The sequence below is a fragment of the Malus domestica genome, chromosome 03 (genome assembly GCF_042453785.1).
Source record: "Malus domestica chromosome 03, GDT2T_hap1".
NCBI classification, from domain to species: Eukaryota; Viridiplantae; Streptophyta; class Magnoliopsida; order Rosales; family Rosaceae; genus Malus; species Malus domestica.
Genome location: NC_091663.1, coordinates 33,535,975 through 33,604,655, shown reverse-complemented (window position 1 = coordinate 33,604,655; position 68,681 = coordinate 33,535,975). Strand labels below are relative to the sequence as shown.

The 68,681-nt window shown below is 36.9% G+C and overlaps 1 protein-coding gene, 4 long non-coding RNA genes and 1 pseudogene across 6 annotated transcripts; 5 read left to right on the top strand and 1 right to left on the bottom strand.

Moving 5' to 3' along the window:
• Positions 1 to 8,531: 8,531 nt before the first annotated feature.
• Positions 8,532 to 10,632, top strand: LOC103427378 (B-box zinc finger protein 22-like; annotated as a pseudogene).
• A 5,222-nt stretch (positions 10,633 to 15,854) lies between these two features.
• LOC139194837 (cell wall / vacuolar inhibitor of fructosidase 1-like) lies at positions 15,855 to 16,295 on the top strand. The gene has a single exon (XM_070819757.1). It carries the CDS (start codon positions 15,855 to 15,857, stop codon positions 16,293 to 16,295), a length of 441 nt encoding a protein of 146 aa, XP_070675858.1.
• Positions 16,296 to 26,839: 10,544 nt separating this feature from the next.
• Positions 26,840 to 29,518, top strand: LOC139194550 (uncharacterized). The gene is made up of 5 exons (XR_011579506.1): positions 26,840 to 27,151; positions 27,235 to 27,394; positions 27,500 to 27,568; positions 28,267 to 28,325; positions 29,266 to 29,518. It is a non-coding gene; the product is annotated as an uncharacterized lncRNA (long non-coding RNA).
• A 3,019-nt stretch (positions 29,519 to 32,537) lies between these two features.
• LOC139194548 (uncharacterized) lies at positions 32,538 to 35,844 on the top strand. Its single transcript, XR_011579503.1, has 5 exons — positions 32,538 to 33,477; positions 33,561 to 33,720; positions 33,826 to 33,894; positions 34,593 to 34,651; positions 35,592 to 35,844. It is a non-coding gene; the product is annotated as an uncharacterized lncRNA (long non-coding RNA).
• Positions 35,845 to 39,491: 3,647 nt separating this feature from the next.
• On the top strand, positions 39,492 to 64,567 carry LOC139194549 (uncharacterized). Of its 2 annotated transcripts, XR_011579505.1 has the most exons (6): positions 39,492 to 39,803; positions 39,887 to 40,046; positions 40,152 to 40,220; positions 40,919 to 40,977; positions 41,918 to 42,135; positions 64,448 to 64,567. It is a non-coding gene; the product is annotated as an uncharacterized lncRNA (long non-coding RNA). The 2 variants fall into 2 exon arrangements; XR_011579504.1 differs by lacking the exon at positions 64,448 to 64,567 and having other exon boundaries at positions 41,918 to 42,278.
• LOC139194552 (uncharacterized) lies at positions 42,939 to 43,482 on the bottom strand. The gene is made up of 3 exons (XR_011579508.1): positions 43,351 to 43,482; positions 43,166 to 43,242; positions 42,939 to 43,068 (listed from the first exon to the last, which is right to left on the bottom strand). It is a non-coding gene; the product is annotated as an uncharacterized lncRNA (long non-coding RNA).
• Positions 64,568 to 68,681: the final 4,114 nt, after the last annotated feature.

Sequence of the window (68,681 nt, the reverse complement as noted above, 5' to 3'; positions counted from 1 at the left end):
TAGACATTTGTTAGGGGTATTTAGAACTTTTCAAATAAAAACGGCTAGAATAGTGGAATTTCAAAAGCATGGGTCAAAACTTTTTCACTTACACTATGTTTGGACGAAGAAATTCAAGGTTACTAAGGAATTTTAAAATAACAGAAATTGAAATGAAGGAATTTTATTTTTTTAGAATTTGTGAATTTTGTTGTTTGGTTAACCTAAAAAAATAATGGAATTGAAAACGGAATTTGTTAATTTTAAACTCCCAATCATAGAAATTGGGAAATGACACCTATTTACATGGAACTTAAACTTGGAAATTAGAGGCCCCAAATTCCAAGTTTTTTTTCCACGCGGAAATTCTAAATTTCTATGTTATAAATCCAAACAAGGGAATTAGTGCATGTCAATTTATAAATTCTGATTTTTATCCAAATTCCAAGTTTATTTCCCTCATTCAAATATAGTGTTAGTTCATTTGGAATACATCTCTAAAGAAGGTTGCACAAAATTATGGACCAATCCGGATATGGGGTTATGTCTGCCTCAAAGTCCTTGATGATTGTTTTGGTATTTTTTTGATGTCAAATTAAGTCCTTCAACACACGTAGCCTTCAACATAAAAAGACACGTAGCCTGTATTGAGCCATACAACACCAGCATTCATCGGTATTGCACTACCTTGTTCTAGAGAAAATTTGAGATAACCAAACGAAATGGTTCTTCCAAAATTAGCCAAAGAATCAGCTATAAAGTTGGCTTCATGGTGCATTTTCCAAAGAATCAGCTACAAAGTTGGCGTCATGGTGCACTAAGGGGTGGTTTGGAAGTGAGGTACTTAAAAAAAAAGCACCAATGAAAAAAAGTTGTGAGGGTTTTAGGTGTTTGGTAAACTGGAAAAAAATGGCTTATTTTGGAAATTGTTGTGAGAATAAGCTGAAATCAAAGGAAAAAGCTGAAGCTGCTATTTGCAGCTTTGGAAAACTGACTTTTTTCCAAAGCACACGGAGCTACAGTGCTCCTTTAATGAAAAGATCCACTATCAGACTGCTTTTTTTTTTTTTTTTTCCAAAAGCACTTTTATAAAAAAGTTTACCAAACACTCTGCTGATTTATTTCACAACCGCTTATTCTCACAGCACAGCCGCTTATTCTCACATTAACTTTTTTTCAAAGCACAGTAATACCAAACCAGCCCTAAGTATAGTGGGGGCTTCATAGGTGAGCGAAATGTGTAATCTTACATGACCCCAAATAAGGGCCTTCAAATCATTTTGCCACTTATATATTACAAAAAAATTACTTTTATTAGCATTTTAAAATCTCATTATGCATTACGGTCTAATTGTATTTCTTTTCATTTGTAAGTGTGAGGTTTTAGGTTCAATTCTTGACAAATGCGAGTTTGAACCACATTATTGCTAGCCCATTGTGAGACTAAGATCACTCCCTCCTCCTTAGTGTAAATAATAAGGAAAATTAATGAAAATGGCTTGAAAACTTTGAGTTTTAATGATAAGGACAAAATAAAGGGTAAAGTGAATAGTACCAGGATTGACTTTTTAGTGTAAAAATGTAGTTTTTCGTTAAAGTGAACAGTACCAGGAGCTTTTCGTTAAAGTTCCCTAAATAATATTGTATGTTTTTTTTTAAAAAAAAATCTCATTATGCACTCCTTATAAGTGTAATTTTTTTATATATATAAAAATTTGGAGTGCACAATGAGATATTTGAAATTGTCAATAACAATACCATAAAAACATTTTTTTTTTCAATTTTTTATTTAATAATGTTATATATTCAAATGAAACTTTTAACTTAGAGTTTATGAAACCTTTTTTCTTGTTTGATTGTTTTTGAACTACTTTTGATTATTTAGTGAAAGTTATGTTCGTAGCTCTTTTAATTTATTATTTAATGACATTTGTAAAAGTTATAATCAGTGAGTCATAAAGTTGATTTTGATTTAAGTTATTGTTTTCTAGAATTAATACATTGTTCTACTTTTTTTTTTTTGGAAAAAACTATCTAAGGAAGGACACTTGTGTAAATTTCACATATGACTCTCGAACTCTTAAAGACGCACCTAACTAAGTGTAGTCACTCTATGTTTGACATGTTGTACGTGACATGCTATCAGCATTCAATCACAATTTGCCACTTTTCTACAAATATTACTAGAGTGCATTAAGGTCTTGTGGTAACATTGAGGAGGATCGACAAACAAATAGTTATGGTCTGGTCGTGAGAAGTAAAAGTAAGATTAATAAATAATAGGTCCATTCTCTCATTTTTTTGCCCTGAACAACATAAAAAAGCAGATTTATTATTTATATATTCTGTCGAATATTGTCTGCTGGCTCGGATCTATATTGATTCTTCAGCAAGACATATACATGGTGACGACAGCAGCATAATCTTTGGGTTTATGCCTTCATATCTCAAACCTTTGTTAACTTGGCTTTCACGTGAGCTTACACATTTCTCATTGGACCTACTTTGCTTCTGTTTTCTTTCCTACATGATTTTACAAAAAGCAGTTTTTTTAAGACACTTTTACAAAAAGCATTTGTCAATGCACTTTGATGAGCCCTTGGCCGCCACTTCACAAACTTTCGGAAAATTAGATTCCAATTATTCGTTATGAAAAAGAAAGCAGTATAAATCAACTTTATTAGTGTGCTCTTAATTAATTGATTAATTACTATAGTGTTGGTCTTATAGTATTAGGAAAATTTTGGAGGTCACTTTTAGTTTGTCTGGAAATTGCTAAATCCTTTTGTTCTAATGGAAGGTCATAATAAAACGAAAAAAGAGAAATGTTAAAGAGACTTTTTTAAAAGTAAACTCTTCATAAATTCTCTATCACTATGTTTTTAGCACAATTCTCGGTCAACATTAACATGTGGTGTTGTATATCCATATACAAACGACTAATTAATTGTTGGAAAATACACTCGCTCACTCTTTTTGGGTTTTTGGGACAAATATTTTTTTCCGACCCCTTCTTCAGTTTATTTTATTTATTTATTTTTTATTTTTATTTTTTTTAATTTTATGAAGGAAAGTCTATTTACAAATATATCATGATAACACGACAGCACATTTACAACAAAGTAGTGTAACTATAACAGGGTATGATTAGATCAAATTGAGATGCATATATATAATATTATAGCATGCGTAAGCGAGTCGAATCTGAAACTTCTTCTCATCAAATGAAGACGACTATATATACCAAAAGACTGAATACTAGTTAGTTTAAGAGAGAAAAAGGAAATTATAAATTAAGAGAGGGTGTAATTAGCTAGTTAGTTTAATTTAGGAGCTAGAAAGCAAAGGAAGACAGAGTTGGTGCAATGTGATCTTTGAGCTTTTTCGGATTCCCTTTGTCGTATGAGAGAAAGCATGCAATTGATGAAGACATTTACCTATATACTTCTTGTGGCCATATTATAACGCGATCATGCAAAGTGTCTTTTTCTTGTTTTTCACAGAGAAAAAAATGCCATCTTATCCTATTGATATTAGTACCTAAAAAGATTCTTAGATATTGACCATGAAGCACTATAAAACTTGGTTTTCTAATTGATTAAAAATATTTAAACAGGGGGAAAGCATAAATACTGGACCATATTTAGCGGTGAAGGACTCTCCATGAAAAGAATTAGGAATAAAAATACCATCTACTCGACCATAAGGCATAAATATGTGACTTTTCTTTTGTTAATAAAAGACTTACTTTTAGCTACGCTTCATGGAATTTGATTCTAATCTCATTTTTTCCCATGTAATTCAAATGTCACAATTTTACTCACTAAAACTCAAAACTTGACTGGTATGCTTTCCCTTCTCCCTGAAACATACGTGGGATCAACCACCAAATAAGACTATGCAACATGTGTGCCAATAAATTTAATTATAAATCTCTATTATGTATTAACTTTCAACAATAAAAAAGTATTAATAATTTGAAGGATAAAATTAAGAATTGGATTTTTTTGGGTCGCTATGCATTGAGTTGCAGAGATGAAGGAAAAAAAATTGATTGGGATGGTGCACCCAAATCAAACGCGCATGACGAAATTAGAGATTAAGGCAACATGGAGCGATAGTTAGTTTTATCATACAAAATGACGACTTTTGCGTTTTAAGGGTCAAAATGGGATCAAAATTGAGTTCCATGGATAAAGTGGAGCAAATTTTGAGATTTAGGAGTAAGGAGACGATTTTTATTTTACAAAGAACGAAATGAGATTAAAATCGAATTGCAGAAGTGTAGCTATAAATAAACTTTAATAAAAAGGAAAATTTACTACAATATTTTACAGGAATACAAATCTTATCAGGGCCCTTCTAGTCGTATTCTATTAATCCATTGATGCATGGTACAAAAACATTATGTCAAATTTATATATCCATGTTGTATGTCTGCCACATTTCATCATATATCTGCTTGCACTAGAGGATGGATGAGGGCATGCTTCAACACAAAATGTATCTCTTCCTCAAGCCTAAAGCCTCTCTAGCTAATCTATGAGCAACAAGGTTGCTATCTATAGGCATGTAAAACAAGGACTAAGTAAAGGAAGGAGCTAATCGTTTCATTACTAGAGAAACAAAAAGCACATTATTAGCTAGCTAGGATGGGAGACAGCCACTCAGGCACCTTTCCATCCTAACAAGATTCGAAAATTGGCATGATTTCATGAACGAGGTTAAGATTGGCCGACACATTCATATTTAAATGTCAAGTAGTGAAAGAAGTTGAGATTTTATTGCAATATTATTGACAATGGAGAAAACAATAATTTATGGTACTTTAGAAAGTGTGGGATACTCTGGAGTTTTTGAACTATTAAATCTTGTTGTTTGTTTGAATAAAGATCTAACGGTTAAAAAATTCAGAATCCGAGCACCATAAAAAATTCCCAGAGTGGCTCTTGGAGGGTTTCTCAACTTTCCGATTTGATGCATTTCTTAAAATGGTTTTTATCATAAATGGTCTCTGAAAATTGATCCTCACCATCAAGATGGTCTCTGAAATTAAAAATCAATAAATCTAGTCCTTGAAAATAGGCATTGTAAATCAATGTGGTTCGTTAAAAATTCCGTTAAGTGTGGCACATAAATGGGCCTCACAAGATTTACGGGTTTTTATCACAAATGATCCTTGAAATTGACCCACACCATCAAGATGGTCTCTGAAATTGAAAAACGATCAATGTAGTCCTTGAAAATAGATGTCGCAAATCAATATGATAATTCCACTACAATTCTGTAAAAAAATTTGTTATGTGCTGATGTGGGTTTAATAATTAATTAAAAAAGTTGTCTAAATACCTTTTTGCACAATGATTTTTTTTTCTTATAGTATGGCCTACTCCGAAGAGAGATCCCTTCCATAAATTCTCATAGGCACAAGGCTTAACCAAGGCCTAAGAGGCGATATGAAAATAGTTTCCAACCAACAATAAACTCACCTCGGTTATAACCTCATTATCCCAAGGCAGACCTTGCCGTTCTTTGCATTACCAGACCACCAGAGAATTGTCGAACAAGTTATCCAAGATTAAGGTTGTGAGGATGTTGATCGCCTAAATGTTAATGGTGATGTACCAAAAGTCATTGCCAATCGGCCAAGCCGTCACCAAATGTGACCTCGATCCAGATTCAATTCAGTGAAGGGTGTTGAATGTGTAAAGATGGGGGTATTGAGAATTTTTTTTTTCAAAAAATAGAGAGCGAAGGAGGTAGAGAAATGTGGACTGAGTTTGGAGATGATTGCAAGATTGGGTTTTTGGGTTGACAATCTTTTTTATTAACTATTAAATTATTAAGCCTATTTGTAATTTTTTTAAAAATTAATTAGACTTGTGTGATCCATTTATGTGTCACATCAATTGTGATGGATGAACTATATTGATTTGAGACTTTAGTTGCGGAACTACATTGATCAATCTTCAATTTCAGAGACCATTTTGATGTTGCAAGTCAATTTGAAGGACCAGGTCAGTTTCAAGAATTATTTGTGAGAAAAAATGTCTTATGTGGCCCATTTATGTGCCACATCAGCACTTAACAGAATTGTGACAGAATGATCACATTGATTTGCGATACCTATTTTCAAGGACTACATTGATTGATTTTCAATTTTAAGGATCATTTTGATGGTAAGGGTCAATTTCAGAGACAATTTGTGATAAAAACCCGTCTTAAAATCCTCACAAATCGGTGGTGTCTGACAGCTTGCAAAATATATGAACCACAATGAATTGTTGGCCATGATATCATATGATGAATTATATATCTGATGTCAATTATGTAAATATTCTGCAGTAATGCTTTTGTTTTATCGTAGAAAAGGTTTTCAAATCGACCTTGCTTGAATGAAAGCAACAAGTAACCTTATCATGCCTAGGAGAACGACCTATATAAAATATGCGTGTCATCAAGTAGCGGTCATGTTCATTAATGAAATAGCATATTTAAGTTCTTTTGACATAACATTGCATTATTAGACAAAACCGCACATACCAATACACTTGTTTCATATAAGTTGTTCATCACATGTAATGCCTAGAGAGCTAATTATTTATGAAAAATTGCTAGTTCCTTTGTAGATTATATTATGTGATTGTACATTTAGCAGCTAAGATTAAAGCATTTCCAACCACACAAGTTTGACACTTGATGATATTTAAGGCAGCTTAAATAAGGCATTATAGCCTCAATAATCCTTCAATAGGGACACCTACCCTTAATTCGTTCCTACATCTCATCTCATCTCATTAAGTTCAAAACCTCAACAAGAAAGGTGTACCATCCCATACCAAACAATGCCAGTCCTTGAGTGAGCCCTCTCATTAATTTTGGTACCCTCCATATATTGCCTACTTGCTCCGGCCGGTGTCCATTCTAAACTAGGCCGTCATTTTGCGGATTTAGGTGGTGTTTATGTTGTGGGACAAGTTACCTAAATCCGAAAACAAACCGTACAAAATTTAGTGTGAGGATGATTGAAAAAGTAATCAATAACTATACACGAGCTTGTTATGATTGTTAATTCATTCCAACTTGAACTAAAACTAATAAAAAAGAAGCATAAAAAGAACACCTTGTGTTATAAAAAAGCGATCTCCGCAGTATTTTTAGTTGATGTATAAAGGAAACACATTTGTTCTAATCAATTTGGCCACACTCACATCACTTTAAAATAACATGTTGGAATAGAATTCGCTAATTCATCCAAATTACAACCGACTTGTCCAAACCCGCTTTGCTAATTCAACTTGTAAACCCAATAGATAAGAGCCAATCAAAACCCGACTCGAATGAAGTTGTCAATTTTTGTTTGTCGGAACGCAGTGTCAGTTGAGTTCCCAAAGATATTTGTAAATAGAAATATTGTCCGATTTACAGTTGCAAAGCAATGGCGGCCTCCTAAGCCACGACACTTGTTAAAACCCTCCACGTGTCACCTTGAAATTGTTCGCTGTCCTCATAAAAAGTCCCTCATTTTTTACTCTCGCTCATCATCAGGGTCGGTCTAGAGATTTTTGAGGCTAGGAACGATGTTAAAAAAATATGACCTCACTTTATATAAAAAAAATTATTTGTTTTCACACGTAAGACATCGATAAAATTATACTTAGAAAATCACTTCAAACTTAATAATTTAGAAACATGGAAAAACTAATTTATTTTGTATCGTGAGAAGGAAACAAAAAAAAAACTCAAGGTTTACAAGTAGATATATATGAGTTTTGTTTTCCATCTGAACTTTTAAAGTGTTTTTGTATAAATTGTGAGGTGTTTTTTTTCTTATTTATTAACTTTGTCAATATGGGATTAAAAAAATAATGATGTTTTTGAGTCTTTAATTGATATGTATATGTAATAAATGGGTACTAAATTAAATTTTTTGATGATACGTCATATGATTTGCAAATTTGGTCTAAAAATTTGGTCAACGCATTATTCTTTGTTAAAAATTAGACTTGAATTGGAACAAATGTTTAAAAATAACAACCTAAATAGCTACTAGCTACTAATTAAAAATAAATTAACCAAACAAAAATTTGTAACAATTGAAAAGAATAAACATGCACTTAGCATTTCAAACTTAGAACCTCTCGTTAATTTTAAACAACAAAAACCATTGATTCTAATTAAACTTCTTGATTATTTAGCCAAATTTTATAAATTTATACTCTTATGAAAAGAAATTTGTAAAAATTGAAAGGTAAATAAGCACACATGGTGTTTTGAACCCAAGACCTCCTCATTAATTTCAAACAACAAAACCACCAGTTCTAGTTAAATTTCTTTGTCAATGAACCAAATTTTATAAATTTATACTCTTATGAAAACATATATAAATATACCACCCAAATAATTTTGGTGCCCCCAATTATTTTGGGCCTCGGACGGGCGCCCTGCCAACACTGGGCCTAGGCTGGGCCTGCTCCTCATCTTTCAACTGTAGAGATAGAGACACCAACATAACTCACAAAAGAAGAGATTTTGGAAGGGTTTAGAAAGAGATGAAGATACAGTGTAACATCTGCGAGGTAGCGGAGGCGAACGTCCTCTAATGCGCCGACGAGGCATCTCTCTTCTGAGTGTGCGACGAGAAGGTTCGCAAAACGAACAAGCTCGGGAGCAAGCACCAGAGGGTTCCTCTGTCCTCCTCCTACCAGGCCCGGCCCAGGCTCAATGCTACCAGGGCACTGGTCCGGGGCCCAAATTGAAAAGGGCACCAAAAAATAAAAATCCACACAACTAGGTGTATATATATATATATATATATATAAATCCATAGCCCAAAATAGGGGCTGGAGGGCAAGAGCCCAAGTTTGACAAAAATGTTGAACAGGCCTAGGTTTTGGGTCATTAAAAAAAAAGAACATAAGAGGGACCACTTGTCCCTAATTAACCATAAGTTCCAAACATATCCTCATTTTTCCCGATCCCCTGCCCCGACCTTGTTTCCCATTTACCCCACTGCCCTGCATGTCGTCTCTGTCATTTTCTCCCATCCATTGGCTGCAAGTGCAGGAATTTAACCCTCAAAACTCACTGCAAGTTGCTGTGCTGCAGCTTCCAAGCGACAAACCCGACATGTCCTTCTCATTCAGTGCATTCACCAACCCTTTTGAGTTTTGAGGTAAACTAAGTTTTAAATTTGAATTATTAATTCATAATTTAATATAAAATTTTGCAAGTGACATAAAATTATATGAATCACAGGTTTGAACAGTTAAAGACTTTTGAATTTATTTTTGGTTTCTTGTTTGATGCACCGAAGTTAATTTCATCGGATGATCAAGAGCTAAAAGAAAATTGTATGAATCTTGAAGCACATTTGAAACATGGAAATACCATGGATGTAGATGGAGCCGATTTATGTTCCGAATTACAGGTTTTACAAATGATGTTACCTGAAAGAGCATTTCTCTGTGATAACTCTTGGACATCCATGGAAATAGCAAACTTTGTAAAAGAAATTGACATGTTTCCTAATGTCTTGATTGCTTATCGTGTACTGTTGACTGTACCCGTGACCGTGACATCTGCAGAAAGAAGTTTTTCAAAATTGAAATTATTAAAATCTTACTTGCGGACCACTATGACTCAAGATAAGCTAAATGGATTAGCAATCTTATGCATTGAAAATGATGAGATTGAAGACTTGGAGTTTGATGATATACTTGATGATTTTGCTTCAAAAAATGCCAAAAGACAATTTCTTAAAGCTTAAAATTTCAAGGAGCTTTGCTAATATTGGTTGTATATGATTGTACTTTTGATTGTCAGGGTTTAAGTACTATGTCATTCCCGTTGTATATTTTCTCAAGTAATATAATTTGGGCGAGAGGGCCTAGCCCCCCAACTTCGACTGGGTTCCAGCCCCTGTTAAATATCATTTTTTTTTAAACATATGTTTCCGTATTAAAAAAGGGCACATTTTGAGCTTTCACATTGGACACCAAAAAACTTAAGACTGGCCCTGCTCCCACATACCCAAATGTGATATCTGCCAGGTGAATTTCAATGATTCGAATCCTACAACGAAAGAGTTAAGGAATTTGATCGTAAAAACACAAAATTCGAATTGGGTTTTGCTTTAATTTTTTAGATGATGATTTGCAGGAGGCGGTTGGGTACTTGTTCTGCTTAGAAGATCGAGCTTTGCTCTGTAGAAAATGTGATGTTGCCGTTCACACGGCCAATAGCTTCGTATTGGCTCACCGTAGGTTTTTGCTTACCAGAATCAAGGTTGGGATTGAGCCGGCTTAGTCGGATTTCGGTGACGGTGATGGGGTGGTTGTTGGTGTTGGTGCGTCTTATTCTACTGTGAAGTCACGTTCTGGGTCTGTGTTTAGATATGAAACGCAAAACCCATTGCCGGTGGAGTGCAAGGTGACGCTGCCCGGTGTTGCCGGGGGGATGTCGTTTACTGGGGGTTCTGCAGCTAGGACTATTCCACAATGTTATATGGATGAGTTTCTTGGACTCTCTAATCTTGATCAGAACTTTGGCTACGTTGATAATGGATCTTCAAAGGTGTGTGCTCACTACTCACATGCCATCAATTCAATCCATCTTCGACTATTTTTGCAGAATCAATTTTAAATATATGTAGAATCACTATGTACTTTTTAGTAAGATCAATTTGTATAATTTCAATAGAATCAGTTTGTATATGTATTTTCAACAAAATTATATATATGTCATCAGTCCAACCTCTCATTGACTATTTTTACGAAATCAGTTTTGTATACCTTTTGGAAGAATTAGTTTATATACTTTTAGTAGAGTCATTTGTATATATTTAACAAAACTACATACATTCCATCAGTCGAACCCGTCCTCGATAATTTTTTTTTCTTTCTATAATCTGTTTCAAAAACATGTAGAATCAGTTTTATATAGTTTTTAGTATAATCAGTTTGTATAGTTTTCAGTAAATCAAAAAATGATTACTAAATCTTCTATTTTAAGCCGTTCTATTTTAAGCCACTACGTACTACGGTCTAGTGGTATTCCTCTTTCACTGATTAGTGAGAGGTCTTAGGTTTAACTCTTGCCAAAGGCAAATTTTGAACCAATTTATTAGCCCATTGTGAGGCTAAGCTCACCCCTCCCCTTAGTGTAGTTAATATCGCTTGTTCAAAAAAAAAAAATGAAAACAAACTAAATTGTTTCCATTTATTTCTATCCATTGTTAATGCTAGCATTGTAATTTCACTAGGTTTGGCGAGTTTAGTTGTCACATCTCCGCCGTAGCACGATATTGTCCGCTTTGGGCCCCGACCACGCCCTCACGGTTTTGTTTCTAGGAACTCACACGAGAACTTCTCAGTGGGTCACCCATCCTGAGATTGCTCTTGCACAAATTCGCTTAACTTCGGAGTTCCGATGGAACCCGAAGCCAATGAGCTCCCAAAAGGCCTCGTGCTAGGTAGAGATGGGAATATACGTATAAGGCTTATAGGATCCACTCCCCTGGGCGATGTTGGATGTTACAATCCACCCCCTTAGGGGCCCGACGTCCTCGTCGGCACACTTCCGCTCAGGGATTTTGGCTCTGATACCAAATTGTCACATCTCGGCTCGGGTCCCTACCACATTCCGGGCTCGACTCCGCCGTAGCACGATATTGTCCGTTTTGGGCCCTGACCACGCCCTCAAGGTTTTGTTTCTTGGAACTCACACGAGAACTTCCCAGTGGGTCACCCATCCTGGGATTGCTCTCGTGCGAACTCACTTAACTTCGGAGTTCCGATGGAACCCGAAGCCAGTGAGCTCCCAAAAAGCCTCGTGCTAGGTAGAGATGGGAATATATGTATAAGGCTTATAGGATCCACTTCCCTGAGCAATGTGGGATGTTATATTAGTGCCCATGGTCAGTATCCTTCATCACATTCAAACTCGGTTTGCTCTTTACAAAAATGAAACACACTTTTACTATGAGTTCATTGCTACCTCTTAAAACATCTCAATCGTTGATAACAGCCATAAAAATGCCATGTTCCCTTGTTCAGGTGAAATTTGAAACAACATAAAAACCTTCAAAAGTATTTGCCCAAGCACCTTTGTAAACCTTTTCAACTTTTAAATGCCTCCGGAAATCATATATCAAAAAGTCCCCTATATGTAGACCCGGCAGTTTCTGACACGACACAAAAATAACGGGTTTTGGGTCAACACGATAACTTATCGAGTCATTATCGGGTGACCCGTTAAGAACCCGTTAATAATGGGTTCTTAATGGGTATACACGCGGGTAACATATGGGTAACCCGTTAAGAAAAAAATTATTTTGATAATTTTAAAGTTTAATTACTAAAAGATTTATTATAAAATACAATAGCCATATTAATATATACAATATATTCTATATTAAATATATAGTTTTGTATTATTATTCTATATAAGTTTAAAAAAAAAGTTTTAGTCATTATTTATTTTTATTATAAGAGTTCCTTATTATCATTACTAGGATAAATTTTACTTAACATGTTGTTGTCCAAAATTAAAATAAACTAATATAGTATTTGTATAGGCAAGAACTAAGAAGACATACATACAAGTATGAAAAATGTGAAAGAATATATAAACACTCGTGATTCATCATTATTCCTCCACGAGTAGATCATGCTTACACTTACATTATTGTTTAGATTTTTAAAATCCTCCAAACCTTCATGAATAATGTTTTTTATTTGAGGGAAAAATTAATAAAATTAATAATAATTATAGTAGAAGTGTAAAAAATGTAAAAAAAAAAAAAATACAATCACTCATAGTGACAAACTTTACAATTTTCATGAATTGGTCAGCTTCGAAATCCAACACTATAATTCATAAACCTTAAATTTATATTTAACCGTCGATTGTCATTTACGCTTTATTCTTCTTACTGAATTTCATTTTTTTAATTTTCTTTTATAAAACATGATCATCTGGCGGATGTAAGAAGGTGAATGGTTCAAATATTTGATATCACGAAATTTACGATTAACTGAAATATGAGTCAAAGTCATACAGTTTGTAGAAACTTTATAAACATCAAGCAATATTTTCACTAACCGTAAAACTCTGAATATAATATCAACGATCCAAACCGTTCATCTTCCTGCATCCTCTAATAGATCAAGTTTTCAAAAAACAAAATCTGAAAAAAACAAAATTTGATGAGAACAATGAAGTGTAAATGTAAACAACAATTAACGGTTAAATTTTTATCTATGATTTATATGATTATAGTGGCGAATTTCGAAGTTAAGCTCTTCATGAAAGTTGTAAAGCTTGTCAGTACGAGCGTTTATATATATTTTCTATATTTTTTTACACTTCTACATTAATTAAAAAACTATTAAAGACTTTAGGTAAGTGAAAATATACTTAAAAGAAAAATGCGTTTTTATGTTTTGGATGTGACAATATGATATGTATATACTTATTTAGTATTATGTTTTTCATTTGATTATTTATTGGTTTAAAATATATTTTCCTTAAAGGATAACGGGTCGGGTCATATTACATGTTAATATTATCGGGTCGGGTCATTTTATCCGTTTATTTTAACGGGTGTTACACGACACGACCCGTTAAGATATCGGGTATGACACGAAAACGACACGAACACGGAAAACACGACACGAATGCAGGTCTACCTATATGGCTGCTTACGGATTAATTGGGTAGACATTTATTTTTTTCAATTTTTGTGGTCAACGGCATTTAATTTGTTCAAGTTTTTTTCTTTGTTTGGAAATTCCTAAATTTAAATTCTTATTATTTGTGTATATAGCTAATTGTTATAAGCATTCCAAAGATTTTGTCCACCGTAAACTTACTATATTAAAAAAAATACTTTTATAAAGATTGCACAATTAAAACCGCAAAAGAAATTAAAAATTACTACAAATACTAGCAGATTATGCACGTCCTATTTGGGTGTTGGATAATTACATGCATACTTGTAGGCTGTCATACTAAAAGAGATTTTACAACTCCAACTGTATTGGGAACATACAGAAAAACAATCACACTGACAAATACACAGCTCATATAAATATAGTATTTGGTAACATCGTTGATTTGTTTCATAAATATGAATGACAAAACAATTTGTTATTGTACTACTTCGGTGATTATTCAAGGGATAAAAAAACAAAATCAAATTCTTCCTAATTGCCTCCAAAATCTATATATCAGTCAATAGGTCATGATTTATTCGTTTTGAAAAACCTCCTAATTTCATTGTTCTTTGTTGGTTTCACGTAAAAGTGGAGCCATGTAGCCTTGTAAGGGAAAGGGATCCGGATCTACAAAGTTTGTGATCCGAACCGTTGAAATTTGATCAAACGGCTACAAACAGGAAATCCCTTTAAAGTTATAATAGTTGTAGGCGTTGAATCAAATTTCTACATTTTGGATCCCGAACTTGGTGAATTATGTATAAAGAGATCCGGAGAATCTTTTTCCCCTTGGAAGTAGCAATTGATTTTTAAGAGTACGAATCTATCCTTCCTATTTTTTCTTTCTCTTTTTTAAAAATAATAATAATGATAATTAAACTATCCTTCCTTTTAGCTTCTCGTGTAGCCAAAACAATATTTATTCACCAAAAAGGGCTAGAGCTCGATCTTCAAAGACCCGCTCGAGTTATTTAAAGCTCAAAATATGATTTTTAGTATCGCAATTTTTTTTATTACAAGCGAAAATGTCTAGTCTAAACTTTATTAAAAAAAGTATTGAAGTTGAACGCAATAAATTGAAAAATAATACCCTAATTATCAGTAGAATTTACCACTTGCTTCCATATTGCAATTCTAACTTTGAAAAATACGGCGAAGCCTCTAAATGTGATCCACACTTGTACAAGAAGTCGTAAAAATTCGAATATAGTTTATAATCATATTATTTCTTTCTAAGAACTTGTCCAATCTCCATCCTTTTGACACTCCACATGAGTAAAAGAATTTGGAGCTCGATTTGTACGCTAGATGAGATTGGCCCTTAGAGATAAGATTGGTAGAGATTGGTTAAGCTTTGAATCTCAATCCATTGTTTGGGGAAACACTAAGGATGAGACTCAATTGGACTTAAATCCAGTCCATGTAATTAATCCAAACAAATAGAAGAACCACATATGGATAATACAAAGGTCTTACTCTTTAATTTGGTGCTGGATGCTTTATTTTCCCTACGACCAGGTTGAAATCCTGGTAAGATTTTTATCGAGACCCATTGTTAGCATCCTATTCCCTTTCATTGTACGTATTTTACCTGATTAATGAATATCGTACGTATTTTCAAAAGAAAATCACCTATCCTAGCTAACTCACCAAACTGGCCCTTGTGTACAAAAATCCGATTGATTTACTCTATATAAAGTGATTGTGACACCACCAATTAATATTGATGAAGATCTCATACTGGGCTCTTGTAGATTAATCCGATCCGAAAATAAAAAAGGAAAATATTTTATTTATTAAGGGATTTTGTTTTATGTCATTTTATTAAAATTTAGGTTTCATTATTTTAACTTTTAAGGAATTATGTTGACATAACTCTGATTGGGTTTTGATATTTCTATCCTAGTTTAGCCTTCCTGTATTGCTATATATACCGCCCCCCCCCACCCCCCCCCCCCCCCCAATATTCTATAAGCCAACCACAAAATACTGAAGTCCTAAAGTTTACCCTATTTTTCTGTGCTCACCAGAAAAGAAAAGATGATGAATAATTTGAACTCTCCTTCAACAAAAACACTGATATTTCTCATTCAAATTGTTTGTCTAGTTGTCTTTCTTCCAACCAGCCACTGCAACAGGCTGACGGTCTTCTTTCCAATGGATGCCAATCTGATCGCACAAACATGCAACCAAACACCATATCCCGATCTTTGTGTCTCTACACTTCAATCAGACCCTCGAAGCGCCAAAGCAGATGTCAAAGGCTTAGGCATCATAATGGTTGATGCAGTTAGGGCTAAGGCACGCGAAGCTAATCTCCAAGTCGAGGAGCTGATCGATAGAGAGCCGGGAAATACACCCGCAACAAACTGCAGATTAAACTACTCCGATATTTTTCATCTTCATATTCCTGACGCCGTTGAAGCTTTCCCTAAAGATGATTATAAGTCAGCAGAGCTAGCCATGATTAATGTCGTCACAAACGCAGATTCATGCGAAAGAGGTTTTTCCGGCGGCAGTCCTTTCAAAGACGAAAGCCAAGCTCTCCATGATGTTGCTTATGTGGCTGCAGCAATTGCCAAAGTATTGCGCTCTTGATGTATTCTTCTCTTGTCATAAGAGAAAAATAAATTTGATATAATAATCAAGGATTGCATTTCTTGTTAACTACTTCTAATTTGATAGCTTCAATATTTGATCTATGTGGTCATTTCAATAATTGAAAATTTTAAAATCCCTTTACAATTTGAAATATAATGCCGTATAGGATAAAAGATATCAATAAATTTTGGTTGTTCACAAAATCACGCCACCAAATCCCTGATATATTGTTACGTATTATTTGGGTAGACATTTAATTTGTTTATTTTCTTTGGTAAACGGCATTTAAATTGTTTAAGTAGTTTTTTGAAAGCCTTACATATGGAGACAAAAATATATAGATATTCCCACCCCGGTGTCTTATTTCCCCACCCATCATTTAATGAAAATGTTAATAATATATTTATCCTTTTAAAAGAAGATTCTTAAACCCCTATTTAATTCAGTACTAAAATAATAAATAAATAATGGTGGGTGGGGTGTGATATCTTTGGTGGAAAGAGGTTGGGAAATATATGGGTTAGAATCGACGGAAAGGTTGGAAGAAGGAATGGGCGTGTGCTAGATGAAGGCGAGAAACTTCAATGGAGAAAAAAGAGAATTGGACGTGAGATCTGCGGTTTTGACAAAAAAAAAAAAAAAAAGAGAGGAAGAAGAGTGGTTTGGGGATCTGGGGTTTTTGCAGCATTAGGTGTGAAGGAGATGATGAATGTCTAGGTCTTAGGTCTTGCATTTTCTTTCATTTTTTATATTTTTATTTATTTATTTATAATATTATTTAAAGATATATCAGAGTTATTTAAAAAAAATTATGGTTATTTTGGGAATAATGGTGGGTGGGGAAATAACATTTTACTTTTTTAATTTTATGTGGTGGGTGGGATTATCATGTGGTGGGAAAATAGGACATTGGGGTGGGTCTAGTAGTATTTCAACTCCCCTAGTTTTTAAACATTTCTAGGAGAGACAAAAACAATAACCTAAAATATGGAAACAATTTGTTAAAATATTAGTCATACCCTAAACAATTATGTTTATTATTATAGCACCCATACAACTTTCAAGAAATTAATCTGTGTCATCAGCTCAAATCCTCATTGACCATTTTTACAAAATTATATATAGAATAAGTTTGTATCCTTTATTTCTAGAATCCGTCCAACCTATTATTGATCATTTTTACATAATTAGTTTAAAATACATGTAGAATCAATTTTGTATACTTTTCAGTCAAATCAGTTTTTTATATTTTTAACAAAACTACATACATTTTGATGACAAAAAATTTTCTGATTATACCTCCTTGGCGATTATTCAAGGGATAATACAATTAAAAATCTTGCTAATTGCCTTCAAAATCAATATCAGTCAATAAATTATGATTTATTCGTTTGGAGAAGCCTCCTTATTTCGTTGTTCTTTGTTGGTTTCATTTAAAGTGGAGGCTTGTACCCTTGTACGTAGCTATTTATTTTTAAGAAGGTAATGCTAGAGAGACTAAATTTGGAAACTAAATTTACAAATTAAATGATGTGTCACCAATAGGAATGAGCACATTTATCAATGTTTAAGTAATAAATCAATCATCAACTTCCATGTCCTTTAATTTCCAAAATTTAGTCTACAAATTTAATCTCCCTAGCATTACCCTTTTTTAGAGTACGAATCTTCCCTTCCTTTTAGCTTCGTGATAGGATTTTTAGTACCTACAAAAAGAGGTTAAAATCACACAAAATACTTGCAAGAGTACAATGATTTTGTAGTATAAATGCTCATGCAATGACGTTCTCCACAATGACTATTTAAATAATTTATGTAAAAACAATTCCTAATTAACTACTTAAAATTAAAAATTGAGAAATGAGATTTTGAATTTGGGTGATATTAAAAACAAATTTTAATTAAAAAGAAATAGTAAACTCGCCCAAAATTAATACGATAAAAGAAAAGAGTTTTAAATACCAATTTATAAAAGCACTAGGGTTCCACCTTCACCTAGCAATCTTATGTATTTTTACCAATTACTTATGATATACACATGCCCCTTTGAATGTTAGGTTTTCCTAATATATATTCTACTTGGAACCTCCAAAATCGAACGTATATCTAACATGCAATCCGTCCAGACGTTCGGATCAAATATGAACATGAGGGACTCAATATTTTTTGTGAAACCCTTTGAAAAACCATGCAACCCTTAAGACATGGTGTTCATCTTAAGTGAAATTACAATTATCAACCACAAGAAGCCAGCGTCAATTTCAGGGAACGTTCCGACCAAAATTGCATCAAATTACTTTTCTAAAGATCTTAATGGTGATCCAACATTAAGACAATTAGATAATTTATGTAACATTCCACATCGTCCAGGGGAGTGGATCATGTAAGCCTTATATGTATATTCTCATCTCTACCTAGCAAGAGGCATTTTGGAAGCTCACTAGATTCATGTTCCATAAGAACTCCGAAGTTAAGCGAGAAGGGGGCCAGAGCATTCCCAGGATGGGTGACCCACTGGGAAGTTCTGCTCGCGTGAGTTCCCAAAAACAAAACTGTGAGGGCGTGGTCGGGTCCCAAAGCGGACAATATCGTGCTACGGCAGAGTCGAGCCCGGGATGTGACAGTTTAAGCACAGTGATCAATAAGTCAAAGCATGCATGCAATCAATCCTAAGCAATCAAATAAAAATTTACATATTCATGCTAAGGCTCAAGGCTTTGCCCTAGCAAAATGGATTAGTTAGGCATATTCATAATTAAAATATTAGAAAATATTATTATGAATAAAAAGAATGAAAACACCTTAAAGTAATAGTCTGAAATTATTAAAGAACCCTAACCAATTTCCTATCTCCAAAGTTGCATAAAAGAGAAAGTAGAAAAACTAGGGCCGGCCAAAGCCTTATATCCTTTTACATAAGCTATCGCATAATCCCTAAATAAAAGTCTTTTGTTCCAACTAGGAAACCAAATAATAATAAAATATACTAGAAAATAAAGTCCTAATTAAGCTAGGAGAATCTGTAAGGGAACTGACCAGCCACGTTTTAACCTCAAATATCCTCCAAATCTAGCCCATGATAGCTAGGGATGGCAATTCTAACCATTAAACCCGATAATTGTGGATAACCGTCAGAATGGATTGTATTTGGGTATGAAAATTCGGGTATATTTTGGGTATGGGGAACAACCGTGAATATTATTCGGTTATGGTTTTGGATATGTTATAGGGGTCCCTAATCCATATCTGTACCCAAATCCGAACCGAATAATATGTAATATATATATATATATATATATATATGTATGTATATTCATTATTCACCGAATCTATTACCTTGAGAATACAAAAATTACATTGTGTGAGTTGCATTTTGTGGAAAAGTTCAAAAGTTTTGATATGAATCAAAATCTATGAGAATTTTATAGTATTTATGCGAGATATCAAAGATCAACCAACATTATCTTTTTTTTTGTCAAAGAGTTAAATAATATTAAAGACGAATTGCAACCAACATTATCAATGTTTAGCTTTAATTTTTATGTTTCACAAGATCCATTAATTAAATCATTTTATACATCAAATATTTAATGACAAAATTAATATTTACTAAACTATCATTCCTCAATTAGGCGAATATATTTTTTGTATTAACGAAGATGAATATTACCGTTAACCGATGTGAAATCCGTTATCCGGTGGGTATGGTTATGGATAATACGCGATGATTAATTTGTGGTTATGGATATGGTTAATTTTCACGGTTATGGGATGGATATAGCATTTCTGTCCCCAAACCGATCTGTTGCCATCCCTAATGATAACTTGTTTTAAAGATCGGAGCGTTTTGAATACATCTCCAGAAGGGGCCGAAACCAAAATAGGCCATCGTGGGCTTCAAAACTCCCAATTAAGACCAAAAGTCACTTTTCTAGCACCGTGCACTACTCATTCATTCTATGGCTAGAAAATAACTACTCAGTGGAAAAATCTGATATTTTGACATGATCAAGCTAAGTGACTCACGAACGTTCTCCAACTAGAATTACTCCAAAATTCATCAATTTGATCATGTTTTGCTCTAGAGGAAATTGAAAGTCCTATATTGAAAATACAATTTAAAGTATCAAAATTCTTCCAAAATAATAACCAAAATATACTAAGAATATAATTATATATATAATATAAAATCTACTCATCACTTCAATTGTAGCCAAAACAATATTTTATTCACCAAAAACGGCTACAACTCGACCTTCAAAGGATCCGCTCGGATCATTTAAGCATAAAATATGATTTTTCATATCTTTATTTTTTTTATTACAAGTGAAATTTTCTAATTTAAATTTCATTAAGAGATAGTTGAACTAGAGACACAGTAAACTGCAGAGAAATATTCTAATCACCAAAAATCTACACGTGCTTTCATGTTGCAATTGAAAAATATGGCAGTACCTCTAAACTTGATCCGCACTTAGCCAACAAGTAGTAAAAATTTGAATATCATTAAAATCATATTATTTCTTTCCAAGAACTTGTCCAATCTCCATCCTTTCGAGATTTGATGGTTTTCAACAATGAATGTTTCAAATAATAAAATTGTAGAAAATCTCATTACAATTATCTGGTACTCCACAGGGAGAACAATGACTACAATTTATTCTTGTGCGGTTTCCTCACAAGAAATTTGTCTATGTACCAAGAACTCAGTCTGGTATACTAACGATTATAATACAAGTGGCTGGATATTAAAAACAAAACTATAACCACTTATATTATGACATTTGATGTACCGTGTCATATTCCCCGCATACTGAAGAATTTCTCCCTCCACACCCATAGCCTAGAGGATGTCCGTCTTTTTGCTTGAGCGAAAGGTTTGTTTGTTTGTTTGTTTTTTATTTTTTTTTTTGTTTTTTTGTTTTTTTGTTTTTTATATATTTTTGTTTATAGAAATCGATAGTGTATTAGATAGCTGACCGAGGCCCAAAAAGGGAACCTCAGTCTCGAAATTACGAAGTACAGCAAGAGTTCATGTAGGAAGAAGCACACTCACCCTAATAACAAACTTTCCTCTACAAGGAGATTCAAGATAAAAGGAGGGGGAGATGATAACCATTCAGACTCACTACCTAAAGACAAACTGTAGCGAGCTAGACGATGAGACACGTTGTTGGCCTGACGACAGATGTGGGTACAAAATCTTCAGTGATCGAGGGGAGCTAAGCTTTGGTATCCTCGATAATCTGACCCAGAGAGGAGAGATTAGTCGAGGGATTCTACAGCACGCCAATAATTTGAAGAGAATCACCTTCAATTAGTAAATTACAAAAACCCTTGTTCGTCGCCCAGGCCACACCTTCTCTAGTCGCAATAGCCTATGCCTGCAGAAAAGATAGAACATTGGGAAATTTCTTACAAAAGGCTATCACAAGTTGCCATTCCCCTCGCGGACAATTACACCCACTCCACCAATAAGGCTATCCCGATTCCAAGCCCTGCTAAAATTAAGTTTCAGTTGACATGACCGAGGAGTGATCCATCTGGAGGGTGACAAATTTGCAACATCGTGAGATGGATGGTTCGCATTTAATCAAACAAATTCTTGCCACCACGTTGTCGTGCAAGAGACCGCCACTTTTGGGGAGTCACACCTGCCCTCCCAAAGCATCGAGTTTCTGCAATTCCAAATCGCTCAGCAGATGACCTTGAAAAGTTCCAACTTATCATGAGGGAGATAGGATGCCAAGTCTGATGCCCAAGCATAGAAAGAGAGGGAGTTGTTGGAATATGAATGTTGGAATATGATTATGATAACAGGAGTGAAGAACACGGTGGAGGGGACCAAGCACTGAGGAGCGAAATGACAGTCTCAGAGAGTGTGGGATGTGGATTCGCCATAGGCGTTGTAGAAAGTGCACAACAGGTCGTTAGGAATGCGTTATGAGGAAATGTTGAATTTGGTGGGAATGATATCCTTACACAACCTCAAAAATATCATACGTACCTTGGGGGGACATTAGCCTTCCACGAAGCTATCTAGAGAGGAGAAGAAACAGACCCAGATGAGGAATAGGTTGCCGCGGCGAAGATGATAATAGCCATTCACAAGCTACGTGGTATGTAGATTTAATGAAAAATCTCCCATTAATATCAAAGTGTTATGAAAGATGATCCTCAATGTTGGGTATGCTCAGAGAAATGAAATGAATGAGATCCACCTCATTGACCGAGAAAGTGGAAGAAAGTAACTCAGAATTCCAATTCCTTGTAGACTGGTCAATCAGGCCAACCGCCAATGACATAGGGCTCCTTACGGGCTTTGAAAAGAACAGCCGGAATGAGAAGGGGAGGGGAATCTAAGGATCATCCTAAATGCGCAACTTGGTTTCGGAGCCTACAAACCATTTTGCCCCTCGGTTGCTGCGCCAAACAAAAGAACAATTTGGTTTAAGCTCCAGTTTAGAATATAACTGGAGAATATAATTTCTGACTGCACGATATACGATGAATGGATATGATTACAGAATCCTTAAGGAACTGCTCAGGAGAGGATCCTGGTTCGCCATGTGGAACAAAAAGTTAATTTTTAATTTTTTTTTAAAAAAAGCAATGTGTTTAAAAATAAATAAACAACAACAACAACAACAACAACAAAAAAAAACCAAAAATAAACTAATCATAGTCGTCGTCTTTGTCTTCGCACCCAGCAACCAAACAGATTGATGAATTCCCCAAACCCATATTCTGTCTCCTTGACTTCAACCGGCAGTTTTTGGTACCAATCAGTGATTTGCTGCTTTGCTTCATCTCCATAACCTTTTCAAAAAACGAGATTGCTTCGACTAACATAGAAGACACAACTACAAAAACCATCTTCTTCTCCAAACACGACAACCACGACTACCCTTCTCCGATCGCTCCACCATCCAAAGAAAATCCATGGCCGACCGCGGAGGGGATACAGCACCAACAATCAAATCAGCCAATAAAATTAGCGAAGTCGAGAGAAGAAGAAAAAGAAGCAAAGCAGCGGCTCCGCTGCCCGAGAAGCCGGAGCTACACGATTGCTGCGGCAATGGATGCTTCCGGTGTGTGTGGAATGTGTATTCTGATAAGGAGGAAGTGCATCAAATTAACATAAAGTAAGGGGACAATTGCAGGAAATTAACATAGAGGGAAAGGGGATTGCAGGAAATTAAAGAGTAAGGGAAAGAGGCAACTATGTTCATTCATTCATCCACAAGGCTGCTGCTAACATGCTTATATTCAACTTACAAGGAAATCCATCTTGAATTGTGTAGCATCCCTTTTGCGACGCTGGGGAGATTGAATTCATGTGCTCTAACTTTCCGGCGACTCTTGATGGCCCCGGAGTAAAAGGATGGAGTCGAGTTTTTTCTTTTTATTTAAATTAAAAATTAAATTTTAATCCACATGTCATCAAAATATTTGGAGTGTGGGGCTCATAAGGTGCACGAAATTCAAACAGAAGAACGACATTGATTTACACTACTTATTTTTTGGGACAACATTGATTGATTTTCAAATTCAAAAATCATCTTAATGGACTATGTCAATTTCAGGAATTATTTGTGATAAAAACCTATATAATTTTTATACTCTCAATGTATGCCACTGCCAATCACTAAGAAATTAGATAAAGTTTTTGTGTTTCATATCCAACATGACAGCTATAAAAACAGAAGATGAGTCCATCAAATTGTTTGAAATGAGACGTTGAGTGAAGACAAAGCATAATAAAGCATCAATGTATTAAAAGGCGGAGGTGTAAGCGAGGCGTTCCATGGATCACCCCGCCTAAGCGTGAGGCGAAACCTAATGGGACCTTAAATAATAGGGGATTGCAATTAGTTATTGAGAAAAACAGGAAACAGGGGACTCTTGTGGGTTTTAAAAATAACTGAAAATATGACTTTAGCCCCTGAAATTCAAGTTTCTTTACATAAAACCCAACATAGTCTTTTTACCTGAATAAAACCCAATGACTAAGCTCCACATAAGCAAATTCATTAATTCTATTTGCCTTTACACATTTTGCATTTTTTAGATGCCTTAAACACCCCTAATTACAGTTTTAATGTATACATTAAATTCTATGCAGATTTGAAGGGAGGGATTAGTTAAAAAAATGCATTAAAGTTTAAAATCATTGCATATTGATATATCATAACAAATTCTATGTTAATGCTTCTTGGAACAAAAAAAACAGCACTAATGTTATACTTTCGTTAAGATTTTGTACTTGTTTTTCAAATTTGCATAACATTTTACAATTTTAATTTAATCTTGTCATTTTCTTACCCAAATGAAAATCTGAAAGGGCACTATAAAATTTGTCCAGTAATAATACATGCAAAATAATTTACTTATAAAATTAAAGAAATGTTATTTGATTCAAAAGAAATTTATAATATATATAATGCATGCAAATAATTCACCTACAAATAAAGGAAATTTGGTTAAAAATAATATATCTACTACTTTCAATTTTCCTATTTTTTTTTTTTTTTTACAAACATAATGTACCTACAATATAATTTGTTGGAAAATTAGTTATTATTTTATTATTGTTTATGGTTTTCTTGTGGGCCAAGGATATTAGAGTTTCTTGCCCATTAGAATTAGGTTTTCGTTTCTTTGCTTATTAGGGACTAAAGTTAGTTTATTATAAATAGAGAGCTTTGTTATTCATAGAGAATAAGTTAGTCACAATGTAGTCTCTTAAGGTTTTGTAGCCATTTCGACATTCTCGTTTGTTTAATAATATTCTTATTTTGTTAGTCTCGTTCATTGCACACTCTGATATTCAACTTGGTATCAGAGCGGGTTCGATCCTTAGGGTTCAATCCGTTCTCGTTGGTATCAATTTGTTTGCCTTTGTCATCATTCATTCTTGTTCTGTACTCCTGCTTATGAACCTGCACCTGACTCGCATCCCACAACATTTTTGCATATGGACCGTTGAACCACCATCTGCATCTGCACGGACCCGCTGCTGAAATTTATTTGTCCACTCCACCACCTGTTGAATCTGCTGCTTCCCTGCATATTCGAATCCATCCAGCCCCACCGCTGCATCACCGCCCAGACCCGAGGACCACTTGGATCGAGTTCGCCCCCACCTTGCAGAACCACCACTTGAATCCCAGCACAAATCCGACTGTTTGCACTTGCACTGTATCAGACCCGTTTGAATTTGACCAGCATATGTAGTTTGCCCTGTTGAAGGCCGTCATACAGAGCTGCAGCTGCAAAATCCATTTTGCAGTATTGCTGCTGTTTGAAACTTTAAAGAAGATCCAGAAAAAGAAAAAAAATAGAAAAAAAAAGGAAAAACGAAATGAAACAGAAAAATGAGGAGGAAAAGACAAAAGGGAAATAGAAGAAAATGCTTTGTTTTTGAGGTTTTGACTTTGTGCCCACACGGGCAAGAAAAAAAATTGGTTGTTTTTTTTTTAAATGTTTCGAGCTCACATGTTGCTGCTATTGGGACTTGTTAATTGGAGCTACTGTTGAGTTTTTTGTTTGGCTGGTCTGTTGTTCCTACCGCGACGATCGCTCGAGTACTTGGATTGGAGACCACTCAAGTGACGTTGTGAACGTGGTGAATTGAATTTTTGTTTGTTTGTTCGGAAGTTGGAATTGGCATTAGCATTGGTATTTGTATTGACATCAGCATCGGTATCAGCATTGGCATTGGCATTGGCATCGACATCGGCATCGGCATCGGCACTAGCACTGAAATTTGGAGTCTTGCATCTGCATCTACTTGTTGGCAAACTCATGACATGTACCGCCATGAGTATGACGGGGGCTGTTGGAAAATTAATTATTATTTTATTATTGTTTATGGTTTTCTTGTGGGTCAAGGATATTAGAGTTTCTTGCCCATTAGAATTAGGTTTTCATTTCCTTGCTTATTAGGGACTAGGGTTAGTTTATTATAAATAGAGAGCTTTGTTATTCAGAGAGAATAAGTTAGTCACAATGTAGTCTCTTAGGGTTTTGTAGCCGTTTCGGCATTCTCGTTTGTTTAATAATATTCTTATTTTGTTAGTCTCGTTCGTTGCGCACTCTGATATTCAACTTAATTTACCTATTGTTTAATCAAATAAAAAAATAACGATCTATTGTTTCATTTTAATGGTGATAATTTGTCTTGGTTTAGTTTTTACGAAATAATTTAGGCACTGTTTAACTTGACCAAAATAATGTAACTACTATTTTAATTTGCCTACAAAATAAATGCTATTTGATTCAAAATTAATTTACTTATATTTAACATATAAATATAGATTAATTATTTTTAACATGCATATATAATAACAAATAAAAAATGTCTAATCTATGTAAAATAATTTACCTACAACATAAAGAACATTAATTGGTTTGTTTTTTTTATCAAACCATATTATTTGATGCAAAATAACTGATTATACAAAACAATTTTCTTTTTTCATACGAAAAATGTGCCCATAATTGTTTATGAATAGGATAAATTAATGTATATATATACATGTCACAGCCCGTCCCGGAATTTTAATTCCGAGGACATGAAAAGACGAAAATGCCCTTAAACGGGACTAAGGGGCGAAAATTTAACAATTTGGATTGAGTTGGACACGTGGGATCCCCACACCCCTCAATCCTCTCCCTATTTTCTGCATACTGTCTCTCTCTCTCCTCCCTCACGAATCTCTCTCTCTGTCACTCTTCTTCTCCGTTCGAACAAACCAACCACAAAACAACCTTAAACTTCCACCAACGACGGAGTTAAGACCACCATCGAACTCCTGGAGACTCCACGATCACGTAGACACCAATTTCAGGTAAGTTTTACTTCGGAAAACCTAGATTCTAAACTCCCCGTGAAAGTGCACTGTTCATGATCTTCGAATTGACTTTGTTTTAGGACAATCCAAGCTCACAGTGAGCTTAGTGAGGTTCCAAGGAAGCTCGGAGTGCTTCGTTGGAAGTTTTTGGACGTAAGAACACGGAGATCGATAAGTTCAAAGTTTGGCCGGAGCTTTCGAGGCATTTTCCGGCGAATCCCCGGCGAGTTAGGCGTCGAGGTAGGTATCAATCTCTTCGTCTCGTCAAGTACTACAACTTTCCTTTTTGTTTCACTCAATTTCGTTGAGTATTGAAGAAGTTATACTCATTTGAAAAATACCCAGTTTCCGGCGACCTTCGAGGCTTTCGAGGCAGTTTCCGGCCAAACTACGGCGAACTAGGTGTTGGGAAAGGTATCATTCTCTTTGTCTCTTCAAGGGCTACAACTTTCGTTTTTGAATCACTTGATTTCGTTGAGAAATGACAAAGTTATGGCAATTTGAAAAACTGCCCAGAAAACGGCCGCCGGAAAAACCAGTCCGGCGACCCAGGGAAGAAGAAGGTGCTACAGTAAAAATAAAAAATAAAAATAAAATTATTTTAAAAATATGTCGACGTCCGTGACGTCGAGTAGATCACTGTGGTATATTCATATACCTAAATTGAACACCGTATGAGAAAGTTATTGAAGATTGTTGGTTAGGTGTTCAAATAACGTTTTATAGTTTTCACATTTAGGTGAAAATGTGAATTGATGATCCGACCGTTGGATCGTCACCAAACTTTGATACGTTGTAATACGTAATATTTGAGGATTATTGGAACTTACGGATTGGGAATCCGAGTTACGGATCTTCCGGAATTGGAATTGTAAGTCCATAATATAAAATGTTAACCGTCACTTAGTTTTGGAAATTGACGGAGATCCGACCGTTGGATGGTAATGAAATTTTAGGATGTTGTCCTAGAGGTATAATGTGGACCTCTGGAAGTTATGGATTTAAAATCTGAGGGGTGGATCTTCCGGATCAATCTACGTAGTGACGTATTTTATATAAGTTATATATTCTATCGATATGAATTCTGAGGTTGGAATTGATTATTGTTTTAGGCGCCGATCGTCATGACGCCTTGGCGTATTGTGCTAGGGAGTTGTAGGGCGAACTCCAGGTGAGTGGGCAGTTTTGTTTTCCGTATATATATATATACTTAACGTTTTCCCAGAAATTGAAAATGCATGAAATTATGTTTAAAATGAAATGCATATGAGTTATGTGGAAAAACGGGAAGTGAAATACCATGCATAGAATTGATATGAAAAGTATATAGAAATGTGAGTTGAAATGCCATGCATGAATTAATATATGATGCATATGTATGAATTGGTGCGGTGGACGCACAGGTAAGAATTGATTTATGATGCATATGTATGAAATGGTGCGGTGGACGCACAGATGAGTATTTAATTACTGTTATGATGATGATGATATATATTGAGCTCAAATCCTGCACCATGGTTTAGTGCTTATAGTATTCACCGCATCGCACGCTCGCCTTGGATCCAAGTAGATGCTAGTCGTACAGTCCACGCGGAGTGGGTACGACAGACCAGTCGCGAGAGTGTTAGTGAGATTCCGACTGGTGGGTGACCTTAGATTATGTGCACAGATGATTTATGAGAAGCACTAGAGCGTAACTTGTGTGCAGAAGGCCGGACGGGTCACAGAGGTGACTCCGGTAGAGTGATAATGATAGATTTTGAGCTCTAGGTTCAACCGTATAGGGCTATTAGAGGGCCTACGGTTGATTACTTTCTTGCACCTGATATGATTATGTTGATGCATTCATACCTTATTACTGTTGAGATGATGTGGCATGGCATAATTAATATGAGAAATGTTGAGATGACATGGCATGGCATGATTGATAAAGAGATAATGTTGAGATAGTAAAAATGAAGTTTTGAGAATATATATGTATATTTATATTTTACATTTCTGGGAAAGTATACAGGTTTTACGGAGAGGGGTTACAACGTTTTGAGAAATGTTTGGATTTGGAAAAGAATTGTTTTACTGACCCACTCAATTTTGGTTTTGCGCCCCTCCAGGTTCAGGAATCACAAAGGTGTGGTGACTACGAGGAATTCGACGGTGTTCTGACAGATTGGACAAAATTAGGACTCACCTTCGGGTGTATCAATTTAAATTGTATCTTAAAGCTTCCGTACTGTGCAAATGGTTACGTCACTCTCACGTGACGGCCAGCATGCCCTCCTTCGGGACGGGGTGTGTCAGTTGGTATCAGAGCATGGTTGCAATCTTGGACATTTTGAGAAGTTCTAGTGAATTCTGTCAGAACTACACCGCCTCATAGCAAGCCACTTAGTTAGAGGAATTTAGTCTCCCTAATATAACGGTTTAGGGGAAACTATTATGATGGTGATTCAGTCTATTATAAAAAGGGACATTTTAAGATGGGTTATGAGTTGAATTTGAATCACTTAAGAGAAATGATGAACCTGAGGGAGCGAAGTAACGGTTTAACCATTTGGAAAAGATGTTTCGGATTATGCAAGTCAAAGGAATCTTCCTTCTGACAAGGGGTCGAGATGACTACCTGGTTTGAGTTATGAACGTGTATCCTGATGGAAGCAGGAGTATTAATTGTTGTCACCGGAGGAACAGCCGATTTAAAATTGTTTAAGGACTTGTTTAAGGAAAAGTTTATCCCTCCGGCATTTATCGATGGTAGTAAACAAGAGTTTACAAATATGAGACAAGGAAGGTGATGATCGAGGGATATTATAGAAAGTTTTCAGACTTGCCTTGTTCCATCCAGATATTGTTGTTATTGGTGGAGGTGTTATGTTATTTTAAGCTGGGTGGCAAAAAGGGAAGTGGTATTTTGGGTGACCACTATCCATTATACTTCTTACCAGGAATATACGAGATGCTGTTGAGTCTTGAGGACTCTGAGAACATGATCAACGAGAATAAAGAAGAATAAGAAATGAATGGGAATTAAAAGAAGACGATAAAGTTAATGATTCGTCATATCAAGGAGATAGAAAGATTCAGAGCTTCGAAAGAAGTGAAGCTAGAGTTAATTCTTCCAGCTGAGGTTTTAATGTCGCTGGTCAGAGTAAAAGTGATGGATATACTGGTAATCCCAGATATTTGAGACAAGGTGTCTCGAGTAAAGGAAATGTACTTTGTGCAGCAGGTACAAAATTAACACTTTGGGAAGTGTGAAATTAATGAATGTGTTTATGTGAACAGAGGGGACACAGAATTATGAATCGTCCCTAGAATCAGTTGTACCCAACAGTTTTCTATGACATCATAGTGTTGATTCAGCAGAGTTATGGATTTAGTAGTTTGGTCGGATTGACCGTGAGTACAGAGAGATTTGATGAGTTATATGTTCAGCCGTACAGACCATGAGAAGTGGATTCGATTGACACATGAGAAATTGGTGAGTTATAGGCTCGGCCGTACCGACCACGCGGAGTGGATCCGGCCGACGTATTATTGAGATAAGAGTTGAATCAGCCGTATTGGTCATTCTAGTTGACTTCGGCTGATATATTTCTTATTATGTATGTTATTACCTAGAGAGTAGTAAATAAATGTAGTTGAGACGAGTGTATGTATTTTGCATTGAGTAACAAAATAGTAATGTTATATCTTTGAGAGTGGTTGCCTACTTATCGAGACAACGATGATTTATCAGTATTGCGGGCTGCAGACCGTAATATTAATAACTCATTCGTGGATTCGTTAAGCAAGCAAACCGGTAGATTATTTTATGTTAGTATTGTACTTATTCAGAATGCTTAGTAGTAATAGAGTATGTATTGTATCAATTAATTTTATTCCATTAGAGTGATTGTTTATAGTTGTGACTAGATGGAATGTTACGGGAAACCAGTTACTTTCCATCGAGTTGATTAATTAGAGGTTACTTTGGTGGGTATACAAAGTGAAGTGAGTTCAGCCATTATTTATGCTGTGAAAGCAAAGAGATTGTTTTGAAAGGCTGCCCAAAAATACTTAGCTCATGTGGTGCTAAATGATGTTGTTTGGAGAAGTGTGAAAAATGAAAAAGGGGTTAGACTTTCTTGATGTCTTCCCTGAAAGTATACCTGGATTGCCTTCAGGCAGAGATATGAGGTTCACTATTGATTTGTTGCCAGGTATAAATCTATGTTAAAGATTGGTTCAGGATGAGTTAAGGGAATTGGAAATTCAGTTGAAAGAATTGGTTGATAAAAGTTTCATTCAACCTAGTACAACGCTTTAGGGGAGCCCAAGTTCGTTGGTGAGGAAGAAAATGGATTTTAAGGCTATCCATTGATTATAGATAATGGAATCGGGTAACGAATGAGAACCGTTATCCATGGTGATGTACTAATGTTTATTTAACCAGCTCAGAAGTAATTGCGAAGATTCAAAGATTGAATTGAGATCTGGTTACTACCAATTGAATATTATAAGTGACGTTGATCATAAGATGGTTTTCTGGACTTGTTATAGTCTTTATGAAGTTTGGTGATGCTATATGGATACTCATGCTGTTTTATGAGTTGATGGAGGAAGTATTCCAATAATGCCTTGATAAATTGATATCATTTTCATTGAAGATATTCTGGCATATTCTGAGCCAGAGCAGAGCATGTAAACGTATTAAGTCGGTGGAACAAAGATTGGAAGAATGTCGATTGTATGCTAAGTTTAGCAAATGCTAAAGTTAGACGAATCAGGTGGCATTATGAGATTTGTTATATATTCTTAAGGTATTCAAGTGAATCCTTAAAAGATAGCAGAAATTGAGAAATTGGAACAACCACGAGCTGTAATTGAGATTCAGAATTTCTTAACTTACCAGGCTATCTTGGATGGTTGTGAAAGATTTTTCAGTCATTGCTTTGTCATTGACGAGACTGTTGAGAAAAGAGGTTATGTATGAGTGGGAAGGAAATTGTGAGCAAAGGATTCAACAACTGAAGTATTTCCTCACTCATGCACGTATTTTGGTATTCCCAGAGAATAGTGGTAATCATAAATTTTTAGTGATGTTTCTTGAATGGTATTGGATGCATGTTGATGCAAATGTTAGGGTGATTGCATACGTTTCACGATAAATGGAATCTCATAAGATGAATTACCCTACGGGTGACTTAGAAATCATGATTACCATTCTTGCTGTGAAGTTATGAAGGCATTATATTTGGTAAGAATGCAAGATTTTTACGAATCCAAAAAGTCTTCAATATCCATTACTTGGAAGGATTTTGATATGAGGCAGCGAAAGTGAATTGTATTGCTTAATGAACATGATTGTACGATCAGGGTGATCGTAAAGTTTGTTCTAACTGAAGCACTTGGTGAGAAGACTACAGTAAGATTAATGTCTGGCACGTTTGCCAAGAGTATCATCTTGTGGATTGAAAACCAACGGAAGAAAAATTAAGAATGGAAGATCGAGAAGAAGTTATACTTGTTAAATTTCAAGTTAGGCCTGTTTGGTAAGGTCGTACTTGAAACTTAAATGCTTGACGAAGAAATTTAAGAATTAACCAAGGTAGAGAAAGAAGGTAAGTTAAATCCTAAGTTAATCGGACTTAAGTGATTATCGAAAAGTTGGTGAAGTTGCTTACAAGCTTGTGATGCCCTCAGAATTGGTTAAGGTGCAAAACATATTTTATGATTCGATGCGTTGTCACTAGGTGGCAGATTCGTCACATGAGATTCTGGTGTAACTATTGAGAATTAAATTGGATTCAACTTGATAAGGAATCAAGGACGACTTTGGATTGGAAAAAGAAGGTCCTGAGAATTAAGACAGAGTAAGTAGTAAAAGCTTTGTGAAGGAAATCATTCAGTAGAAAAGTATGTGGGAGAAAGAGAATCGGATGAGAAAGATTTACCCGAAGCTATTGTTGGAGTATGGTTGATTTAGTTGGTTGCTGGAATTTCGGGGACGAAATTCTATAAGGAGGGAAGATTGTCACAGCCCGTCCCGGAATTTTAATTCCGAGGACATGAAAAGACGAAAATGCCCTTAAACGGGACTAAGGGGCGAAAATTTAACAATTTGGATTGAGTTGGACACGTGGGATCCCCACACCCCTCAATCCTCTCCCTATTTTCTGCATACTGTCTCTCTCTCTCCTCCCTCACGAATCTCTCTCTCTGTCACTCTTCTTCTCCGTTCGAACAAACCAACCACAAAACAACCTTAAACTTCCACCAACGACGGAGTTAAGACCACCATCGAACTCCTGGAGACTCCACGATCACGTAGACACCAATTTCAGGTAAGTTTTACTTCGGAAAACCTAGATTCTAAACTCCCCGTGAAAGTGCACTGTTCATGATCTTCGAATTGACTTTGTTTTAGGACAATCCAAGCTCACAGTGAGCTTAGTGAGGTTCCAAGGAAGCTCGGAGTGCTTCGTTGGAAGTTTTTGGACGTAAGAACACGGAGATCGATAAGTTCAAAGTTTGGCCGGAGCTTTCGAGGCATTTTCCGGCGAATCCCCGGCGAGTTAGGCGTCGAGGTAGGTATCAATCTCTTCGTCTCGTCAAGTACTACAACTTTCCTTTTTGTTTCACTCAATTTCGTTGAGTATTGAAGAAGTTATACTCATTTGAAAAATACCCAGTTTCCGGCGACCTTCGAGGCTTTCGAGGCAGTTTCCGGCCAAACTACGGCGAACTAGGTGTTGGGAAAGGTATCATTCTCTTTGTCTCTTCAAGGGCTACAACTTTCGTTTTTGAATCACTTGATTTCGTTGAGAAATGACAAAGTTATGGCAATTTGAAAAACTGCCCAGAAAACGGCCGCCGGAAAAACCAGTCCGGCGACCCAGGGAAGAAGAAGGTGCTACAGTAAAAATAAAAAATAAAAATAAAATTATTTTAAAAATATGTCGACGTCCGTGACGTCGAGTAGATCACTGTGGTATATTCATATACCTAAATTGAACACCGTATGAGAAAGTTATTGAAGATTGTTGGTTAGGTGTTCAAATAACGTTTTATAGTTTTCACATTTAGGTGAAAATGTGAATTGATGATCCGACCGTTGGATCGTCACCAAACTTTGATACGTTGTAATACGTAATATTTGAGGATTATTGGAACTTACGGATTGGGAATCCGAGTTACGGATCTTCCGGAATTGGAATTGTAAGTCCATAATATAAAATGTTAACCGTCACTTAGTTTTGGAAATTGACGGAGATCCGACCGTTGGATGGTAATGAAATTTTAGGATGTTGTCCTAGAGGTATAATGTGGACCTCTGGAAGTTATGGATTTAAAATCTGAGGGGTGGATCTTCCGGATCAATCTACGTAGTGACGTATTTTATATAAGTTATATATTCTATCGATATGAATTCTGAGGTTGGAATTGATTATTGTTTTAGGCGCCGATCGTCATGACGCCTTGGCGTATTGTGCTAGGGAGTTGTAGGGCGAACTCCAGGTGAGTGGGCAGTTTTGTTTTCCGTATATATATATATACTTAACGTTTTCCCAGAAATTGAAAATGCATGAAATTATGTTTAAAATGAAATGCATATGAGTTATGTGGAAAAACGGGAAGTGAAATACCATGCATAGAATTGATATGAAAAGTATATAGAAATGTGAGTTGAAATGCCATGCATGAATTAATATATGATGCATATGTATGAATTGGTGCGGTGGACGCACAGGTAAGAATTGATTTATGATGCATATGTATGAAATGGTGCGGTGGACGCACAGATGAGTATTTAATTACTGTTATGATGATGATGATATATATTGAGCTCAAATCCTGCACCATGGTTTAGTGCTTATAGTATTCACCGCATCGCACGCTCGCCTTGGATCCAAGTAGATGCTAGTCGTACAGTCCACGCGGAGTGGGTACGACAGACCAGTCGCGAGAGTGTTAGTGAGATTCCGACTGGTGGGTGACCTTAGATTATGTGCACAGATGATTTATGAGAAGCACTAGAGCGTAACTTGTGTGCAGAAGGCCGGACGGGTCACAGAGGTGACTCCGGTAGAGTGATAATGATAGATTTTGAGCTCTAGGTTCAACCGTATAGGGCTATTAGAGGGCCTACGGTTGATTACTTTCTTGCACCTGATATGATTATGTTGATGCATTCATACCTTATTACTGTTGAGATGATGTGGCATGGCATAATTAATATGAGAAATGTTGAGATGACATGGCATGGCATGATTGATAAAGAGATAATGTTGAGATAGTAAAAATGAAGTTTTGAGAATATATATGTATATTTATATTTTACATTTCTGGGAAAGTATACAGGTTTTACGGAGAGGGGTTACAACGTTTTGAGAAATGTTTGGATTTGGAAAAGAATTGTTTTACTGACCCACTCAATTTTGGTTTTGCGCCCCTCCAGGTTCAGGAATCACAAAGGTGTGGTGACTACGAGGAATTCGACGGTGTTCTGACAGATTGGACAAAATTAGGACTCACCTTCGGGTGTATCAATTTAAATTGTATCTTAAAGCTTCCGTACTGTGCAAATGGTTACGTCACTCTCACGTGACGGCCAGCATGCCCTCCTTCGGGACGGGGTGTGTCAGTTGGTATCAGAGCATGGTTGCAATCTTGGACATTTTGAGAAGTTCTAGTGAATTCTGTCAGAACTACACCGCCTCATAGCAAGCCACTTAGTTAGAGGAATTTAGTCTCCCTAATATAACGGTTTAGGGGAAACTATTATGATGGTGATTCAGTCTATTATAAAAAGGGACATTTTAAGATGGGTTATGAGTTGAATTTGAATCACTTAAGAGAAATGATGAACCTGAGGGAGCGAAGTAACGGTTTAACCATTTGGAAAAGATGTTTCGGATTATGCAAGTCAAAGGAATCTTCCTTCTGACAAGGGGTCGAGATGACTACCTGGTTTGAGTTATGAACGTGTATCCTGATGGAAGCAGGAGTATTAATTGTTGTCACCGGAGGAACAGCCGATTTAAAATTGTTTAAGGACTTGTTTAAGGAAAAGTTTATCCCTCCGGCATTTATCGATGGTAGTAAACAAGAGTTTACAAATATGAGACAAGGAAGGTGATGATCGAGGGATATTATAGAAAGTTTTCAGACTTGCCTTGTTCCATCCAGATATTGTTGTTATTGGTGGAGGTGTTATGTTATTTTAAGCTGGGTGGCAAAAAGGGAAGTGGTATTTTGGGTGACCACTATCCATTATACTTCTTACCAGGAATATACGAGATGCTGTTGAGTCTTGAGGACTCTGAGAACATGATCAACGAGAATAAAGAAGAATAAGAAATGAATGGGAATTAAAAGAAGACGATAAAGTTAATGATTCGTCATATCAAGGAGATAGAAAGATTCAGAGCTTCGAAAGAAGTGAAGCTAGAGTTAATTCTTCCAGCTGAGGTTTTAATGTCGCTGGTCAGAGTAAAAGTGATGGATATACTGGTAATCCCAGATATTTGAGACAAGGTGTCTCGAGTAAAGGAAATGTACTTTGTGCAGCAGGTACAAAATTAACACTTTGGGAAGTGTGAAATTAATGAATGTGTTTATGTGAACAGAGGGGACACAGAATTATGAATCGTCCCTAGAATCAGTTGTACCCAACAGTTTTCTATGACATCATAGTGTTGATTCAGCAGAGTTATGGATTTAGTAGTTTGGTCGGATTGACCGTGAGTACAGAGAGATTTGATGAGTTATATGTTCAGCCGTACAGACCATGAGAAGTGGATTCGATTGACACATGAGAAATTGGTGAGTTATAGGCTCGGCCGTACCGACCACGCGGAGTGGATCCGGCCGACGTATTATTGAGATAAGAGTTGAATCAGCCGTATTGGTCATTCTAGTTGACTTCGGCTGATATATTTCTTATTATGTATGTTATTACCTAGAGAGTAGTAAATAAATGTAGTTGAGACGAGTGTATGTATTTTGCATTGAGTAACAAAATAGTAATGTTATATCTTTGAGAGTGGTTGCCTACTTATCGAGACAACGATGATTTATCAGTATTGCGGGCTGCAGACCGTAATATTAATAACTCATTCGTGGATTCGTTAAGCAAGCAAACCGGTAGATTATTTTATGTTAGTATTGTACTTATTCAGAATGCTTAGTAGTAATAGAGTATGTATTGTATCAATTAATTTTATTCCATTAGAGTGATTGTTTATAGTTGTGACTAGATGGAATGTTACGGGAAACCAGTTACTTTCCATCGAGTTGATTAATTAGAGGTTACTTTGGTGGGTATACAAAGTGAAGTGAGTTCAGCCATTATTTATGCTGTGAAAGCAAAGAGATTGTTTTGAAAGGCTGCCCAAAAATACTTAGCTCATGTGGTGCTAAATGATGTTGTTTGGAGAAGTGTGAAAAATGAAAAAGGGGTTAGACTTTCTTGATGTCTTCCCTGAAAGTATACCTGGATTGCCTTCAGGCAGAGATATGAGGTTCACTATTGATTTGTTGCCAGGTATAAATCTATGTTAAAGATTGGTTCAGGATGAGTTAAGGGAATTGGAAATTCAGTTGAAAGAATTGGTTGATAAAAGTTTCATTCAACCTAGTACAACGCTTTAGGGGAGCCCAAGTTCGTTGGTGAGGAAGAAAATGGATTTTAAGGCTATCCATTGATTATAGATAATGGAATCGGGTAACGAATGAGAACCGTTATCCATGGTGATGTACTAATGTTTATTTAACCAGCTCAGAAGTAATTGCGAAGATTCAAAGATTGAATTGAGATCTGGTTACTACCAATTGAATATTATAAGTGACGTTGATCATAAGATGGTTTTCTGGACTTGTTATAGTCTTTATGAAGTTTGGTGATGCTATATGGATACTCATGCTGTTTTATGAGTTGATGGAGGAAGTATTCCAATAATGCCTTGATAAATTGATATCATTTTCATTGAAGATATTCTGGCATATTCTGAGCCAGAGCAGAGCATGTAAACGTATTAAGTCGGTGGAACAAAGATTGGAAGAATGTCGATTGTATGCTAAGTTTAGCAAATGCTAAAGTTAGACGAATCAGGTGGCATTATGAGATTTGTTATATATTCTTAAGGTATTCAAGTGAATCCTTAAAAGATAGCAGAAATTGAGAAATTGGAACAACCACGAGCTGTAATTGAGATTCAGAATTTCTTAACTTACCAGGCTATCTTGGATGGTTGTGAAAGATTTTTCAGTCATTGCTTTGTCATTGACGAGACTGTTGAGAAAAGAGGTTATGTATGAGTGGGAAGGAAATTGTGAGCAAAGGATTCAACAACTGAAGTATTTCCTCACTCATGCACGTATTTTGGTATTCCCAGAGAATAGTGGTAATCATAAATTTTTAGTGATGTTTCTTGAATGGTATTGGATGCATGTTGATGCAAATGTTAGGGTGATTGCATACGTTTCACGATAAATGGAATCTCATAAGATGAATTACCCTACGGGTGACTTAGAAATCATGATTACCATTCTTGCTGTGAAGTTATGAAGGCATTATATTTGGTAAGAATGCAAGATTTTTACGAATCCAAAAAGTCTTCAATATCCATTACTTGGAAGGATTTTGATATGAGGCAGCGAAAGTGAATTGTATTGCTTAATGAACATGATTGTACGATCAGGGTGATCGTAAAGTTTGTTCTAACTGAAGCACTTGGTGAGAAGACTACAGTAAGATTAATGTCTGGCACGTTTGCCAAGAGTATCATCTTGTGGATTGAAAACCAACGGAAGAAAAATTAAGAATGGAAGATCGAGAAGAAGTTATACTTGTTAAATTTCAAGTTAGGCCTGTTTGGTAAGGTCGTACTTGAAACTTAAATGCTTGACGAAGAAATTTAAGAATTAACCAAGGTAGAGAAAGAAGGTAAGTTAAATCCTAAGTTAATCGGACTTAAGTGATTATCGAAAAGTTGGTGAAGTTGCTTACAAGCTTGTGATGCCCTCAGAATTGGTTAAGGTGCAAAACATATTTTATGATTCGATGCGTTGTCACTAGGTGGCAGATTCGTCACATGAGATTCTGGTGTAACTATTGAGAATTAAATTGGATTCAACTTGATAAGGAATCAAGGACGACTTTGGATTGGAAAAAGAAGGTCCTGAGAATTAAGACAGAGTAAGTAGTAAAAGCTTTGTGAAGGAAATCATTCAGTAGAAAAGTATGTGGGAGAAAGAGAATCGGATGAGAAAGATTTACCCGAAGCTATTGTTGGAGTATGGTTGATTTAGTTGGTTGCTGGAATTTCGGGGACGAAATTCTATAAGGAGGGAAGATTGTCACAGCCCGTCCCGGAATTTTAATTCCGAGGACATGAAAAGACGAAAATGCCCTTAAACGGGACTAAGGGGCGAAAATTTAACAATTTGGATTGAGTTGGACACGTGGGATCCCCACACCCCTCAATCCTCTCCCTATTTTCTGCATACTGTCTCTCTCTCTCCTCCCTCACGAATCTCTCTCTCTGTCACTCTTCTTCTCCGTTCGAACAAACCAACCACAAAACAACCTTAAACTTCCACCAACGACGGAGTTAAGACCACCATCGAACTCCTGGAGACTCCACGATCACGTAGACACCAATTTCAGGTAAGTTTTACTTCGGAAAACCTAGATTCTAAACTCCCCGTGAAAGTGCACTGTTCATGATCTTCGAATTGACTTTGTTTTAGGACAATCCAAGCTCACAGTGAGCTTAGTGAGGTTCCAAGGAAGCTCGGAGTGCTTCGTTGGAAGTTTTTGGACGTAAGAACACGGAGATCGATAAGTTCAAAGTTTGGCCGGAGCTTTCGAGGCATTTTCCGGCGAATCCCCGGCGAGTTAGGCGTCGAGGTAGGTATCAATCTCTTCGTCTCGTCAAGTACTACAACTTTCCTTTTTGTTTCACTCAATTTCGTTGAGTATTGAAGAAGTTATACTCATTTGAAAAATACCCAGTTTCCGGCGACCTTCGAGGCTTTCGAGGCAGTTTCCGGCCAAACTACGGCGAACTAGGTGTTGGGAAAGGTATCATTCTCTTTGTCTCTTCAAGGGCTACAACTTTCGTTTTTGAATCACTTGATTTCGTTGAGAAATGACAAAGTTATGGCAATTTGAAAAACTGCCCAGAAAACGGCCGCCGGAAAAACCAGTCCGGCGACCCAGGGAAGAAGAAGGTGCTACAGTAAAAATAAAAAATAAAAATAAAATTATTTTAAAAATATGTCGACGTCCGTGACGTCGAGTAGATCACTGTGGTATATTCATATACCTAAATTGAACACCGTATGAGAAAGTTATTGAAGATTGTTGGTTAGGTGTTCAAATAACGTTTTATAGTTTTCACATTTAGGTGAAAATGTGAATTGATGATCCGACCGTTGGATCGTCACCAAACTTTGATACGTTGTAATACGTAATATTTGAGGATTATTGGAACTTACGGATTGGGAATCCGAGTTACGGATCTTCCGGAATTGGAATTGTAAGTCCATAATATAAAATGTTAACCGTCACTTAGTTTTGGAAATTGACGGAGATCCGACCGTTGGATGGTAATGAAATTTTAGGATGTTGTCCTAGAGGTATAATGTGGACCTCTGGAAGTTATGGATTTAAAATCTGAGGGGTGGATCTTCCGGATCAATCTACGTAGTGACGTATTTTATATAAGTTATATATTCTATCGATATGAATTCTGAGGTTGGAATTGATTATTGTTTTAGGCGCCGATCGTCATGACGCCTTGGCGTATTGTGCTAGGGAGTTGTAGGGCGAACTCCAGGTGAGTGGGCAGTTTTGTTTTCCGTATATATATATATACTTAACGTTTTCCCAGAAATTGAAAATGCATGAAATTATGTTTAAAATGAAATGCATATGAGTTATGTGGAAAAACGGGAAGTGAAATACCATGCATAGAATTGATATGAAAAGTATATAGAAATGTGAGTTGAAATGCCATGCATGAATTAATATATGATGCATATGTATGAATTGGTGCGGTGGACGCACAGGTAAGAATTGATTTATGATGCATATGTATGAAATGGTGCGGTGGACGCACAGATGAGTATTTAATTACTGTTATGATGATGATGATATATATTGAGCTCAAATCCTGCACCATGGTTTAGTGCTTATAGTATTCACCGCATCGCACGCTCGCCTTGGATCCAAGTAGATGCTAGTCGTACAGTCCACGCGGAGTGGGTACGACAGACCAGTCGCGAGAGTGTTAGTGAGATTCCGACTGGTGGGTGACCTTAGATTATGTGCACAGATGATTTATGAGAAGCACTAGAGCGTAACTTGTGTGCAGAAGGCCGGACGGGTCACAGAGGTGACTCCGGTAGAGTGATAATGATAGATTTTGAGCTCTAGGTTCAACCGTATAGGGCTATTAGAGGGCCTACGGTTGATTACTTTCTTGCACCTGATATGATTATGTTGATGCATTCATACCTTATTACTGTTGAGATGATGTGGCATGGCATAATTAATATGAGAAATGTTGAGATGACATGGCATGGCATGATTGATAAAGAGATAATGTTGAGATAGTAAAAATGAAGTTTTGAGAATATATATGTATATTTATATTTTACATTTCTGGGAAAGTATACAGGTTTTACGGAGAGGGGTTACAACGTTTTGAGAAATGTTTGGATTTGGAAAAGAATTGTTTTACTGACCCACTCAATTTTGGTTTTGCGCCCCTCCAGGTTCAGGAATCACAAAGGTGTGGTGACTACGAGGAATTCGACGGTGTTCTGACAGATTGGACAAAATTAGGACTCACCTTCGGGTGTATCAATTTAAATTGTATCTTAAAGCTTCCGTACTGTGCAAATGGTTACGTCACTCTCACGTGACGGCCAGCATGCCCTCCTTCGGGACGGGGTGTGTCATACATGTTACTAATATTTATGATACAAGAAAGGTAAATTTCCATATGGGGTTAATTGCTAATCATAATTAGGGTGACTAATAATATTTATTGACATAATTAGGGTTTTGTGGTATAAGTTGTAAATATGTTGTAATAATTGGTTACATATTTGTCTACATGGTAGTCTATTTGAATTTTGGGTTTTATTTGAATATTTACTATTAGGTGGGTTTTTGTTTGGAAAATAGGAATTTCAAGGGTCTTTCTCTAAAGAACCCTAAAAATAAAAGAAAATTGGACTTAGTCAAAATGACATTTTGGGCCAAGTCATCAAAAAAAAAAAAATTAAAGAACCAAAACAACGTCATTTTTGGCCAAGTCTTAAAAAATAAAAATAAAACAAAACAAAACAAAACAAAAAAATTGCTCTTCTTCTTCGTGGTCGTCTTCCTTGTGAAGACGCCGCACACCCTGCAACCCTAAACCCAGATGACAAAGCCTTTGACTTCGAGTTACCCAGAGGACATAGCCATGCAGGAGAAGTATATCTTCTGCTGCCTAATCTATCCCCCAAGTAGATGCGGTAGCTTCTCTAGCTGGAGTTCCCCCAAGATGATGTGGCATCTTCTCTTGACACTTGTAGTATTTGTCCCCTACACAGAAGAATCCTTTTCCCAACTTGATTTTCCAGAAAGAGTTTCTGATTTGTCCTCAAATTCAATAATATCTTCAAAGACAGGCCTATCTAAACCAGAGTCAGAGTTCTGGCGACAAGCATGATTATGCTAATTCATCTACCACCATAAGATCATCAACTTCTGCCACCAGTGCTCCCGTAGTTGATTCTTTTCCATTTGTTGTGGTCACCATATGCAGAAAGTTGAAAACATCTAGTCCACCCTCTTGATTCAATCCTCCCCGAAAAAAAAATATTTAAATTAAATGGCACGGAATTCCAGCAGCAGATTAAACTACTCCATACAACTGAGAAAAGCCACAAGTATGTTAAAAATCATATTTACCTCTCTAGTGTCCCACAGGATATCAAACCTCGATCCACTACCAACAGCAACATGTTTACCTCATGAACAGGATGCAACTATGCTTGACAAAGAATCCATGTCCATGTGGCACTTTTCAGCTGCTCTCTCAAAGCACCTTTCATGGTGTAATGAAACTGCAATTAGTTGTGATTGTAGTTAATCTAACCACGAACTAAAGGTACATGCTATTCACAGAATTAGGCAAAAGAATTCAATTACTCACAAAAAGTGTTGCTTCTGTAAATGCTACTTAAATATTCAATGCTCGAGATAGTGCTTTATATCCACTACAATTGAGGCCGACAAAATTTCCACCACGTCATGCTATTTGCCAGGAGGATAAGCTGCTCCTTCAGAACACCTTTTGCCGCTGCGTAATCAATCCAAAAATGTATTCTTAGCAGGAAAGTAGGATAAGTATCTCATATCACCCAGAGTTGGTATAATATGATCCAATTTTTCTTGAAAATTAAAAAAGTTAAATTACATAAGATGCACAATACAGGCCTAAAAAAACGTGGCATGCTGGAGGAACCACAAACACAGCAATTACAGAAAAATTGAAAATTCAAAAGGAGGTTCATACTTAATGAAGATCATTCACATGAAAGGCTGATCCATAATTAGGGTTTAAATAATATAGTATAGAAAATAAATCATTGTATAATAAAGTACACATACAAATATACACTCACAGAAGCTACTGGACAGTAAAGGTGATAATTTCCTAGCAATGCAGCTGCAAAATATGATCCACCAAACACAATATTATCACGATTACTTAACGTGTGTCTGAATTCTACTTTACAAACTTGTTAACGAACGATAAAAAGGGCAAGCTAGTATCAAACAGCAGATTTTGACACAAGTAACTATTTAGTTGGTACCGTATGAGCTAAATTTCCGATTTTTTTTTTCCTGTGTACTTCTTGATTGGTATTGGTCCTATTGGATGAATCTTTCATTCTTTCTAGAATCAGGAGTTTTTTCCTATATTTTCTCTTGACAGAAGATGTATTGACTATTGAGTAATGAACGTGGCTTGGAGACAACTAAGTCAATGTCTAAAATTATGAGTTTCAAGCTGTACCAAAACATAAAATGACTAACAAAGTTTTGAGTTGGTGTCAATACATACAGCTTGGAATAAATTATTTAGGTTATCTTGCCTAATGCTAAGTGACACCGATAAAACAAAATACACAGCACGACTACAACCCATAATATAAACAATTAACCACAAAACATGGCTTCTGAATCCTGATACAGATGATTCGCACTACAAAGAAGGAAAACTGTGAACCTCCGATTTACCTGAACTGCTTGACCAAAAGCACAAGACACTCCCAATAGTTCTTGAATCTGTTTGTTGGCATACGGGGTGGAACGCCTAGTGCCAATTAGGTGAAGCACAGGGAGGAAAGAATCGAGAATAATTCTCCATGCATCACCGCTTTGCTTGACAACAGATTTCTCCAGAACAACATCCAAAACCCACTCACCCTTTTGAGCTTTATTTGGGCTTCTAATCCTAGTTGTTGTATCTGGATAAATCCAAAATTATATTTGCTAAGCAAATCCGATGGTCACCTGTCCATTTTAGAGACATTAAGACTTTACTAGTAGAAGAGTTAGAAGAGTTATAAAAAAAAGTTTCCAGCAGTTAACAACATGTCCACCATCTAGTAAGTCAAAGAAAAAAACTGCTCCAATCTGATCAATGTATCATGAAAGGACTCTCTCTCAATTCAGGCGCAGCATTACTAATGCTTACAGCTAAAACGTCCAAAGCTTCAGTGTATCCGTCAAGGCCACTGCACTAATCCAAACTGTTCCTCCAATTTTCTAGCAATAGTGTCTGTTGAGAATTAAGCTGCATTCTTGCTTTAGAAGTTACCCTGCAGAAGCTAAACCTGCAGATGAAATCAAAAAGGAGCTGAGAAATGTGAAGAAATTAAGACTTTACTAAATCAGGAGTAGCCATTGAAATTCAACGGCTAGTTTCTTTTACTAGTTTAAGAAAGTTACAGCTGGTGTTTTTCTTTCTTTTGTCTTGTTAATTGGACTGAGCCTTCCCATCTTCTTCCAAGTGGATGGATGATATCCTCTAATAACCATTTATGGTCGGAGAGGAGTTCTAGGTTCCTAGATAAAGGATCTGATTTTAGACCGGCTGTAAAAAGATATAGTCTTTTGTAATTTGTCTTTTGAGATATATGAAAAAATACATCGACTCTTGCTCTTCCCTCTCTCTCTTGAAAGAAACAAATTTCTTCAAACCCTTGCTCAAAGTTTCAATCTTTTTTATCAACCTAATCGATATGCCTGGTACCATTTCAAACATGGTATCAGAGCTATTGGTCTGATTCCGAAGAAAGGGCGTTATACTGTGAGAGAAATCCAACTCCGGAAAAAAAAAAACAGAAAACCTTAAAGGTGGTTCTTTTATTGTGACTCTTCGTATTCTAGCTCAAGAAATGGCTGGATCGAGCACATCTGGTGGTGATTTACGAACACCACAATTTAATGGATCAAACTACGATTTTTGGGCCATTAAAATGGAAACCATTCTCATAGCCTACGATCTATGGGATGTGGTTGAAGCTGGGTTACCTGAACAACAAACTCCCAGAGAAGAAGGCTCTGAGGAAGAAGGAGAAAGCGAGACGGAAAACATTCCGGTTGAAGCTCCTGTTGTTACAAAGGAGGAGAGGATCAAGAATGCCAAGGCGTTGAGTCTCATCCAAAGTGCAATCACTGATGAGCTTTTTCCCAGAATCCGAAATGAGAAGACTGCAAAGGGTGCCTGGGAAATCTTGAGAAGAGAGTTCAGAGGAGATAAAAAGGTACGAGCAGTGAAATTACAAGCCATTAGAGCAGATTTTGAATATTTAAGGATGAATGATGTTGAATCTCTGGATGACTATTTGGCTCGGTTCTTTGAGATAGTAAACAACCTGAAATCTCTAGGAGAAGATGTAACCGAAAAAAGGATTGTTCAAAAGCTGTTGATGAGTCTAAATAGGAGATATAAGTCCATAGTGTCAATCATTGAGGAAACCAGAGATCTGGACAGTATTAGAGTTGAAGAAGTCCTAGCCTCAGTGAAAGTCTATGATAAAAGAGAAGACTTGCATGATGAAAGAGATAAATACACTGGTACAGAGAGGGCCTTCAGCAGTCTCAAGGTTGGAGGAAACGGAAGCAGTAATGGAAATTTCAAAGGCTCTCAGTATAAGACAAACTCAAAATGGACTCAATATAAAAAGGGGAAGAACTGGTCTCAGAATGGGAACTGGAGCAATACCAGTGGATCAAACTGGAACAACAACTCTGGAGGAAGTTGGAACAATAAGTTCAATCCACAGAACAAGCAAGGGAGTAATAGTCAAAGTGGTGTGAAACCACAGTGTCAAGTCTGCGAGAAATACCATTTTGGTGTGTGTAGATATAAAGGAAAAGCTAAGTGTGGAAAGTGCAATAGGTTTGGTCATATGGCAAAAGACTGTGATAACAACAGACAAGTGGCTAATTGTGCCAAGGAAGAAGATGTAACCACTGGTACAATGTTCTATGCTTGTCACTCAGCATCAATAGAACAAGATAAATCTGTGTGGTTTGTGGATAGCGCTTGCAGCAATCACATGACTTCTCAAGAGTCTCTTCTATTGAATCTTGACAGATCAGTGACTTGTAGAGTTAAAATGGGGACTGGAGATTTGGTTCAAGCAACAGGCAAGGGAACACTGGTAGTAAATACAAAGCATGGGAAGAGATACATCAATGAAGTCCTGTTGGTTCCAGGATTAGATGAAAACCTGCTGAGTGTTGGTCAAATGATGGAACACGGCTACTATGTTCTGTTTGGAGGCAACATGGCTGTGATCTTCGATGACAGCAACCTTGAGAATGTGGTAGCCAAGGTAGTAATGACAGGGAACAGATGCTTTCCATTGTCTCTTGAATCTATAAATCCAGTGGCCAGAAAAGCATCAATTGAAGAACAGTCTTGGATTTGGCATAAAAGGCTAGGTCACTTGAACTTTGCAAGTCTGAAAAGGATGCAGAAAGAAGGGTTGGTGCTTGGTTTGCCTGAACTATCTGAAATGAAAGAAATCTGTGAGAGTTGTGTGTCTGGGAAGATGCATAGGGAACCATTTGATAAAGAGAAAGCTTGGAGAGCTAGTAATCCATTAGAACTGGTACACACAGATGTTTGTGGACCAATGCAGAATGAATCCATTGGTGGCAACAGATATTTCATAACATTCATAGATGATTTCTCAAGAATGTGTTGGGTGTACTTTCTTAGAAACAAATCTGATGTGTTCAATGTGTTTAAAAAATTCAAAGTCCTTGTGGAACTACGAAGTGGTTTTAAGCTCAAGAAGCTGAGAAGTGACAGAGGAGGTGAATATACATCCCATGAATTCTCAGACTTCTGTTCCAGCACTGGAATGGAGAGGCAATTGACAGTAGCATATTCTCCTCAGCAAAATGGAGTTGCTGAGAGAAGAAATAGAACCATTTGTGAAATGGCAAAATCTATGATGGCTGAGAAGAACATTCCTGTGATTTTCTGGGCTGAAGCAGTTGGAACTTCAGTATATCTGCAAAATAGATGTCCTACAATCTCAGTAAAGGGCAAGACTCCATTTGAAGCCTTCACAGGAAGAAAGCCAGGTGTAAAACACATGAGAATGTTCGGATGTATCTGTTATAGTCACATTCCATCCAAGCTTAGACAGAAGTTTGATGACAAAGCAAGCAAAGGAATTTTTATGGGGTATGGCAGTTGTGAAAAAGGTTACCGAATCTATAATCTTCAAACAGAGAAGATTATTCTCTCAAGGAGTGTAATGTTTGATGAGAATAAGACCTGGAACTGGCAAAGCAAGCAAGATGAATCTGTCTACATACCTCTCACTATTGGAAATGAAAACACTGAGATGACAGAAACTGAAGAACATTTTCATGAACCTCATAGTATTGACTCTTCAAATCCTACTCAATTAATCTCAGATGATGAACATGTTCCTGGAAGCAACATTGCCAGTACAAGTCAAAGCTCAACACCAAGCAATACACCAGTAAAGCTGAGAAGCTTGGAGGACATTTATGCAAGATGTAACATGACCATTATTGAACCTGAAACTTATCATGAAGCCATTGAAGACAATGCATGGAAGGAAGCAATGAATTCTGAGATTGAAACCATTGAGAAGAATGGAACTTGGAAGCTGGTGGAAAGACCTGCAGACAAGCCTGTCATAGGAGTCAAATGGGTGTTCAAAACCAAACTGAATCTCGATGGATCAGTTCAAAAACACAAGGCTAGACTTGTGGCAAAAGGATATGCTCAGAAACCTGGTATTGACTACAATGAAACCTTTGCCCCAGTGGCAAGGTTGGATACAATTCGAACTTTGATTGCACTTGCAGCACAAAAGGGTTGGAAATTGTTCCAACTAGATGTTAAGTCAGCCTTCTTAAATGGAGTGCTTGAGGAGGAGGTTTACACTGAGCAACCCGAGGGTTTTGAAGTAAAAAATGCAAGTCACAAGGTCTATAAGTTGAAGAAGGCTCTCTATGGTTTGAAGCAGGCTCCTAGAGCCTGGTACAGTGAGATTGACACTTATCTCACAAACTGCAATTTCAAAAGAAGCATAAGTGAGGCTACCTTATACACTAGAACTGATGATGAAGGAAATATGATCATAGTCTCTATATATGTTGATGATATAGTATACACTGGAGGTAGCAATACACTGCTCAGTGAGTTTAAAAGAGACATGATGCAGAAATATGAGATGATTGACTTAGGACTCTTACATCATTTCTTGGGAATGGGAGTTCTACAAACTGAAAGAGGGGTTTTTATTCATCAAAGCAAATATGCAAAGTCCTTACTTGTAAAGTTTGGTCTGGAGGATTGTAAGTCAGTGACAATACCTCTACCAACAGGAGAGAAACTGAAGAAAGTTGATGGAAGTGAGTTGACTGATGAAGGGTTGTTCAGGAAAATAGTTGGCAGTTTGCTATATTTAACTGCAACTAGGCCTGATATAATGTATGCAACCAGTTTGCTATCAAGGTTCATGCATGGTCCCACGAAGAAGCACATGGGTATAGCTAAAAGAGTTCTTAGATACATTCAAGGTACTCTCAGCTATGGCATTGAATTTACAAGGGACAAGGATGCTGTTTTGATTGGATTTTGTGACTCAGATTGGGCTGGCAGTGAAGATGACAGTAGGAGCACATCCGGGTATGCATTCAGTTTTGGTAGTGGTACATTTTCATGGGCCTCAGTCAAGCAAAACACAGTTGCATTGTCAACTGCAGAAGCTGAGTATGTCTCAGCAGCAGGAGCAACAGCTCAAGCCATCTGGCTAAGATTTGTTTTGGATGATTTTGGTGAATTGCAAGCTGATGCAACACCATTGTTTTGTGATAACATGTCTGCAATATCGATGGTAAAAAATCCTGTTTTTCATCAGAGAACCAGACACATAAACAGGAAATATCATTTTATTCGAGAAGCATTGCAGCAAGGATCCATTGATGTGAAGTACTGCAGAAGTGAAGAGCAGTTGGCAGATATATTTACAAAAGCTTTGCCTAAAGATCGATTCAATTACTTGAGGATGAAGTTAGGAGTAAAGCCAGTAAGCAGCTTAGGAGAGGCTGTTGAGAATTAAGCTGCATTCTTGCTTTAGAAGTTACCCTGCAGAAGCTAAACCTGCAGATGAAATAAAAAAGGAGCTGAGAAATGTGAAGAAATTAAGACTTTACTAAATCAGGAGTAGCCATTGAAATTCAACGGCTAGTTTCTTTTACTAGTTTAAGAAAGTTACAGCTGGTGTTTTTCTTTCTTTTGTCTTGTTAATTGGACTGAGCCTTCCCATCTTCTTCCAAGTGGATGGATGATATCCTCTAATAACCATTTATGGTCGGAGAGGAGTTCTAGGTTCCTAGATAAAGGATCTGATTTTAGACCGGCTGTAAAAAGATATAGTCTTTTGTAATTTGTCTTTTGAGATATATGAAAAATACATCGACTCTTGCTCTTCCCTCTCTCTCTCTTGAAAGAAACAAATTTCTTCAAACCCTTGCTCAAAGTTTCAATCTTTTTTATCAACCTAATCGATATGCCTGGTACCATTTCAAACAGTGTCCAACCAAATCACCAAAAAAAAAAAAGCATACCATACCCATGCAGTTCCACAAAGCTTTACTTGCCTCCTCAAAATACAATGTTTTCAACTAATAAATTAATTACTATAAAAGGGACGAAAGTGCACAACTCAACCTAGAATCAAATGATGAATATTTCAACTGAATTCTTGCACATTTCAGTAGCTTGAAGGAAGAACATCAAGCACGGGGAGTCAGATGTTTCTCTTATCAAGATGATCTGCCCATATTACTATGGTGGACTTTGTGCTGGTGGTGTTTCTCTTATCAAGCTATTGTGTTTTCAACTCCCTTTCCTTTCAGAACTTTTTCCTTCCTTTATCTTAGTGAAGCATAAGGATGCAAGTTTCTAGTTATTACCTCACTCAGAATAAGGACCCCTCTCCTTGCATCCTGGCATGGCATGCCACATACTCATAACTGACAAGATACATTCCGTCCCTCAGGGATATGACAAGTGCTACATCTGGACCAAAAAAAAAAAAAAAGACAGAAGGAGATATTACTAGCTGAAAATTTATTCATACATTTTCTTAGATCCTAGGTGAAAGGTTATGTTGAAAACTTATTTGCTCGAAAAAAATTATGGGTCAAAAGAAACAGGGAACCAGAACCAGAGTATGTAGAATAGTACCAGTTACAGCATATAGTGCACACAATGCATGAAGGTGGAGTGAACGATCCTGTAGACAATGAAAGGTTGTTTAGGAAGTATTACATCCAAATCAAATGTAATAGGTTTTGAAACTTGAAATAGATGAAAAACAACTACTGCTACTGATCATAATGCCTATTAAACTACTACACTCTATATAATAGTGCTAAGCAGGAGAGATATAATTCCATGACAGAGGAACTATAACCAATTATTGAACCTTGTGCCATGAGTCTAGCATTTCAAATTCAAATTATGCCTGTGAATGTGCTATCATCATACAGAAAGTTAATAAAGACGGACCAATGGCGTCATACATAAGCAGCACATCAACATCCTTCGTATTAAACTCCACCAAGTACCAAATATGGCCTTTCAATATCATGGAATAGTTACTTAGAAAAATCAAGGGCATACCAGGTGACGCATTGGGACAGCGGTCAAAGTTCCAAATCTGCCATTAATTCTCCCAACAATTTCATGAACCTGGCTTGTAAGTTTGATCTGCGGAATGCAATATATGTAATTTATACCTCATAATCAAGATAAAACAAAGAAATGAAACGAATTAATAGATCCTAGCCTATCCTACACGCAACTAAGGGTACAAAAACCACTTGACAAAGCATCTTAAGGAGGGGGCATACACTCTGGAACATCTGTTCTTGTTGGCACCATTATTTTTTCAAATGATTCCTCACCATATCAAATCACATGGTGCAGCTACCCTCGTTGTCACTGGATTGAAGCCAACACGGAGCACCATTGAAGAAAGCTTATTTATATCTTACCAGTAATACCACCTGCAGGTCTAAAGTCCGTGGGAATAACAACAGCGCTGATACTCCTCCAATAGCCGCCGGCTAATGATCAAACCTCAATACTTCTCCCCTGAGTTATAATATAGAATATCACTTTGTAAAAAAAAAAATATGCTAAGTTCAGCATACATGGTTTATAACAGCAAGACAATTGAAGTTATTAGCCATCAATAGATAAACATTGAGGAGTTCATATTGAAAGAATAATCTAAAATATATTGATTGAGAATTCAAGATGAAGGTTTTGTGCATAACTATAAATATATAGATTAGTGATTGAGCAATCCACATTTTGTTACTTTAACGAAATCTTACAAAGAAAGAGTTGCGTGCGCGAAAATCAAAGATACACCTTTCCATGACGAAAGAGGTCCCTCTAATTTATGTACAGATGTGGGAATCTAGTTGACATCCTAAACTTTACAATTAAGGTTGACAAGGAACTAAAGGCGTTAACAAGTCTCATGTGATGTATTGACATGAAGATATAGCAAAGGTTCACAGCCCAGACCAGATTTAGGTGTGTCGGCATCATTTTAACAGCACCGGATGGGCCACGAGTTGATCCATCAACCTTACATAACAAGTTGCACCATAAGTCTGTACTTTGCCACGTTGGGTTTGCGGAATAGATATGGAATAAAGCAGGAAATGTAGCAGAAACATACCTTTGAAAAATTAACTCTAATCAACAAGAATTGGTCTGGCTGAAGGGATTGGTCTAGCAGAATGGCTTGACAATGAGTTGCATCTGATAGAAAAGAGAAATAAGTAATTATTGCAATAAGATCACTGCTAAGTATATGTCATAACGAAAGACAAACATTAAATTCAAAATGTAATTCACATGCCTTTTAATTCCACCCGCAACCAATCTTGTGTGCATACCAAAGCCTCTCAAATGTCAGGATTCAGTGAGCTTCGACATTCATCAAGCACTCTACCACCAGCGTTGAATGCCGATTCTGGCGCAATATTTGACATAGGAGTTCCCAGAACGTCACGTGCCATCATGGACAAAATAGGGTATCTTGGCGTGTGGACCTTCCGCCAATTTAATTTCTTAAAATCACAACTGCACGGAAAGATTGGTTCCTCTAGATACTTGTCCGAGTCTGATATCATGTTTTGGCTCTGAGGGTCTCGTAGAGAAATTTATCAAATCCTTTCAATCAATCCCTACTATCAGTGCTAGTACTGGGTAAGCTGCTACCAGGCAAAGCTGGACCTTGATCTACCATTGTTGAGCATCGAAAAGTTCCTTGAGGCCATCGGAAACTTCCTTAATCCTATCCAGAGCAGTACTACCGTATATTTGAGAGTAGTAATACTCCACCAACTTCAATTTGAATTGGGGATCCAAGATTGCTGCTACTGCCAAAGCCAAACTGCACTTGCTGGAGTACTTAACAAACTTAGCTTTCATCTTTAGTGCCCTAGAACTAAGAAATTTGTCCGGGCTCTTGCACCATCAGTTAATTGTGTTAGGAATGTCGGTACTACAAGATAGAGAATGCACAAAGTAAAGTAGAAAATGGACACCAAAAATTTATGTGGTTCGGCAATTTATGCCTACGTCCACCAAACAAGGATCAATCTTCACTATATGAAAAGATGAGTACAACAAGAGTAGTCTTACCAAGCCAAAGACAAGGCTTGATGGATACAAGAAAGTAGGACACACACTTTCTATCACACTAAACTTCACTCACACAATGTGTAGTGGAACACTCCCACTCTCACTCTTGGAGTGGAACTCTAGCTTTGGACTTGATCCTTTGCTACTCACTACTCTCTTGATTTGTTGGTTCACTACAACATCACACCTATATTTATAGGTGAGGGTTTAGCATTCTACTAGTTTCTAGTGTATTCTTCAAACCTCTAGCATAGAAAGATCTAGACTAGCCACAAAAGTGTGGCTTCTAGATCTTTCCATTTGCAACCAAGGAAGCTAGTACTCTCTAGCTTCTTCCATCAACTTAATAACATGCTAGAATTGTCTAGCATGCACCAGCCATCTCTCTTGCTTACTAGAATAATCTAGAACATTGATCATGGGCTGGACCATATACCAACAATCTCCCCCTCCAGTCCATGAGGGAGGAATTCCGATCATGACTCCAAGTTACCTGGAGTCCATCCCAGCAGCCTTAATGCAGAATTCCAACTTTGATTTTGTGACCTCCTTTGTCAACATGTCTGAAGAATTATTATCGGTATGAATCTTCTTCAGCTGTAGCATCTTGTTCTCGATAGCATCTCTAATCCAGTGATAACGAATATCAATGTGCTTGGTGCGTGAATGGTATGCAGTGTTCTTGCTCAAATCCAGAGCACTCTGACTATCACAATAAACGCCATAATCACTTTGCTTCAAACCCAACTCTTGGAGAAACCGCTTCAGCCACAACAACTCCTTGCATGCTTCTGTAGCGGCTATGTATTCAGCCTCGGTTGTAGACAAAGCAACACACTTTTGCAACTTGGATTGCCAAGACACGGCTCCCCCTGCAAAAGTAAACAAGTACCCAGACGTAGATTTTCTACCATCCAGGTCACCTCCCATGTCAGCATCTGTAAATCCTTCCAAGATTGGTTTGGAACCGCCAAAGCACAAGCACATCTTAGAAGTCCCCTTCAAATATCTGAGAATCCACTTAACAGCTTCCCAATGGTCTTTCCCTGGATTAGAGAGAAACCTGCTCACCACACCTACTGCATGAGCAATATCTGGCCGTGTGCACACCATTGCATACATGATACTTCCTACTGCTGAAGAGTAGGGAACAACTGCCATTTTCTCCTTTTCTTCATATGTTTTTGGACACGACTCTTTGCTCAACTTGATATGATTGGCTAAAGGTGAGCTTACCGATTTGGCTGTTTTCATGTTGAACCTTTCAAGCACCCGTTCAACATACTTTTCTTGTGACAGCCACAACTTCTTGGATTTTCTGTCACGAATTATCTCCATGCCCAAAATCTGCTTGGCTGGCCTTAAGTCCTTCATGTCAAAGGACTTAGATAACTCTTCTTTGAGCTTTTTAATCATAAAAGCATCTTGACCGACAATCAACATGTCATCAACATAAAGCAACAAAATGATGAATTTACCTCCAGAAAATTGTTTGATATAGACACAAGAGTCAGCATGAGTTCTCTTGTACCCATTACTCACCATGAATGAGTTGAACTTCTTATTCCACTGTCTCGGAGCCTGCTTAAGACCATATAAACTTTTCTTGAGCTTGCACACCAAATTTTCTTTACCTTTGACTTCAAAGCCTTTGGGTTGCTCCATGTATATCTCCTCTTCTAAATTGCCGTGGAGAAATGCAGTTTTAACATCTAACTGCTCGAGCTCAAGATCCATGCTTGCTGCCATACCAAGGATAACTCGAATGGAAGTCATCTTCACCACCGGTGAGAAAATCTCATCAAAGTCAACTCCTTTCTTTTGACCAAAACCTTTGACAACCAAACGAGCCTTGTACCTTGTCATGTTGTCGTCTCTTTTCAATTTGAACACCCACTTGTTTTTCAATGCTTTCCTGCCCTTTGGAAGCTCCACCAGCTCATAGGTATCATTCTTTGATAAGGAATCCATCTCCGACTCCATTGCCTTCATCCATTTGTCACTGTCGTTATGAGCTCTGGCATCCTCATATGTTTCGGGCTCTCCATAATTAGTCAACATGATATACTCTGATGAAGAATACTTGGTAGACGGTCTTCGACTTCTGATGGATCTTCTGACCTGATCTTCATTCTCTTGCGGGGCTAGAGGCTCCCCCTGATTGGATTCTCCTTGAATCTGCTCTTCTTGACTAGGCTCCCCCTGATCAGCAATCTCATGGTCTGGCACATCTTGATCAGGCTCCTCTTGATCAGCATTATCTGATTCTGCAGGCACTTCATTGGCAGTTGCTTCAGGGATGTCATCGTGACTTTCTTCATCTGAAGCTAATGGATCAACTCCTCTGACTGCGCCATCTGGTTGTGCCTCTTTATCCGAATCCCCAATTGTTTGATCTTCATAAAAGACCACGTCTCTACTTCGGATAAACTTCTTCTGGTATGGGTCCCATAATCTGTAACCAAAATCTTCACCGCCATAACCAAGAAAGATGCACGGTGTAGCTTTGTAGTCTAACTTCGATCTCTGCTCTTTGGGCACATGCACAAAAGCTTTGCAACCAAACACCTTCAGATGAGAGTAAGACACATCATTACCAGTCCATACTCTCTCTGGAACATCAAGACCTAATGGTACTGATGGAGATCGGTTGATCAAATAGCAGGCTGTCCTTACAGCTTCACCCCAGAACTGCTTAGATAACTTTGCAGTCCTCAACATACACCTGACTTTCTCCATGATGGTTCGGTTCATTCTTTCAGCAACACCGTTATGTTGTGGAGTTCCAGGAACTGTCTTCTCATGACGTATGCCATGTTTTACACAATACTCTCTAAACTGGTGAGATGTGTACTCGCCGCCGTTGTCGCTACGAAGGCACTTGAGAGGTTTCCCAATTTCCCTCTCCAACATGGCATGGAACTCCTGGAATGTCTGAAACACCTGATCTTTGGATTTCAACAAATACACCCACACCCTTCGTGAAGCATCATCAATATAAGTAACAAAATATTTATTTCTTCCAAGTGACTCGACTTCCATGGGACCACCCACATCTGAATAAACAAGATCTAACAAGTTTCCTTTCTTTGTAGATGGAACAGAAAAACTAACTCTTCTTTGTTTTCCGAATAAACAATGCTCACAAGAGTTTAACGACGTACCTTTGGCAAAGGGAATATGAGACTTCTTTGCCAAAACTTGTAGGCCTTTCTCGCTCATGTGGCCTAGCCTCTTATGCCACAAGTCTAGAGATGAGTCTTCCACAGCATTCAACTCACCTTTCAAAACCTTGGCATTTGACCGGTACAACGTACAACAAAGTCGTGCTCTTGCTACCACCATTAAGCCTTTAGTAAGCTTCAATTTTCCTTCGCCAATATGGTGATAATATCCTTGTCGATCAAGGGTACCGATGGATATCAGATTGAGACGTATATCAGGAATATGTCTCACATCTTTCAACATCAATTGGCAGCCGAGATTAGTTCTTAAGCAGATATCACCAATTCCAAGAATTTTGGAATAGCTTTCATTCCCCATCTTCACTATGCCAAAGTCACCTTCTTTGTATGTACTGAAGAACTCCCGTTTGGACGTAGCATGGAAGGAAGCTCCATTATCAAAGATCCATTCAATGTCTCTGTCAGAGTTGCCCATATGCAGACATTCACCAACAGACAATATTTCTGGTACATCACCACATATGACAGCGGTGGTATTGCCAGTATCATCTTTCTTCTGATTGTTTCCTTCCCTTTGCTCTCTCTTCCAAACTCGACAATTTTTCTTCATATGGCCTTCTTTGCCACAATGGTGGCATGCACCCCTGAACCTTGACTTGGATCGGCTAAGACTCCTGCCATGACCTCTAGGCCCTCTACTCGTGCTTCTTCCGCGGTTCTCTGTGACAAATACTTGGCTGCTATCTGTGCCAGAAATCTTTCTCCTTGTATCTTCATTGAGCATGCTATTTTTAACATTATCAAGAGTAAGAACATCATTAGAAGCAGAGTTACTTATACTCACCACAAAGGTCTCCCAACTGTCTGGCAAGGATCCAAGTAACAAGAGCGCTTGTAGCTCGTCCTCGATCGTCATTTTCATAGTAGCCAACTGGTTGATGATATTCTGGAAATTGTTCAAGTGTTCTGCTACACTTAAACCATCCTTGTACTTCACATTGATGAGCTCTTTGATCAAGAAGGCTTTCTTGGCTGGGGTCTTCTTCTCGAACAAGGACTCAAGCTTCGTCCAAAACTCGCGAGCATTGGTTTCATTAGACACATGGTGAAAAACACTATCATCCACCCATTGTCTAATTGTGCCAATAGCCTTGCGATTCATCTTCTTCCACTCGGCATCGGACATGCTCTCGGGCTTAGCGGCATCTCCTTCAATTGGCTCATGCAAATCCTTGCAATAGAGAATGTCCTCCATCCTTGGCTTCCATGTTACCCAATTGGAGTTGGTGAGTTTGATCATAGTGCCACTTCCTTCCATCTCGTAGTACGAGCCAACCGGGCTCTGATACCACTTGTTAGGAATGTCGGTACTACAAGATAGAGAATGCACAAAGTAAAGTAGAAAATGGACACCAAAAATTTATGTGGTTCGGCAATTTATGCCTACGTCCACCAAACAAGGATCAATCTTCACTATATGAAAAGATGAGTACAACAAGAGTAGTCTTACCAAGCCAAAGACAAGGCTTGATGGATACAAGAAAGTAGGACACACACTTTCTATCACACTAAACTTCACTCACACAATGTGTAGTGGAACACTCTCACTCTCACTCTTGGAGTGGAACTCTAGCTTTGGACTTGATCCTTTGCTACTCACTACTCTCTTGATTTGTTGGTTCACTACAACATCACACCCATATTTATAGGTGAGGGTTTGGCATTCTACTAGTTTCTAGTGTATTCTTCAAACCTCTAGCATAGAAAGATCTAGACTAGCCACAAAAGTGTGGCTTCTAGATCTTTCCATTTGCAACCAAGGAAGCTAGTACTCTCTAGCTTCTTCCATCAACTTAATAACATGCTAGAATTGTCTAGCATGCACCAGCCATCTCTCTTGCTTACTAGAATAATCTAGAACATTGATCATGGGCTGGACCATATACCAACAAATTGGATGTGAACATGACAAATCTAACGAAAATATATGCTCGCAGTTGGACATTTATTGCCAGAAAAAACATTAGTGATTCCAAAAGTTTCAGATAAACTGTAGCAAACCTCGTACATTCCCATTCTGTGTCAGTTAAAGCTGATGTGTATGAAGGGTCATGCTCTTGCAGGAGAGAAAATGCACCCCTGTACTCTAAGGCTGTTTCAAGCATTAGACATGTTGAATTCCATCGAACTGGGAAATCAAGAATTAATCTCCTCTGACTCTTTCGTAAGTCAATCATTCATTCAATACAATATACAGAGCAAATGAAGAAGTCAAAATATACAGAGAAAATATTACATCACTTTCTCTCTCTAAAACTCCTTTTCCCTTTTCCTTTTTTTGGGTCGCTATGCATTGAGTTGCAAAGATGAAGGAAAAAAAAAATTGATTGGCATGGTGCACCCGAATCAAACGCGCATGACGAAATTAGAGACTAAGGCAACATGGAGCGATTGTTAGTTTTATCATGCAAAATGACGATTTTTGCGTTTTAAGGGCCAAAATGGGATCAAAATTGAGTTCTATGAATAAAGTGGAGGGAATTTTGAGATTTAGGAATAAGGAGACGATTTTTATTTTATAAAGAACAAAATGAGATTAAAATCGAATTGCAGAAGCGTAGCTATAAATAAACTTTAATAAAAAGGAAAGTTTACTACAATATTTTAAAGGAATACAAATCTTATCAGGGCCCTTCTAGTCGTATTCTATTATTCCATTGATGCATGGTACAAAAACATTATGTCAAATTTATATATCCATGTATGTCTGCCACATTTCATCATATATCTGCTTGCACTAGTGGATGGATGAGGGCATGCTTCAACACAAAATGTATCTCTTCCTCAAGCCTAAAGCCTCTCTAGCTAATCTATGAGCAACAAGGTTGCTATCTATAGGCATGTAAAACAAGGACTAAGTAAAGGAAGGAGCTAATCATTTCATTACTAGAGAAACAATAAGCACATTATTAGCTAGCTAGGATGGGAGACAGCCACTCAGGCACCCTTCCATCCTAACAAGATTCGAAAATTGGCATGATTTCATGAACGAGGTTAAGATTGGCCGACACATTCATATTTAAATGTCAAGTAGTGAAGGAAGTTGAGATTTTATTGCAATATTATTGACAATGGAGAAAACAATAATTTATGGTACTTCGGAGAGTGGGATACTCCGGATTTTTTGAACCATTAAATCTTGCAGTTTGTTTGAAAAAAGATATAATGGTTAAAAAATTCGAAATCCGAGCACCATAAAAAATTTCCAAAGTGGCTCTTGGAGGGTTTCTCAACTTTCCGATTTGATGGATTTCTTAAAAGGGTTTTTATCATAAATGGTCTCTGAAATTGATCTTCACCATCAAGATGATCCCTGAAATTAAAAAACAATAAATGTAATCCCTAAAAATAGGCGTCGCAAATCAATATGATCCTTCCACTACAATTCTGTAAAAAAAAATTGTTATCTGCTGATGTGGGTTTAATAATTAATTAAAAAAGTTGTCTAAATACCTTTTTGCACAATGATTTTTTTTTTCTTATAGTAGGGTATACTCCGAAGAGAGATCCCTTCCATAAATTCTCATAGGCACAAGGCTTAACCAAGGCCTAAGAGGCGATATGAAAATAGTTTCCAACCAACAATAAACTCACCTCGGTTATAACCTCATTATCCCAAGGCAGACCTTGCCGTTCTTTGCATTACCAGACCACCAGGGAATTGTCGAACAAGCTATCCAATATTAAGGTTGTGAGGATGTTGATCGTCTAAATGTTAATGGTGATGTCCCAGAAGTTGTTGCCAATAGGCCAAGCTGTCACCAAATGTGACATCGATCCAGGTTCAATTCGGTGAAGGGTGTTGAGTGTGTAAAGATGGGTGTATTGAGATTTTTTATTTTATTTTAGAAAATAGAAAGCGCAGGAGGTAGAGAAATGTGGACTGGGTTTGGATGTGATTGCAAGACTGGGTTTTTGGGTTGACAATTTTTTTTTATTAACTATTAAATTATTAAGCCTATTTGTAATTTTTAAAATTTAATTAGACTTGTGTGATCCATTTATGCGTCACATCAACACATAACAGAGTTTTTGATAGAATTGTGGCAGAAGGACTACATTGATTTAAGACTTTAGTTGCGGAACTACATTGATCAATCTTCAATTTCAGATACCATTTTGATGTTGCAAGTCAACTTCAGGGACCATTTTGATGTCGTGGGTCAATTTCATGAATTATTTGTGAGAAAAATGACTTATGGGGCCTATTTATGTGCCAAATAAGCACTTAACAGAATTTTTAACAGAATTGTGATAGAATGACCATATTGATTTGCGAATTGCGACACCTATTTTCAGGGACTACATTAAGTGATTTTCAATTTCAAGGACCATCTTGATGGTGATGATCAATTTCAAGGACAATTTGTGATAAAACCCCATCTTAAAATCCTCACAAATCAGTTGTGTCTGACAGCTTGCAAAATATATGAACCACAATGATATGTTGGCCATGATACCATAGGATGAATTAGATATCTTATGTCAATTATGTAAATATTTTGCAGTAATGCTTTGTTTTAAAGAAAACTAACGAAAAATCTAAAAAAACTTCTATTTTAATGAAAAGCCATTTTTAAAAGTATAGTGAATAGTATAAGGGAAATGTATAAATGTGGTTTTTCGTTAAAAGTGAACAGTACCAGAAATAGTTTGTTAAAACTCCCTTTGTTTTATCGTAGAAAAAGTTGCAACTATATAAAGATGTGTTCAAATTCCCTAATACTAATTTTAACCACAACATAAATGAATCATACAGAAGATGTTGCCAAAATCAGAAATTAGGGTGACAAATGTGTTTAGGCACGGGGAGGTGCCTAATATTTCATCTTGGACACCTAATTCCGTTCATAATTTCAACACCCTTTTCAAAATGAATTTTGTAATCGAGAATTTTTGCTTATGCGTGGGACTGTACGCAGAATTTTGTTTTGGGTTTCCAGACCGCCACTTTCCCTCGAAATTGTTCCATTGGAACTACTAGTTTTAGGGGCGTCAAAGTTCCGTTCTGGAAGCCCTTCGTGCCACGGCTATTGGATTAGACTTATGGTGTTCATCATGAAGGATTGGGTTTTGAGAGAAATCTTTGGGAGTATGTTATCTCATGTTTTTGTGTTAATGGTCTGAAGATCCTGTGGATTTGCAATTCTGGTGACGTTTCGGCGATCCTGGTGGTGGTTGGCCCGTTTTGATGGTGGCTACGGCGGCAACAGACGTTTATCAAGCATAGCTGCTTTTAATATTTTGTGTGTACGATTTTGTATGGACTTTGGGGTGTCTTTGTGAACCTCTTTTTGAGTTGGGCTGTATGTTATCTCCTTTACATCTAATCTGATGAAAATTATTTGAAAAAAGAAAAAGAAAAAAAAAGAACAAGATGACAAATCGTGTTGGATGTCTAGTGGCGATTGGGCGAAATGCACCAAGGAATCAGTTCATTGTGGTAACAACTTAATTAATACTACTTAGGCTTGGGCCGGCGGCAGCCCCTGCTCCCTTCTTTGCAAAAGCCTCCACAAACCCTAGCAAACCTTTAGCTGCCAGTCCCTGCTTAGGCTTGGGCCGGCGGCAGCCCCTCCCTCCTCCTTCTAGCATTCCCCTCCTCCTAGTCTCTCCACCCCTTGCTTCTTACTCCTTGTCCCCTTGTTGCGACCCATACATCTTTCCTTTCGTTCCGCACCCCCGACCTCCTCCCCTCGCTGCCCTCTTTTCTTTCTTTCTCTGTTCCTAGGTCTGCCCAGCACTTTCTCCCCGCATTCTTCTGTGCGCAACCTAGTTTTCATGGCTTTGTTGAGAGCCCCGACCCACTTCCCCGATTTATTGCCATACATGGCTCCTATTTGGGGCTTAGATATGCGGTTATGGGTGGATCTTTGGGTTGTTTGGTGGGTATTTGACTAGCCTTCGTTGGTTTTTGCCTTTCTTGCCTGGTTGGTGGCAGTCATGCCTACTGGGGGTTTTCGTTTATTCGGACTCGTATAACTTCTGATTCCTAGGTGGGGTTGCACATAGAGCGTTCTTGGCGGCAGTTTCTTGGGCACCTCCAGTGATGGTGTGCATATTTGCCAGTAGATTTTTTTCTCGGTTGTTTGGACTTTTCGAGGGCTTTTCCCTTGGTACTATCATTTGGTCCTCTGTGGGTTCGTGGTGGTGGTGGGGATGGCGGTACCGTGTCATGGGTGGTTTTAGCTTGGCAACCCTTCTACCATCCATGTTGTTGCCGTTATTTCTTGCCATAATTGCGACCAACACCGGTCGGAGGAATGTCTGGCGGCTCTTTGTGCTATCATGTTTTATTCAGGTGTTTGGATGTTGGTGGTGTTCCGACGACTATGATGGCTCTGGCTGGATTCCTTTCTGCCCCACCCTTCTGAGTTTGTCCTGGCTACAACTGGCCTCACTCTGCTGTCGACATTCTACACGTGCCTCTAACTCTGCTACCCATGCCTACTGCCAAGTTGCAGCGGTATCTCCATTGTGGACACGTCACCTTGTTCTTTTGTTTTTTTTTTGTACTTTAGTTTAGTTTTTTATGCCTAGTCTGTGTTACTTCGGCAAGTGTTTTGTGTTGATTTTTGCGAATTTTGTAGTCTCGCTATCTCGCGAGGGCTTTGGTGAGGATTCGGTGTTTGGTATGTCATTCTATGGGACATATTAAACTCGGGATTCCTCGTTGTAGTGGTATGATGTGTGTGATGGCCGTATAAGGATTTTTAAATTATTTGTAATTTGTGCTTATTCTCTCCAGATCAAGAAATTGATCACTGGAGCATATGTACCCATCTGACATCCTTGTAAGTGGTTCATTATGGTAATGAAATTTTGTCGTCTCCTTAAAAAAATAAAAAATAAAAAATTAATATTGTAACTCAAGAAAAGTGAGAGAAGCCAATTAGCACTATGGTCTATTGATATTTCTTTTCACTTGTAAGTGAGAGGTCATAGTTTGATTCTTGCCAAAGACGAGTTTGAACCATAATATTGTTAACTCATTGTGAGGCTACACCCAACCTCTCATTTTTAATGTATATCGTTTGTTTAAAACTAAAAAGAGTGAGAAGTCAAAATAAATTGTTTTATTTTTCCTTGAGAAAACCAAACTTAAAGATCAAAATATCATATAATAAACAAGCCCCACAAAGAGGAGAAATGTCTCAAAATAGATAAAACCAAAACCCCATAAAATTAATAAACAAAGCAACCACCCGAGAACAACATGCAAGTGTCCGTACAGTATGTTGTTTTCTCTTCCAAACATCTCTTATTATGGCTCCAATTTGGGGTCACGGCTTCGACAAAAATATTAGGATAAAATTGCCTCTTAACCAAAAAAATTCAAAAGCAGCCCAATATAATATATCAAATAATGCATTGGTAATTTGGTAATTTTGTCATCATAAAATATAATATAAATATAAATAGGAAGAGAGAAAAGAATAAAAAAATGGAAGGATGAGTAAAAGTTGATGGTGCCCACGTGAAGGGAAAAGAAAAATATATATAAAAAAAAAGGAAACTCATGAATGTTGTGTTCAAAATATCTTAAGAGGCGCGTAGCGCCGATGATAAATTAGTACATTTTTTTTTTTAAATTAGTACCTTACAATAGACTAGCAATAATGTGATTCAATCAGATGTTCATGAAATATTATTATCTCTATTTTTAAATACTTTCAAAACATCTTAAGAGACGTATAATGTCGTTTATAAAAAAAGTCTTTCCCATACGGATAATAATGTGATTCGGCGGTTATAAAAAAAAGTCTTTCACGTGCGGATAATAATGTGATTAAATTAGTTGTCAAATGATTGTTTTTTTTAACAAACGATATTATCTATATTAAAGGGGAGGGGAGTGGGCTTAGCCTTACAATGAGCTAGCATTAGTGTGATTCAATCAGTTGTTTATTAACATTAAATTAATTGTCGAATGATTGTTTTTTTTTTTTTTTAACAAACGATATTATCTACGCTAAGGGGGAGGGGGTGTGCTTAGCCTCACAAGTGAGCTAGCAATAGTGTGATTCAATTAGATGTTTTTTAAATATTATTTTCTCTATTTTTAATGTAAATTCTACAGAGACCGATTTTATTATGTGGATTCAGCTGCTTTAATTGGTTTATGAGGGGTTTCTTCTAGCGTGATGTAAGATTATTCATTTACTTCAAATATTTGACTTTCCTTTTGTCAATTAACGCATATAAATACATTTAAAATGGGTAAGTTGTGCATAGCCTATCATGATTCAAAAAATGTCTTCTGCACTCGCTCAACACTACGAGGGAGGGGGGTGGGCTTAGCCTCATAATGGTTTAGCAATAATGTGATTCAATCAGTTGTTTATTCAATATTATTTTCTCTATTTTCAAACACGTTCAAAACATCTTAAAAGGCGTGTAATGCCCGTTATAAAAAAGGTCTTTCACATGCGAATAATAATGTGATTAAATTAGTTGTCAAATGATTTTTTTTATTATTATTTTAACAAACAATATTATCTACACTAAGGGGGAAGGGGGCTAGGCTTAGCCTCACAATGGAATAGCAATAATGTGATTCAATCAATTGTTTATTGAATATTATTTTCTCTATTCTTAATGTAAATTCTATAGAAACCGATTTTATTATTTGAATTTAGCTGCTTGAATTGGTTTATGAGGGCTTTCTTCTAGCATGATCTAAGATTATTCATTTACAAATATTTGACTTTCCTTTTGTCAATTTACACATATAAATAAATTTAAAACGTGTAAATCGTGTGTAATACGCCGTGATTCAAAAAATATCTTCAAGCACGTGCATGAAGGCTAGTTAATCATAACTATATAGTTAATTTAGTGTCCGAAAACTAAATTTCGATGAAATGTGATATAGATAGCGGTACTTATACTTCTGGTTGGCTACTCAAGCAATATAAATAATTTTAATGGTAGCTCTATTTTGATTACTCGAAGTTTTCGAACTTTGAATCTAACATAATCCTTCTCGTCATTCTACACTTATTCCTATAACTAAACGAACTCTAAATCGAACCTACTCTTATTCGTAACCCTTCTTATCATGCATGCAGTATGAATAAACAATACTATAATATAATGGTAGTTCTCTTCTAAGTTTCTCTTCCAAATATATCCAAGTTTGATGTCCTCCTTGTCCATCCGAATCCGATATGCCAAAACAAAACCACAATAATGGTTGATTTTTTTGTTTCAAAATTTCCTAGACATATGTGGTTTTAAGACATCATCTTGTTTGTTTACTTTCTAGATTCTAAGGACTCGGTGTGGGGGTTATATATCCATCCGCTTATTCAAGACACACTGGACACTAATTAGTTGGACTCTGTGTGGGGTTATATATCCATACGCTTATTCAAGAAACACTGGACACTAATTAGTTGGTCTCATGAAATTTCTATGCGACCAATATCAAGTGGCCACGTAGGACAAAGATAAAAGAACAAACGTACAATGAAGAAAGAAATAGATGCAAGTGGACGAGAGATTTTTCAATGTATACAAATCTTGGTACACTAAATATTATAATATAATTAATTTTAAAAAATATCTCTGTATCAGATACAGAGTTCGGTACATCAAATATTATAATACAATTAGTTGTAAAAAATATCTTTGAGTGGAGTGGGGTGATAGACTCACTTTCCTATCGGAACACGTTTTCAATTCTCTGTTATTTTCCTGATAAAATTGCAAATTTTCCAATTTTTACCGTAACTCAGCTGATTGTAGTCAAATTTGATTTGGGTTCTTCTCGGTTTTATACAATCACAACAAGAATGAGTCTTTAATATGTAAATGCATCTACACTCTCTAGCTGATTAGACAAAGTTAACATCTTGATATGTATTTGCAATTTTAGATTATTTGAACAAAAAATTATGGGTTATGTTTCTCTTCCGAGAATTCGATCAGTAGACGAACCAAACGCAATCCGAGAGGTGCTCGCGATGAAGCAGGAAGATGCCACTGTTCAGGGAACTGTGCTGGCGAGATTCGACGGTTTAACGAAGACTGGTGGCTTGACGAAGCTGGCGGCAGAGGTTCGGTGGCTAGATCATTGATTCCTTCAGAGTCAATAATTCGCTTGCACTGAACTTCCCTATGAATGGTTTAAGTCGATGTTTGGTAACCTTAAATGCGAAGCCTTCACCCTCAGCCGTCCTCAATGTCCACGTTACCATTCTGAAAAACTTTAGTAATCAAAAATGGGCCTTTCCACCGTGACTCCTGTTTCCCTGGAAATGACGTGAACTCTGAACTCAACAGCCACACTTTTTTACCAGGCTGTATTTTCTTACAAATTGGACTGCCTTGCAACTTTTTATTCTTGCCCTTGACATTTAGATGTTTTTGGTCAATCTAGTGGCTTGGATAGTTGTCAAACAAAGTTGGTTCTGTTTTTTATTATTTATGCACCTCAATACTTTTACAATCATGACTTACATTTAAAGACTTTAGAGACAGATGGTCATTTGATGATCTAGTTTTACACTTGGCACGGGCTAAACCATCTAACGCATCAATACGCATGCATTCTTGTTTGTCACCTAGATGTGTGGCGACTTCAAACAAACTGAAAACAACTATTTGATCTTCAACCCTTAATGTTAATGTTCTTACTTCAACATCAATAAGAGTCTAGGATGTTGCCATGAATGGGCGGCCTAAAATGATGGGTGTTTTCAAATCTTCATCCATGTCCAAAACTATAAAATTAGCTAGTAAATATCAATTGTCTTTAACAATAACATCTTCAATGACCCTTATAGGATAGGTAATTGAACGGTCAGCCAATTGAATAAAGCTGGAGGTTGGTTTCAGCTTGCCTTTTCCTAAACGTTTAAAAATAGAATAAGATATTAAGTTTACACTAGCACCTAAATCAATTAAAGTACTTTTAAAATCAGAATTGCCAATAGTACAAGAAATAGTAAAACTCCCTGAATCTTTCTTCTTTGGCGGCAATTTTTGCAGCAAAACAGCGCTGCATTGTTCTGTTAGCACAATTTTCTCTGATTCTACCAGTTTTTTTATTTTTGGTGCAAACAACTTTCAAAAACTTGGCATAAGAAGGAATCTTTTTAATGGCTTCCAACAATGGTAAATTAATTTGAACTTTAGCCAAGGTCTGTATAAAGTCTTTTAATTGCTGATCCTTAGCATTCGGTATTAATCTCTCTGGGTATGGAGTTGGAGGCTCATAAACACGCTCACGAACTGGCATTGGGGCAATGTCTATTTCTGCAACTTTTTCTGCTGTTTTCGTTGCTGGTTGTGCGACCCCAATTTTTTTATTTGCTTGGTTGTCGTAGCTATTTCCGTAATGCAAAGTCTTTATTGCACAACAATCCTCTGTACCTCTTGGATTAGGCACCATTTGACTAGGAAATCTTCCATTTTCTCTATCTGAAATCTAGGTAGCCAGCTGTCTAAATTATTGCTCCAAACTGTTAATTGATGCTCCAATATTCTGAAACCTTTGACTGCTGCCTCCATGAAGGAGCAGATAAGTATGGTGGTTGACTAGAGAACAACTTTGAAGAGAGCACATGCCCAATTCATCAAAGCTTTGTTTCTAAAAAAACAGAACCCTAAACTACCAATAAAAATGGTTTAGGGTTCTGTTTTTCCCAAGTTTTGTTTCTAAAAAAAACGCCAGCTGCAATGTCGCAAATGCAAGGGGCTTGGCCACAATAAGAAGACATGTAAAGATTCTAGCATTGTTTTAGGAACATTGTTAAATTAGGATGCTTGAGCTTTCAAGCTCTGTATATTTTTGACAAATTTTATTGGTAGTTTAGGGTTCTGTTTTTCCCAAGCTTTGATTATTTTTGCTTTGTCAAAATCAAACATGCAATGCCGTTGATAGTTGATCACATATTTTCACATCTAAATCCCCACAATTCATTGTATATTTATTCTTGTAAATTTAATTTGGATTGAGGCATTACTGCCCCCTGCTTCTCAGAATTTCTA

Bases quoted from the DNA above. Each gene is read 5' to 3' on its own strand.
- LOC139194837 (XM_070819757.1), top strand. From the start codon at position 15,855: ATGGATGCCAATCTGATCGCACAAACATGCAACCAAACACCATATCCC.